Source organism: Silene latifolia, chromosome Y, assembly GCF_048544455.1.
Source record: "Silene latifolia isolate original U9 population chromosome Y, ASM4854445v1, whole genome shotgun sequence".
In the NCBI taxonomy this organism is placed as follows: domain Eukaryota; kingdom Viridiplantae; phylum Streptophyta; class Magnoliopsida; order Caryophyllales; family Caryophyllaceae; genus Silene; species Silene latifolia.
Genome location: NC_133538.1, coordinates 116,887,147 through 116,959,235, shown reverse-complemented (window position 1 = coordinate 116,959,235; position 72,089 = coordinate 116,887,147). Strand labels below are relative to the sequence as shown.

Genomic DNA, 72,089 nt, shown 5'->3' with positions numbered 1-72,089 from the left:
ACTTCTCCATGGCTGAGGTGCTGGATACGCTTGGTGTATTAGGCAGGCTGGCTCTGGCTAAGATATCTTCTTGCAATCTGATTGCAGCTGCTGCTTTTTCCTGTACTGCCTCGAAGCTGTGGCAAGGGTGCTTGGTTAGCTGTTTATATAGCTCAGACTCGTGATGTATGCCTCTTCCGAAGGTTTCCACTACTGTTGACACGTCATATTCCCGTATTTCCACCTTCTCATTGTTAAATCCAGTGTTGTATTCTCCAATGGTCTCACCAGCTCCCTGGACAATTCTGTACAAGTCTCCTGCATGCTTATGTGGCTTTCGGCTGCTTGTGAACTGCTGGTTGATCGCGTTTACTAGGTCAGCAAACGTAAAGATCGACTTGTTAGGCAAGCTTACGAACTATTGGAGTGCTGGCCCTGAGACTGTGGATCCAAACCCTTTACACATGCCGGCTTCTTTTACTTGTCCTATAGCCATCACTGTCATCATCTTCTACTTGTACCGGCTCATGTGATCAAAGGGATCCGTCGTGCCATCAAAGAGAGGCATGTTTGGATTTGTGAATCCTTTTGGCATGGCAATAATGGATATGGCATCCACAAATGGCGAGTCAGCATAACTGTCGAGTGCCGCCCTCTTAAGTGGGGGTGACAATCCTGGGACCCCGCTCAACATCTCCCTTAGATCCAAGTATTATTGGTTGGTCAGGCTTCCTGAGTCCGTAGCTCGTCTGTCTTCTACCTGCTGACTTGGTGTCCTACTTCCAGGTCCCAACTCTTGACGGTTCTGATGTGGTGTGGCAGCTAATGGGGTTGAGGTCATGAGTGTTCCCTGATGCCAGCTTATCTGCGGGCTGCCTGCGGATCCTGCACCAGGTGTCTCATTAGTCATCACAACATTACCAACTGGGAGGTTACCTGACTGTGCTTCTACGTGGCTGGCTAGCTGCCAACTATCTGGTGTGAGGTATTTGTTGGGAAATATGTCCTCAACAACAGTGCGATCATATGATTTAAATATCATTATTAAATCTCATTTTAAAGAATACATTTGGGAAGTATTTTTACTGTCAACTGGTCCACACATATCGGTAATGATTGGTCGACTAGAGTTTGACATTCTTTGTCGTGCGACGGTGGTGATCAGTTGATCCCCTAGGTCATACCTATAGGGCAACACTCTTAATTGATTATTTAATTAATCGTATAATGTTGCGAGTTAATTAAATTACTTGAAAATTGACGGACGATTTTGGAAGTGAAATTTACGTGTCTCATTTAGATGAGATACGGTCTGAGTGATCGAATTGTATCTTTACTCAGATGAAATTATTGTTTAAAGAAACAATTGAAATTGAATGAATAATTATAAATACAAGTTGTTGTGATTTATGGTTGGTAAAATATTTTCGGTACAAGTAATTATGAATTACTAAGTCGATTTTTGTATATGACGTATTTTAATTAATACGTTGATTTTTAATATGTTAAAAATACATAACAATTTTATGTGACATATGACATGTAACATATTGACAAATTGACAAAAATAATATGGACCCATATTATTATATGAACCGAAAAGAGCATAGAAGAGAATATAACCTCTCCTCTTCTTCTCTTTTGCACGGTCCAAAAAGGAGAATTCAAAAGGTTGTTTTCTTATTATAATTGCTTATATATTCATGCCATCATTTCATTCAATGAGTGTGTTTTTTGAACATGCTTAACAAGGCTGAAACTTTAGAAGTTTAAGGCATAAAAAATTCTTCCTCTCCTCTCCTAAAAACCGTGGCATCATGTGCCTTTGGTGACCATATTTTTGGTTCAATTTTCTCACAAAATTAGTATTATCTAGTCTTCATAATATTGGTTTTAATTAAGAGAAAGCTTTGGGTATATAGCCTTGGGAGAGATCCTACACTTGGGTCTTGGGTGTTTGTTCTTCCATTTAAGGGATAGCTCAAGAACAAAAGAGAAGGAGAACTCTTTTGTGCCCATATATACCGATATTGCAATGTAAGGACATGATTTCTCCTCTATTTTATCTTTTGTTTGCATGCATAAGATCATTAGTTAATTTTATGACAAATTAATTTATACATATATGAGTATGTTGTTAGGTATAAAGATCTACCTTTCCTACAATTGGTATCAGAGCCAAGGTTATTTGCATGCAAATCGGTTATAGTTTTTCCGAGTTATACGATTAACATATAAAACTTGTGAATTTGTGTTATTATGATATATCACGAAATAAATTCATGCATGATAAGTTTCTGGTCCTAAAATGATTTTTAGGATTTTTGGTTAATTTACGGATTTTACTGTTCATATTATATAAATTGGCATTAAAATGTGATTTTTATGATAAAAATGCCATTTTTGGACGAAAATTAGCTAAACTTCGAATTTTCCAGTTCTTTTTGGATATGTTTTCACATATATTATTATTAGATGATCTGGAAATTTTCATAATTTTATGAGTTGTTATGCTCGAAAAATGAATTTTTCATTATTAAATTCGTTTTTTGGTGAAAAATAGGTTAATATGAGATAAATTTCGATTCTGGTCATATAAATTTAGTATGTTGTCACATGCAATTTTACAAGATGTGTGTAAAATAATTGGCTATATTGAAGTCTTTATGCATGATTTATGGATTTTTGAAGAAAAATAGCATGAATAGTGACTTAATTAGTGAAAATTGCTAAAACATACTCTATGACTAAGGAAAAACGTCCAATGTTGCTTTTTATTATATTTTTCAGATCTAAAATTGAAAAGTTGGTGAAAATAATTTTTCTCATATTTTTATGATTATTTTAGTTAAAATCGATAAAACCGCAACATTGTTTTTCCGGATAAATTTCGAAATTTTTTTTTTAACCTAAGTTTTTGAACATTATGAGTGTCATGGTATTTTTCCAGAATGTTCAAGAGTTTAAATTTCAAATTTTGAATTTATTTGAAATTTTTATGATTTATTTGAAGTTTATAGCATTTTATTAAAATTTTAAGTCCATTATGAACAAATATGAGTTAATTATGGTCAAATTATTAGTGAAGACTAAATTTTGAGTCCTAAACAGTTAGGGTAATTAACTTATGCATAAATATGAATTTATGTATTTTTGGTGATTGTAAAATGTTGAATCACGCAAATCCGTAAAAACCGAGTAATATACGATATTGGCAAATTTAAAGGCGATTTAGCATAACATTGGGCATGTTCATACATATTATAATGCTGCATATTTCAATTGTTGAATGTCTTTTATTTATATAATTTTTGAATTATGTAATTTTGCTTAGTATGGCCTTAGTTTTAATTGGTATTACCCGAAATGAATGGGAATATCGATTCGGTTGTAATTTTATTGTGATCTCGTATCACCGTCTTGTAAGTTAATAGATTTATTTTATTATAGTTACAAATGTATAATAGGAATTATGTAATTCATTATGTAATTTTAATTCATTCCGGAGTTCCTAAAGACGGATTTCCTAAAGATGGCGATACATAAAGACGGTGTTACCTCGAGATGCGTGCCACAACCGAAGTTCAAGGGACCAATGGAGTTGGTTTCCGAATATGTAATAGTTAATCAGTTTTCTATTTCTAGGAAGGCCATACTAGGATTTTATTTTTATGTTTTGCATTTTTATATGTCGCATGCATCGCTAAATCGCCATAACTAAAACATGCATCTTCGTTCTAATCGAGTCTATCGACCGTGTCAATTACAATTATCGTAGTTCACCGCTTTAGTTCACTTAAAACGTGATAGATAATAAATTGACATGACCTCTCGCTAAAATAATCAATTGAGACATAGCCTTACCAAATAGTAGAAACCATGAAAACCTATTTCATGAGGGAGTGCACTCGGCCACACCGGGGTACAAACCTTGTTACGTAGGGGAAGTGGGTGATGAATGTCAATCCACCGAATTCATGTTAATAAGGGGTATTTCGGCACACCGTGCCCTAAGTTGATGTGGGTTTGGATTATGGACACATTTATTCGAAATTTGGGTTGTACTCAACGAAAGTATTCACGACGTATTTCCGGATGTGTTTCGGGCTAGAGATGAATATTAATGTAAATATCATCGACCAAGAGTTCTAAAAGTAGAATCGATTAAAGAGTTAATCCACCGAGTTATATTGATGAGGGGTATTTCGGCACACCGTGCCCCAAGTTGATATGAATTTGGGTCTTGGAATCATTTATCTAGTTGGGTAGAGGTCACTAGAAAATTGCATAAAACTTGTTATCTACAAGTATTATTAAAACGATAAATGTTAAGTTTTCCACTATTCCGTTATCATATTGTTCTATTTCTTTACCACAATTCATATACGATATCATTTCGATTTTTCCAAAATCTCCATTAAAACATCGTAACTAGAGACAAATTTGAATTTTGCTTCTAAAACCTCATATGAATCATTGCTAAGGATCTCTTGCAAAGAGTATAGATTAAAGTTATCTATTATCAAACAGGTTTTTGATTCTAGACTAACACATCTACTTACAATGGATTGTTTTTCATGTACTTAAAAGAATTAAGTACCTTGAAATGATTGTTTTGGTAATTAGTTTTGTCAGAATTCGTAATTGACCAAAACAACGCAACCACCTCAATGAGAGTTTTTAAGACTAAAACGAACAAATGAAGAGTGTTCTTCATGAATTCAATTTTGCTTCTCAAAGCAAAGACTCATTGAAATGAGTGGGAGCATTCTCTTAAACCGTTAAGATGAGGACGAGGTTCAAGAAGTAAAGATTATAATGGAATTGATACAAGGTAATGTTAATAGTAAAGTTGTTGAGAATGACGATACTAAACCTATCAATCCCGACCGATAAAGTTTCCATTGTCTTAAATGTTGGACACGAGAAAGGAAACTACCCCAAATTATTGAAGAATCAACAAGTTAGTTGTGGGACATCTAATGGGATCTTCTTCTTTAAATGTTTATTTGATTAAACATAAATTTTGCTAGTACTACTTCGTCAATATTAGAAACCAATGGAGGTTTTCATCATTGTACTTGATACATAGGATGATTAGAATATGACGACTAGCAACAATGAAGTCGAGAGATAGAGTCATTGTGTACTAAATCTAGTTTTGGGTTTAGAGTTGTACTTAATTGTGACTATTAAGTGCAAAAACTCTAAATAAGAATACAACTTGTTAAGATACAAAAGAGGTTTCACTTTTGTGACCCTATACACCACGATTTGATGTATGGCTAGCCCATCATCAAGGTGATTATATTCTAAACCAAACTAGAATGATATATCATGAAGATGATGCAAGACTCAAATTGGTAACCCAAGATTAAACCTTAAATTTTGGAATAATTAACGCAAAGAGTTATCGAGTACTCTTGAAACCATTAGATTGTTAATGGTATATGCGTATCTTGTATTCAAAGCAAGATGTCTCGTGCCTTTTGGTTGAAAAGGAGATCGAGGTTGTAAATCATTGATCCAAAATAGGTTGATCATTTTCTTTTACCATCGATTTAAGTTGATGAGGTAAATAAAGAAATCTTTTGAAGAGGTTCAAAGAATTCAAGGAATCACGATTTAGTCGTGATGGGATTATCAAAGTGAAGACTTTGATATAAGCCAAAGGAAATGTGATATAGTATCACAAGTTAATCTCTCTTAGCACGCATTATGGAGTAATGTGTGGTTGGATATGAAATCAAATGCTATTCGATATGGTTTGGACTTCAATCAAGTTGCTTTGAGTTACTTGATCCTTTTGGGGATTTTATCATTTTTGTCTAAATTATTTTTCCACTAAATAGAATCATATGAGATATGAAATGGTAAGGGTACCATGTTTGTAAGTTTTCACAAGAAACAAATGCTCAATTTTTCTTATTATAATCACGAGTACACCAGGTTTGTGGCTCGTGAAGCTGTCTTTCTAAAATACAAGTTTATTTCTAGAAGACAGAGTGGGAGAAAATTATTCAAGAGCCACAAAGAATGTCATGTCGCAAGAAACAGGTCTTTCTTGTTTACATGAGACGTGTTGTGTAAGACGTTGTTTCTTTAAAACCTAGGAGGTTAAATTCGTCACTTGTTAAAGATGATGAATTCAAGCTACTTTTAAGAAAGTAAAGAGCTTATAACTTACAAAAGAAATTGTTTGATTCAAGTTGATTACTTCTAGAAAGTAATGAACATATGACTTACATAAGAGTGTTTAAGTCACAACTCAATACAAGGCTTAGAGCCATGAAAATCCGAAACTAAAAGGCTTGATTAGTGACAAAGGGTTTTGCACTAATAAAGAGAGATTTCAAAGCAAGATTGGTAGCAAAGAGTTTTGCACTGGTTGAAATGCTTAAGTCTATTTGGATCTTCTTAGGGATTGTGTTTCTTATGAGGATATGAATACAGCAAGTGAATCTAAAACCCACTTCTTCAATAGAAGGAATGTATTCAATACATGTCATGAGTTTTATAGATTCTTGCAATCCTAAGATAATGTGAGACTTAAGAGAGGGTCTTAAGTAGGACATCAATGAGTTTGAATCAATGTTTTGATCATGTTATAAAACTTATCTCGATAAGACGAGAAGTTGTTTTTATACATGAAGTTTAGTGGGAGTTACGGAAATTTTATTTAGTCCGATATGTGGATGACATATTGATCATTGAGAATGATTTAAGACTTTTGGAGTAATATAATACATCTTTAATATCTAGATTTATGTAGATAAATCCACATGATATTAGCGTCAATAAGAAGTCTTATGTTGATAAGATTCATGACTAGTTCAATTAAATTGAACATGTTTGATTGGTTCCATTTGCTTCCGCTGCCGGATCAATTAAATGAGTAATGATGTATAACACTTCATATACTTTGAGTATGATGAATTGTTTTCAAAATCGAATTTAAGTAATCTTTATCATGTAAGCCATGAAAATTACCCTTAAGTGCTTGCAGAAGTATTAAGGAAGTAAAACAAAGTGTTTATGATGCAATTTTGTGTAAGGGTATTACACAAGTGACAATTGACTATTGAGATTGCGCATGGTTTCGACAAAACCATAATCAAAACACATTAGAGTGGTTAAGAGACCATTATGGCTATGATAATTAAGAAGTAGATTTGCTAGAATCGTTCTAGGCAATAAAGAACAATGAGAGATATTTATGACGGAAATTGAGTACACTTGTAATCATGAGATGTGCAAGAAGGATGAGTCTCGCACACTGTGAAAACAGTGGGAGCTATTCTAAGGCTAGAGGGCCTATGTCTTGATTGGATCTCGACACGTACTCAGAAAGTTTTGTAATGCAAATGTATACATTACAAAGGAAAACGAGTATGTAGTAAGGTTAAGTAAGGTACAAGAAGTTGATAAAACCTACTAACCAAAGCCTTCTCAAAGGCTAAACATGATGAGTCATGTCATTTCAATTGAGTTGAAATGAATAACTACGTACAAGATCAAATTAGATTATAGAACATGAAATAGTAATCAGGCATTGACTATTCATATGTGATAATCGCATTTGTCGTTCGAGTTTTTCTTCAAAAACTCCTTTTATACTTTGTTACATCCAAACGGGTTGTAGAGACAAATTGAACCCCGTTAAAGTGAACACGGATTAACATTGTATTCGCCCATAGTCACTTGTATGAGGTGACATCTCGAAGTGACTAGAGTGTGATGCGATTGATGGCAAGTTCAAGTGCCATACAGTCATGTGAGATGACTAGTCGATCACATAGGCAGACTGTTAGGAACATTTTGTCGGGCCTAATGACCGCTTATAGAGTTCTGGCAAATTTATATAGCCTGGTCGTGGCGAGAGCTGCTATAGTATTCAAATGAGTCGATTCTTTTGACTAAAGACTATTCTCCTAAGATGGCTCAGTTTCAGATTAACTTTGATTTGTGTTACTACGACCTTCGTAAATGGGGTCAAATGGGCATATTTTGGGTTATGATGGTTGTGGCTAGTCGAAGGGAATGAGTGCGATAGGAATTGTCCACCCCTTTGTCAGGGTTATAACAATATCTCAGGGCCACTCGAGGAGTAATGAACTGGAAATGCGTGGCCACGCTCGGAATGTATCCATGGTGGATAAATCCGGTCAATCAGTTATTCTCCAGATCGAGGAAACCACTCACGATATGATCACTTGCAAGTACGACCTGAAAGACACCTTGCATTGAGTGGGAGATAGTAATAGGACAAGAGAATTGGTGACGCACACTTGTCGAGGACAAGTGGGAGATTGTTGGGAAATATGTCCTCAACAACAGTGCGATCATATGATTTAAATATCATTATTAAATCTCATTTTAAAGAATACATTTGGGAAGTATTTTTACTGTCAACTGGTCCACACATATCGGTAATGATTGGCTGACTAGAGTTTGACATTACTGTCGTGCGACGGTGGTGATCAGTTGATCCCCTAGGTCATACCTATAGGGCAACACTCTTAATTGATTATTTAATTAATCGTATAATGTTGCGAGTTAATTAAATTACTTGAAAATTGACGGACGATTTTGGAAGTGAAATTTACGTGTCTCATTTAGATGAGATACGGTGCGAGTGATCGAATTGTATCTTTACTCAGATGAAATTATTGTTTAAAGAAACAATTGAAATTGAATGAATAATTATAAATACAAGTTGTTGTGATTTATGGTTGGTAAAATATTTTCGGTACAAGTAATTATGAATTACTAAGTCGATTTTTGTATATGACGTATTTTAATTAATACGTTGATTTTTAATATGTTAAAAATACATAACAATTTTATGTGACATATGACATGTAACATATTGACAAATTGACAAAAATAATATGGACCCATATTATTATATGAACCGAAAAGAGCATAGAAGAGAATATAACCTCTCCTCTTCTTCTCTTTTGCACGGTCCAAAAAGGAGAATTCAAAAGGTTGTTTTCTTATTATAATTGCTTATATATTCATGCCATCATTTCATTCAATGAGTGTGTTTTTTGAACATGCTTAACAAGGCTGAAACTTTAGAAGTTTAAGGCATAAAAAATTCTTCCTCTCCTCTCCTAAAAACCGTGGCATCATGTGCCTTTGGTGACCATATTTTTGGTTCAATTTTCTCACAAAATTAGTATTATCTAGTCTTCATAATATTGGTTTTAATTAAGAGAAAGCTTTGGGTATATAGCCTTGGGAGAGATCCTACACTTGGGTCTTGGGTGTTTGTTCTTCCATTTAAGGGATAGCTCAAGAACAAAAGAGAAGGAGAACTCTTTTGTGCCCATATATACCGATATTGCAATGTAAGGACATGATTTCTCCTCTATTTTATCTTTTGTTTGCATGCATAAGATCATTAGTTAATTTTATGACAAATTAATTTATACATATATGAGTATGTTGTTAGGTATAAAGATCTACCTTTCCTACAGTATTCCAGTCCTCGTGGAGTTATCCTTTCCTCTGATGATACTTATGTCAGATCTAATCTCGTCACTAGCTCGGCTGGTATCTGTCAAAGTTGGTTCCTGCTGCCTGATGCCTCCTGTGTCCGATCTACTACTGGGGCTCGACCTTCACCCTCCGTGCTTGGTGGTGTGCTGGACTGCTGCCTCAGAATGTCTATCTGCGCCCAGAGTTCCCTATTCCTTTTTCTTGCTTCAGCTTTAGCTTTCCTTTGGTCTTTTCGCAAATCTTCCATGACCTTCTGAAGATTCTCCACGCCAACAAGCAAGATTTGTGTTGGACTGGGTGGCGGGGTAAGGCCTGAGCTTGTTGCACTTTTATATGCTCTGGGTTGAGCTGTGACAACAGGGGTTTTGGGAGGTACAGAGGTTTTTGCCATAGGTGCGGTTCTTGGAGTGTGCCCAGGGGCCTGAGTTTGTGCCGCCGATGCCGGATTCTGAATTGGGTTTGGTGGTATTGACGGCTGACCGCTGCCTAACGCAGCTGCTGATGTTTGTTTGTCCATTATACGTCTGAGTAATCAACGATTGATGACCACAATGCCCCACGGTGGGCGCCAAACTGTTTTGGTAATTTTTACCGGGTTTAGGTTTATGCGAGGTCAATGCGGTCTTACTCGTTGTATTTGTCGAATATTTGTGTTAATGCTAAATAAAGAAAAAAAGAATGTAAATAAAAGTTGACACGTAAGATTTGGTGACGCGGAAAACCTAATGTGGGAACAACCGCGGGAGGGACGGTACCCTTCCAAGTATTGCACTAGCTTGTTAATGAGAGAATGAGTACAATGGAGACAGAATATAAATCTAGCTAGCACAATGTATTTTGCGTGTATGCTCGAGGTCATGAATTCCTTTTCTTGATTGCTCCTTTGGTTATTTATAGGGGTAAGAACCCTAGATGAGTCCTATCCGGATTATAGAAAGGAATATTAGCTCTATCACAACTTCTTCCATAATCGCATCTTCTTCCTCCGTTCTCCCTGATCTCCCTGAATTCTCCCTAAGATCTACCTAGCGACTTTCCAAATCCATGAACCTTCCTTGCCAGCGGGCCTCTCTATTCTTACGCGCTTCTGGGCCCAAACCTTCAGCCAGATTCTACTTTGTAGTTGGGCTCCTCTTGCTTATTCTTTCTTCACGACCCAACTCTTTAATAAGAACCAAGTGGGCTTTTCCTTCATTAGGCTAAAGCGCAATTTTTAGCCTAAACATTGTGCTTGGACGAGTCTTCGATTATGATTTATGAGTTAGGTTGTCGAGCTTGTTGTTTTGTTTTCTCATTCAGTTTTGTTTGTTGGCATATGCCTTCCTCTTGTGGCTTTGGCCATTAATAAACTACTGGAAAAACAGTACACGGGGCCAACAACACTTTGAAGAGAGAAATAAATACAATTGCACTTGTTGGATGGTGCTAGGCACAAAAGACGAAATGAAGAAACTGAAGCAGTATATCTTATGCCTCATCCTCTGGTTATGGATCTTTTCAGTGAGTTCCTGCTCTGATTTTGGCCGCTTTTTTTTTGGTAGAGTCTGTGTCGCAGCTTATTCTACCACGCATCTTCCACGGATCGTTATTCTGAAAGAGAATGACCAAATATAGTGTCTCAATGGCTCCCCACTATGGCGAGCGAAGGGGGGTTGGATATAAGCAACATTAACCGTATGTTAAAATAAAAGCGAGTATTTTCCAATGACCGATAATGAGAATTGTTATGTAAATTGTATCAACACTTCAATAGTAAATAGTCACAGAGCAGAAATAATAACAAGTGAACTAAATCATTATGAACTTTTCATTTCGTAGCAGAAAGTTGAGAGAAGAAATACAAAGCAGAACTTGTAAGATAAATTATAAGGATCATTGTAGAGGGTACATACCTTTAGCAGAAGCAACAGTCGGATCGTCTGGAGCGTATAATAATAATAATAATAATAATAATAATAATAATAATAATAATAATAATAATAATAATAATAATAATAATAATAATAATAATAATAATAATAATAATAATAATAATAATAATAATAATAATAATAATAATAATAATAATAATAATAATAATAATAATAATAATAATAATAATAATAATAATAATAATAATAATAATAATAATAATAATAATAATAATAATAATAATAATAATAATAATAATAATAATAATAATAATAATAATAATAATAATAATAATAATAATAATAATAATAATAATAATAATAATAATAATAAGGGTAGAGTTCCGGTGAGAACGGGGCTTATCGTGAGAACCGTGAGAATGACTCTCAACCGTCCATCAAATAAGACTCACTACTGAGATTAGACGTTTTGCTCTTAAAATTTCACGGAAAACAAAAAATAAGAGTGTACATGTCAGCAATATCAAGCCTACGTAACAAAATCAAACCACACGAAACAAAATCAATCGATTTCATCATTAATCCTTCCTTAATTTGTAAATTTTTGTCTTTCGATATCAAATTTAGTGATCTAAAATCGTTTATTCATCATCAATTGCTGTGTTCAAGCGCAAATCGAGTCAATTTGTTCAAACTTTTGCATTCATCGGCTATTGAGTTATTTCAAGATCAAAACTTTGTAAGAAAAATCGGAATTGATTTGGTCATTCATCTGGAATTATTGTTTTCTACGGTCAATATTGAGGTATGTTCATTCAATATTATTTAATTCTTTTCTGAATCGTTGTTGAATTGATTTTATGATGATGTTAAAGTTGAATTTGATTAAATTCAACTTAATTTCGGATTTGATTAAATTTAGTTAACTAGATGTAATGTACAGAACCACAAAAACATTAATTTTATAATGAAAAGTGTTAAATTAGGGTTTATAGTTTGTTTGTTTGGTTTTAGAAGGATGATAAATGCAAATGTACTTTGTGGTGAGAAAAAAATGTACTAAAAATAATGAGAAAGGAAAAGTGTGCAATTTGAAGTAACTGAAAAGTAATTTTGCATGTAAAAATAATGTGTTGTGTTGTGCTGTACACGTTTCATAAGAAAATGTCCAATCAGTCTTAGTGAAATGTGCATTATATATAATAAGGATGTGCAAGTAATTATTACCTTTTGCAAGTGGTCTTGCAACTGTTCAATATGTCAAATGACGGTTTGTAACTTGCTTTAGTGGTGAAAAGACACAACTATTCACATTAATTTGAATATTAATTCTAAATGTACATTATATTAATTATAAAAAAACATGTTCCATCAAATAAATTGTCCACTATCTATAGTATATTCATAATTTGCATTTTTTGATAATTAGGTGCAACTAAAATATCATTAAGCACTGTTTGGAAAATGTACATTATATTATATTTAAACGTACATTAAATTATTTAAAAAAGAACATGGAACATTATTTGGAAAATAAATGTGCTTTCAGTTTAATTCAAATGTCCATTACGTATATTTATAGTGTGAATATCTTTGTTTTTATGCGAGAGATTTAACTAACATAGATAACTTCTCCCAATTTATTAATTACCATGATTATGTTTGTGGCAGTTGAAAAGACACAATTGTTCACCAAATTTAATCTCTTATACTGAATTAATCCACTATATAAACCAAGGAGTACACAATTACTTTTCCATCTTACCTTCATTTCTAAAACCTTTTTCAATAACCAAAACTTTTAATCTCTTCAGAAAAGTATTTAATTTTCTTAAAAAAAAAAAAACAATGGACTACTCAAAATGCACGATAGTTGCCTACAAGAATGATGCTCACAAACAAAATTTCATGAACCATTATAAGGAATGGAAAGTAAGTCAGTTTTCTTCAAACTGGTTTGATGGAGATGACATTCCTGTGGAGATGGATGTACCATCTCCCAGTAGTCCTTTACATTATTTCCTTACTACTCAGGCTTTGCTCCGAATTTTGTTAGAGCGACTTGGGAGGGAGGAAAAGAAAAACATGGCAATGGTGTGCAAGGGCTGGTCGAAGTGGTTCCTTATAGGAATGGAGCCAGAGGTAAAGGAAAGGGATTATTGCCGAGGGGTGGTTCGGGAACAGCAAAATGGTATAATCACTGTCACAAAGGATCAGCGGCTCCTTGAAAGATTCTGCCTTTGCACGACTCTATCTAGTCGTGCAGAAATAATTAGACATCATAAACAACAAGCACGACAATTTAGAAACCGAAGAGAAGAATATGAAATTGAGGAGCAGTCTGGTGATGAGGGTTATTATGACTTAGACTGTTAGATTGGTTTAGAAATATATTAAGTTAGTTTTCTATTTTATTGTTATTTTGTATTATCTTGTGTTTTTTTTTTTCCACTATAAGCCTTAGTAGGCTTTATTATTTTGAAAGCCTTAAATGGCTTTTGTAAATATTTTACTAATATTAATGAAATAGTATTGTGTCTATTTGTTTGTTTACTGCCATTAGAATTCAATACATTTTATATATGCTCTATCAAAATGGACAACAATATTTCCTATGAACATTAGCAGTAAAATAAATGTTCCTTTAAAGGCATGATAATGGACATTCGAAGGAATACATTATATATGAACCTTTATTTGTACGAAATAACTTGCTTATGTGGTGAAAAGACGCAATTATTCACATTAATTTGAATATTACTTCTAAATGTACATTATATTAATTATAAAAAAACATGTTCCATAAAATAAATTGTCAACTATCTATATTCGTAATTTGCATTTTCTGATAATTAGGTACAACTAAAATATTATTAAGCACTGTTTGAAAAATGTACATTATATTATATTTAAAGGTACATTAAATTATTTAAAAAAGAACATGGAACATTATTTGGAAAAAAATGTGAATTGAGTTTAATTCAAATGTCCATTACGTATTTTCATAATGTGCATATCTTTGTTTTATGCAATAGATTAAAGTAACATAGATAACTTCACCCAATTTATTAATTACCATGATTATGTTTGTGTCAGTTGAAAAGACACAACTGTTCTGAGTAATTTAATCTCTTATAATCAATTAATCCACTATATAAACCCAAGAGTACACAACTAGTTTTCCATCCTACCTTTTCCAATAACCAAAACTTTTAATCTCTTCAGAAAAGTACTTAATTTTCTTTAAAAAAAAAACAATGGACTACTCAAAATGCCTGATAGTTCCCTACAAGAATGATGCTTACAAACAAAATTTCATGGCCCATTATAGGGAATGGAAAGTAAGCGATTTTCTTCAAACTGGTTTGATGGAGATGACATTCTGTGGAGATGGATGTACCATCTCCCGGTCGTCCTTTACATCATTTGCTTACTACTCAGATTTGCATTTTGTTTGAGCGACTTGGGAGGGAAGAAAAGAAAAATATGGCCATGGTGTGCAAGGGCTGGTCAAAGTGGTTCCTTATAGGGAACGACCCAGAGGTAAAGGAGAGGGATTATTACCGAAGCACGGTTCACGGAAATGAAAATGGTGTGATAACTATCGTAAAGAATAATCGGCTGCTTGACAGATTCTGCATCTGCACGACTATGTCTAATCGTGCAGAAATAATTAGACATCACAAAAGACAAGAACGACGATTTTTAAAGGAAAGAGAAGAAGAATATGAAATTGAGGAACGATCTGGGATGAGGGTTATTATGACTCCATTGTTAGATTAGTTTAGAAATATGTTGTGTTATCTTCTGTTTATTGTTATTAGGTATTATCTTGTGTTTTTTTTTTCAGTATAAGCCTTAGTAGGCTTTACCATTTTGAAAGCCTGAAATGGCTTATGTAAATATTTTTCTAATATTAATGAAATAATATTATGACTATTTCTTTGTTTAATGTCATTAGCATTCAATACATTATATATATGCTTTATCAAAATGGACAACAATATTTCCTATGAACATTATCATTAAAATAAATGTTCCTTTAAAGGCATGATAATGGACAATGAGCATATTAGAATTGGATTACTGCATATTAGAATTGGATTCTTGCATTATTGATGCAATAATATTCAATATACTTACTTACTTAACTCTTTTGTTGAACCGGACAATGAGTACAAGTGATGCAACTACGTCTTCTTCTACAAATAACAGCTTTAAAACACCAAGGACAATAATTGAAACATTAAATGCACTCCAGTACATTCCATTCTGTCCAGAGGAAAAGAAACCTAAAGTAGGACAAGTATTCAAAACGCTAGAATCAGCAGAGTTATTCTACAAAGAAAATTGTACAATCTGTGGGTTTACGCCAAGACTTGCAACAACAAAAAGGATTAAAGGCAATGAGTTACCAAACAGTTTTGCATTAAGGAATGTTGTCTGCAATAGGCAAGGTGTAAAGGAAAGTAGGAAAAGGAAGAGGACTGATCATCGATACCGATATCTGCTTGAGAATGATGCGAGAATCGATGTGATGACATAAGCCGTGTGAGGCCGATTACAAGAATTGACTGTCGTGCATTAGTGCGGTTTAAATACCAAGAAAATGGAACTTATATTGTTACTAGATTCGATGAAGCGCATAACCATCCACTTGCTTCTTTGAATCTACAATATTCTTGAAAGGAAATCGAAAAATGACAGAGGCATGAAGCAATTTGTCACAAAGGTAAAGGTTCTAAAACTAGGTGGTGTGAAAGCCTATAGAGGTTGGAAGGAGCTGTGTGGAGGTTACAACAACATTGGGACTACGAGGTTGATTTCAAAAACTTTGTCGGGGGACATAAAAACCTACATTGGTAATTTTGATGCACAAATGTTTGTTGAAAATCTTATAGGGAGAAAAGACACATGTAGTTCATTTTACTTTGATTTTATAGTAGATGAAAACAAGTGCCTGGCTGGAGTGTTTTGGGCGGATCCGATCCGCATAAAGAACTACATCTTTGTTCGGTGAGGTTTTATCAGCAGATGCTACATATAGAACAAAGAAGTACGATATGGTGTTTGTGCCTTTCACAGGAGTTGATCACCACAAAAGGTGCATAACGTTTGGAGCTGGGTTGATAGCTGATGAAAGTATTGAGTGTTATACATGGCTGTTCAAGACATTTTTGGAAGCAATGGGCGGGTGCCAACCGAGAATTATAATTACTGATCAGGACAAATCAATGAAGTCGGTGGTCCCGGAAGTGTTTAAGGAGTCAACACACGATCGTGCATGTGGCACATAATGAAGAAACTAAGAGAGAAAGTCAGTTATCAACTGTTTCAAGATGAGGATTTTAAGACCAGGCTCAATAGGTGTGTTTGGAACAACCAACTTGAGCCTGATGAATTCGAAGAACAATGGGGGAAGATAATGACTGATTATCAACATGTAGAACACGAGTGGTTTTCAGATTTGTACGATCTCAGGGAACAGTGGATCCCTGCCTACTTTAAAGATGTTTCAATGTCTGGCTTGATGAGGTTTACTTCTAGGTCTGAGAGTGAAAACAGTTTCCTTGACAGGTTCCTCACACCTCATTTGACCCTTGTTGAGTTTTGGGTTTGCTATGAGAGTGCCTTAGAAGCACAAAGACACAAGCAGTCCAAATTGAACAGTGACAACAAACACTCTGAAATCCCACGGAAAACAAAGTTAAACCTTGAAGTCCATGCTTCTGAAATGTACTCGCACAACATTTTCAAAGACTTCCAAACAAAATTGGTTGCAACTTTGTCTGATTGCCGTTTTAAAGATGTGGAGAAGATTGATGAGACAAAAATATATATTCTAACAGACTTGCAGATGCCAAATAAGTCATGGAACGTAGCATATTCACCAGATAACATGGAGATTACTTGTTCCTGTTCTATGTTTCAGAGAATGGGCTTGTTGTGCAGGCACTGCCTTTGGATTCTACACAACCAAGATTTTCAGAAAATACCAGAACAATACATAACGCAAAGATGGACAAAAGCTGCAATGAGTAAGCATGTCTTTGACAAAGATGGCAAACTGATAGATGTCTCTCAAAAGTTTTCTTAGGAAAAGTTTAGTCTTGAGTATGGCAAGAGGTTTATTCTTGTGTCGGCGTAGCCGAGTGTGATGATAACGACATGAAGCTTTTGATTGAAAAAGTGAGAGATATTAGATTGGATATGATTTAATGAAGTGTACCAGCAAAAAGAAAGACAAGATGAAAGAAATAGAAAAGTACGTGGGCTGCAAAATACCTGAGAAGTTGGTGATTCATGTTCCTAAAAAATCTAAAAACAAGGGTAGGACCAAGGGCAAGAGAATTGAATCACAAATGTTAAAAGCCCTAAAGAAGAGAGGAAAAGAGAAGAGGTACTGAAAAACAGGTGGCCGGCAAGGACACAACTCTAGGACTTGCAAAGAAACAAACCATCTGACAGGTATGTATAATTTGGTTTCTTGTTAAAGTATATTACATTAATGTTAAATAATTATTAAATTATACAAGCATAGCGCATAGTGTTTACCTTCCAAAATCATCAATCTTATATGGAGGCACATAAGCTCTTTGTGCAATGAACATTATGGTTGTTCTAAAGGCACAGATGAGAATTTCAACAATGTATATTTGGTTAACATTAAATCTATTATCAATTTAGTTGTTCATTTTGGCCATTTTCTCCTTATAAAATCTGATATTTAATTTACATTTTGATGCATATTCACCAAATACTACCATGAAGATGACGACGATGAAGGAGATGAATCTGATGATGTGGAGGACGACGATGAAGAAGATGAATCTGATAACGAAGTGGAAGGTGCAAATTTTTGATTCAAGGATAGACATCCATAATATACACTACGAGAACATTCTTAAAGGCTTGTATGCACAATTCGATTATACTGCCAAAGTACATTACTCTTATAGGGAAAGTATATTACATTTTTATTAAAGGATCATTATTGTTGTTCTGCAAGGAACATTCTTAAATGCTTGTATGTACATTACTCTTATAGCCAAAGTATATTACATTTGTATTAAAGGTTCATTATTGTTGTTCTGCAAGGAACATTCTTAAATGCTTGTATGTACATTACTCTTATAGCCAAAGTATATTACATTTGTATTAAAGGTTCATTATTATTGTTCTGCAAGGAACATTCTTAAAGGCTTGTATGTACATTACTCTTATAGCCAAAGTATATTAAAAGTTCATTATTGTTGTTCTGCAAGGAACATTCTTAAAGGCTTGTATGTACATTACTCTTATAGCCAAAGTATATTACATTTGTATTAAAGGTTCATTATTGTTGTTCTGCAGGGACAACATCAACTTGATTGGAATTGTTTTCCCAGAGTACAATAATTTTAAGACGTTTTGCACAATAAACATTATTGTTGTTCTGCAAGAACATAATAATCTTTATTGAAATTTGTTTCCGGAATATAACACTCTCTTGAATTAAAATTTTTTCAAACTTCAGGTTGTACGACTCGCAGCTTCCTCAATATATGTTACATTACTCACACACATGTCACAAACGAAGCTAAAAAAAGTTTTTACGGCTTCAATTCAGCATCTTCCTCATCTTCATCATCATATTCTTCCCATGGCAGTGTGTTTGAACGGAAATCCATTGCCTTCTTTAGTACAGCATCAAAACATACATTGCCTTCTGTTGAAATCATATATGAAATGTATTTCTTCCGAATCGTAGGGGAGCATCCTAGCAAAATAAAGAAAACAAGGGATTAGAACATGTACAAATGTGTACTGAATTATGTATTAAAAATAATTATATTACTTCTGAAACTCACATCGCCTTTTTTAAGCCCACAGGTCCAATTTAGATTACCCTTAAATGTCTCCATATGTCTCATAATGTAAACACCACAATCAGTCTTGTTAGTGTTGTTTCTCCACTTCATCTTTGCAAGAATAGGCTGCAGTTTTTTAATGCGATCAACTTTTACCTTTGAAACACCGATGTCTTTCAAGTATTCTGCTAGAACATTACGCTGGCGGAGAAGGGGTGCAAGAAAACATTAGGACACTAATAATTATGAGGTACAATATCACAAAAATTAGAAAATTAAGACAGACACAAAATTTTTGGGGAAGGTACACTCTATGTAAAGTTATTGTACATTCACAATAATGAATAAGAACAGTATGTAGTGCTGTTAAGCAAAAGAGAGCATAGAATCTTACAAAAGACAATGGTCTATTGTGGAAAAATTCTTCTGGTTTTCCTTCACGATGCACATTATCAATGATGATGAACTTATACTTGTTGCTGTCAATGACTAGTAAATTGTAATGCCTTTTATATATAACTGGGAAGAAGAACTGTAGATTTTAAAATATTTAATTAGGCAACAAGCAAATTAAATATAACATGCAGAAAAAGTGTATAATTGTCAATGCTAACCAAATCAATTTTATCTGGATTAACCGAGAATTGGTTAAACTCTTCTTTCATTATATCCTTAATCACGATAAAATTTTCAACAGTGTCCAGTTCTCCATGAAGCATCATCTGTATGCAAGACACGTAAAGTTTTTGATGTTAATCAAGGGAAGAAACATTACAAAATTTACTTGTTGAAATAAGTTTATATAAATATTTGACTTACAGACACAGCTGTGGTGAAAAAAAATCGAGAAGGCTCGGAAGAGTTTCTTCTAGATTCCTTGGCATTCAAAAGTTTTGCCCAACAATTGATCACATCACTCGTTAAATATTTAGATTGTCGTAGCGTTTCCATTTCAATACGCCGAAGAGAAATTTCACCCACATGCACAAGAAGTTCCCTGGTTCAGGACTACCAGTGTTAACTCAAAACAGGATACAAAACATTTTAAATTTAAATATTTTACATTAGTAGATATATATATATATATATACCTGGCTAAATCGGTATGTTTTCCTCTACTATACGACACATAATCAGCAATGCAATTCTGAAACTCAGTAAGAGGAGTAATAATGCATGTATCTGTGCTTAGTAAATTACGATTTGCAAGGATGCTCAGAGACTCTGGTTGACTTCTTTCATGTTCATGAACATTTTCATTGTTGATGACTTCGCCCTTGGTAGTGTCACCATTGTCAACCAGATTATGCTCATTTATATTCTTGTCGTTTGTATTACTTACATCTGTCATGTTCTCATTCTTCTCAGAAGCATCATAGCCATCTGGTATAATATTCCCTTCTGTACAACCTACCTCCATTCTTCTCTTCTTAACCCTAACAGTCTCATTATTGTCAGGGACACCAATATCATCGGTACTCTTCTCTTTCTTTCCAACTACCTCATCTTCTATCTTCTCATCCCCAACAGTCTCATCACCCTCGTAGAATTCTTCATCAGACGAATCCAGTTTCTTTGGGAAGGGCTTCTCTTGATCTTTGCTTCACCTTTGTTAAAACGTCATCACAAACAATGTTGCACTTGGATGAAACCAAAGTGCAAAGATATTTGATTCTCAATATTCGAAGTCCATCCATCTACAAAAGTTAAAATATCTTTAAGATAGGTAACTTGTAAACAAGAATGTGCTTTTAATACTATAAGAAAGATCATTTAATTAAACCAAAAGTACATTTACAATTATTGGATATAAATTGTTTAGAAACTTACGTTGTTTTTGTCAACCCACAAGTCCAATCTTGACCCCCTTGTACGTTTCCATGTGTTTCATTGTGTAAATACCACGGTCAACAACATTTTGATGGTTTCTCCAAGGCATTTTCAATACAAAAGGCTCCATTGCTCTTACTCTTTCCTTCAAATCACCAATGTCATTGAAATATTCTCGCCAAAGCATTCGTTGCATGGAAAAATTCAGATCAAACTATATAGAGAGACCATGCAAAAAATATGACATTGTAAAAGAAAAAATAACCAATGAAAGGCAATTGAACAATTACCATATTCCAAGGTTTGTTTCCATAACGAGTTTTGGGTTTCATCATCTTTGTTGATTATCAAGAATGACAAACTTGTTCTTCTCCATATTGAATACGAACAGGTAAAAATGCTTGTCCGATATTATTGGGAAAAAAAACTGTTTTATATAAGAAATGATTTAAAGATACAACAGACATAAAATTAGCAGCATAAAACACTTTGTATTGACTATATATATTGTTTGAGCTAACCATATCAACTTTTGTCACATCAATAATCCCAGCATGATTTAACTCATTTCTAAAATGCCTCTTGAATACTTCCAATTCTCTTTCAAATTTGAATTCTTTCCTTTGCCCTTGAAATGCTTCTTTGCACACACAGAACATAATATTGTTCTATTAATATGCACTTTTATAACATAAAATTATTGTAATATAGAATGAAATAAAATTTTACATACAAATACGAGGGTTGAAGCAAAGAATCGACGCGTGGTCTTTGAAGATTTTCTTTCAAGTTCATTGAAATTCAAGTAAGTTGACCAACAATCAACCACAACATCTGCTATATACCGAGGTGGTTTTAGAGATGCAAAAAGATATCGGTTACCCACGACATTCTTAAACTCAAAGAGCTTCTCCTTTGGTTCGGACGTTACACAAAACAAGTCGAGTTAATTACACATATGTACATTATCTTTATTAATAATGCACATAATACCCAAACGAAATGTACAGAATGATTAAATAAAAGAAACATAATGAGTAGAATAAAATATACCTAGCAAGAACAATGCCTTTTTCCTTGGTGTAGTAGACATAGTCAGCAATACAGTGCTGAAACTTAGATGGCTCTGTACATGGGTCAGTGTCTCCTCTTAGTAAATCAAGTTCAGTACTAATATCTAAGCTTGGATTGGGATTGGTTGCCTTGGGTTCTTCACTATAATCTTCAGATAACATGCTACATACAAGGGTATTTATAAGATTATCCGTATTGGCTTCTTCCTCATTCTCCACGTCCTTTGTCAACATAAAGATGCTTGAATCATTTCGTACATTTTTGTCATCATCTTTCTTGTTGTCAACATTCCCATTTTCACACTCCCCTTCTGACACCTCTTTCTTGTTGTCACACTCCCCTTTTGACACCTCTTTCTTGTTGTCTTCATTCCCATTTTCAACCTCAACTGATTCAACTTTGTTTTCTTCTGACTCTCCTTTTGACACCCCTTCCTTGTTATCTTCATTCCCATTGTAAACTAATTCACCTTCTTTTCTCAATGCACAAGGCTTCTGAAATAGTTGAAATGTATCAAATTAAAGAACAATACACTTAAGCACCAAGTTAACATAATATAACAAAAAATATGATCAACATATTTACCTTTTTGTATGTATAAAAAATCGGCCTCTTCAATGATATGCTTTCAACCTGAATACTATTTTTTAAAGTTATGTTTACATTATTCAAAGCTTCAACAACCAAAGGATGATTACTAACATCAATCTCAGCAGCAGGAACATCATCTGGAATATCAGCAACATTAATACCAACAGAACTTTCACTATCAGCGGAGCTGTACTCATTTGACAAATTGAGTAAACTAAATGCATGATCACAGAGCTTCTGAGCAGTCCTGTTCTCCTTAATTATTGATGCTCCTTTTTCTAACTTAGCCTTAACAGATGATATGTTCTGTGCTAAACTAGTTATACATTTAGCAAGATCAAGAATATACTCCTCCGTGTCGTCCTTTGTTTGATAGACAGATTCGACACCTGTCTTGTCAACCACCTCCACCATTGGTGCTTCCAACTTACCATTTCCAAACATACCGCTTTTCATCTCATCCTTCTCTCTCGATGTTAACAAACTACTAGTCCAACCTACCAACGTATAATAATCTCTTTCAACTTTTCGTTCCACATGAACAATGCGATCAACATAGATAAGCTGCACAAAAAAAAAAAAATAAAAAAAAAAAAATAAAAAAAAAATTACAAGAGAATGAAAGCGTACCTTCCAATGTTAAATTAATTTATGAACTTCAAATATATTTTTTGGGACTTTTTACCTCCAAAAACAACAGTGGCCCGCCGAAGTGAGTCTCCTTTTCCACCCACTGAATCTTGCTTTCTTGCACACTTTTTAACAAAAAGGAACACCAATTGTAATCTTTGATTTCATCAACATTCATCAACGATTTTAAAACATGATGATTAACCCAAGGCTTTTGCGTGTTTCTCATTAGCAAAGAAACAGCAAACACAACAAAGTTATCCTTGAATTCATCACCACCATGATCATGATTTATCAACCAATTCTCAAGCGTTTTGAGTGGAACTTGTCCATCTTTTATACCAAATTGTTGCTTCCATTTGCCATAAAACTCTTGAAACTCTTCTGATTCAGTATGAGTTTTGGATAATTCAACTGTTTTAGGGCCTATTGGAAATCCAAATGTTGATCTTACATCAGAAACCTTCAAGTACAACTTCTCACCATCAAGAAGATCGATCTGATTTTGGTATGGGTTATCTTTGCTTAATTAACCAAAGTACCCAAGCTTTAAAGGAATGGAACGAACTCTTAACCAAAAAAGCCCACTAAATCCAATCTCTTCTAGCGCACCTGCTTGTTCGTATGACAAACGTTCAACTACCTCAACTACTCCTGTAGGAGACATTCTCGTATATGCACTTTTAAACGAAGAGAAATCAAACTTCTGCTTACATTTGGAACCCAATACCATCTTATTACTTACTTTACCCTTTTGAGGACTTTCTTTCTTTGCAGTAACAATTTGTTTATTAACAGAAACAATTTGTTTCTTAACTGCAAAATCATCGTCACTTTCTTCATTTATCTTCTTTGCGAAAGATTTTATAGACTTAGATTTACTGTTAATAGTAGCTGATTTACGCTTTCTTGTAAATGGAGCACACTCATTTTTACCATCAGTGGAACTTTCAGTTGGTGAAAAAATAAAAGTAACTTTTCTCCGCTTTTCAGATTTTTTATCTTCCTTCTCCATAGTCTGTAATAATAAAATGAAATTACGAAACAAGTACAGATAATCATCAGTTACCTAATTTTACGAAATGTACATTAATCGCAAATATAACGTTCTTTTAGATGATTCAGAACAATTTCTATATTAATAACAAACGGCACATTAATTTAAGCTGAATGTCCATTATATTATTACCTTCAATTAAAAACCCAAAAATTCACAATTAGAGATAATCATCAGTTACCTAATTTTACGAAATGTACATTAATAACAAATATAATGTTCTTTACATATTTCAGAACATGTCCTATATTAAAAACAAACGGCATATTATTTTAAACTGAATGTATTATATTATTACATTCAACTGAAAATATAAAATTGACATGTAGAAATAATCACCAGTTACCTAATTTTAGGAAATGTACATTAGTCACAAAGATAATGTACTTTTAGATGATTCAGAAAGATTTCTATATTAAAAACAATACGCACATTAATTTAAAGCTGTATGAACAATATATATTATTTCCTTCAATTAAAAATTCAAAATTATGAGAAACTAGAAAGTAAATGTTAAAAGAATACTTGAGAGATATAAAATTGGGGAAGAACAATGCGAATGTGTTTCTAAAGGTAGAAAAAATAATTCATGCACATTAATCCGAATTAATTTTTAAACAAAAAGCAAAGTATAAATATCGAAATCAAAACATCAAAATTATCTTTGCTATTAAACAATTAAGTGATCCAAATTAAACATTATATTAAGTTATGATAGAGAAGAAACGAAATTGAAAAGAAAATACCTTAGTATAACGGAGGAAATTGGGCGTAACTTCAAAATTATATCTTTGTTGAACAATTCTCCTATGACAACGTCTACACTGGTAATGTAAAACGACTGAGCTAAAAACTGGTTACTACTTTTATTTTTTTACTCCATTTCTTTTTTCTTGTAGGTAGTTAGTTACTATTGTAATGTAACTGTTAAAAAATAAAGGAAATGATAAATACATTTAATACCCTAAAATAGTTAGTTAGTTACCTTGAAGCTTGGCCACCTGCGAGTCCCAAAAAGGGTGGCTTACATGCTCCATGTGTTGGTGCGAGAATGCATGGACACGGGGGATAACCCCTCGTCAACATATTTTTTTAAAAAAAAAAAAAAAAAAAAACGACACCGACGGACCAAGTAAACCTTTTTTTTTTTTTTTTTTTTTTTTTAGTAAAACAGGGGCGGGGGGAACGGGACGAGAAAGAGTTTAGAGTTGGATTAAGCGGATCCTTGCTTTTCATTTGAAGGCGGCAAGACAAAAAGACACCCTAGAGGGGCCGAGTGAACCCTTTTTTTGGGGGGGGGGGGGGGTATCATAAACGAGACGGAAAAGGGTTTAAGGTTTGATTAGGCGGACCGCTACCACGGATCCCCCAAATCAAACCCTAAACCCTTTCCCTTGCTTCTCATTCGAAGGCGGCAAGACAAAAAGACACCCTAGAGGGGACGAGTGAACCCTTTTTTAGGGGGTCGGGTATCCTAAAACGGGACGGGAAAGGGTTTAGGGTTTGATTAGGCTGACCGCTACTGCGGATCCCCCTAATCAAACCCTAAACCCTTTCCCTTCCTTCTTATTCGAAGGCGGCAAGACAAAAAGACACCCTAGAGGGGACGAGTGAACCCTTTTTTGAGGGGTCGGGTATCCTAAAACGGGACGAGAAAGGGTTTAGGGTTTGATTAGGCGGACCGCTACCGCGGATCCCCCTAATCAAACCCTAAACCCTTTCCCTTGCTTCTCATTCGAAGGCGGCAAGACAAAAAGACACCCTAGAGGGGACGAGTGAACCCTTTTTGGGGGGACCGGGTATCCTAAAACGGGACGGGAAAGGGTTTAGGGTTTGATTAGGCGGACCGCTACCTCGGATCCCCCTAATCAAACCCTAAACCCTTTCCCTTGCTTCTTATTCGAAGGCGGCAAGACAAAAAGACACCCTAGAGGGGACGAGTGAACCCTTTTTGGGGGGACCGGGTATCCTAAAACGGGACGGGAAAGGGTTTAGGGGCGGACCGCTACCGCGGATCCCCCTAATCAAACCCTAAACCCTTTCCCTTGCTTCTTATTCTAAGGCGGCAAGACAAATAGACACCCTAGAGGGGACGAGTGAACCCTTTTTTGAGGGGCCGGGTATCCTAAAACGGGACGGGAAAGGGTTTAGGGTTTGATTAGGCGGACCGCTACCGCGGATCCCCCTAATCAAACCCTAAACCCTTTCCCTTGCTTCTCATTCGAAGGCGGCAAGACAAAAAGACACCCTAGAGGGGACGAGTGAACCCTTTTTGGGGGGACCGGGTATCCTAAAACGGGACGGGAAAGGGTTTAGGGTTTGATTAGGCGGACCGCTACCTCGGATCCCCCTAATCAAACCCTAAACCCTTTCCCTTGCTTCTTATTCGAAGGCGGCAAGACAAAAAGACACCCTAGAGGGGACGAGTGAACCCTTTTTGGGGGGGCCGGGTATCCTAAAACGGGACGGGAAAGGGTTTAGGGGCGGACCGCTACCGCGGATCCCCCTAATCAAACCCTAAACCCTTTCCCTTGCTTCTTATTCTAAGGCGGCAAGACAAATAGACACCCTAGAGGGGACGAGTGAACCCCTTTTGAGGGGTAGGGTATCCTAAAGCGGGACGGGAAAGGGTTTAGGGTTTGATTAGGCGGACCGCTACCGCGGATCCCCCTAATCAAACCCTAAACCCTTTCCCTTGCTTCTCATTCGAAGGCGGAAAGACAAAAAGACACCCTAGAGGGGACGAGTGAACCCTTTTTGGGGGACCGGGTATCCTAAAACGGGACGGGAAAGGGTTTAGGGTTTGATTAGGCGGACCGCTACCGCGGATCCCCCTAATCAAACCCTAAACCCTTTCCCTTGCTTCTTATTCGAAGGCGGCAAGACAAAAAGACACCCTAGAGGGGACGAGTGAACCCTTTTTTTGGGGGCCGGGTATCCTAAAACGGGACGGGAAAGGGTTTAGGGTTTGATTAGGCGGACCGCTACCGCGGATCCCCCTAATCAAACCCTAAACCCTTTCCCTTGCTTCTCATTCGAAGGCGGCAAGACAAAAAGACATCCTAGAGGGGACGAGTGAACCCTTTTTTGGGGAGTCGGGTATCCTAAAACGAGACGGGAAAGGGTTTAGGGTTTTATTAGGCGGACCGCTACCGCGGATCCCTCTAATCAAACCCTAAACCCTTTCCCTTGCTTCTCATTCGAAGGCGGCAAGACAAAAAGACACCCTAGAGGGGACGAGTGAACCCTTTTTGGGGGGACCGGGTATCCTAAAACGGGACGGAAAAGGGTTTAGGGTTTGATTAGGCGGACCGCTACCGCGGATCCCCCTAATCAAACCCTAAACCCTTTCCCTTGCTTCTCATTCGAAGGCGGCAAGACAAAAAGACACCCTAGAGAGGACGAGTGAACCCTTTTTTGGGGGGCCGGGTATCCTAAAACGGGTGGGAAAGGGTTTAGGGTTTGATTAGGCGGACCGCTACCGCGGATCCCCCTAATCAAACCCTAAACCCTTTCCCTTGCTTCTCATTCGAAGGCGGCAAGACAAAAAGACACCCTAGAGGGGACGAGTGAACCCTTTTTTGGGGGCCGGGTATCCTAAAACGGGACGGGAAAGGGTTTAGGGTTTGATTAGGCGGAACGCTACCGCGGATCCCCCTAATCAAACCCTAAACCCTTTCCCTTGCTTATCATTTGAAGGCGGCAAGACAAAAAGACACCCTAGAGGGGACGAGTGAACCCTTTTGGGGGACGGGATTAAAATTAGGGGGCTGAGTATCCTAAAACGGGACAGTGAAGGATTTATGGTTGGATTAGGCAGACAGCGGTCTGCCTAGTGCAACCTCAAACCCATTCCCTTATTTTAAGAGGATAATCTTTGAAAGAAATACGGGGTTAAAGCTTTGGTACATCGTTACATAGTAATATGGACATTTGTAAAATGTTGAAAGTACATTATAGTTGATCAGTCTTGTAACTGGCTTTACATTAGAAAGGGTCAATTCTAAATAGTTAAAGCTTAGGTAGATGATAATAATTTAGATTCAAATAAACATTCATAAGAAACTGCTAATATGTTCTGACAATAATACTTAATGAAAACGCATATGTTTCTAAACTTATCCGCATATTATAATTATACATAAATTAACATCAAAGTTCTTAACGCTTTCTGCGTTTACTGCAAACAGATGGATGAACACTGCTCTCACCCTCCAGCAAGTCCTTCTTTAGATGTCTCTTATAACCGTCTATTAATTCCAAAGCCTTCACGACTGCTGGCCAAGGTATAGTATTTTCACCATCAAGAAGAGCATATGATTCTCGTACAGCTGTGACACCGGTGACAAACTGGCGGTCCATGTCAGCCTCTGTGTACTTTTTTTGTCTATTAGCTTCATGTTGTCGGGCTATGCTGTCTCTTTCAGCCGTGATAAACTTCATCTGCGCTTCAGCAATGTCCAGCCTCTGTTGTAGTGACTTTGCATTCATTTCAGCTATGTCCAGTTTCTCGTACAGCCCTTCCTGATGTTCTTCTAATACTTCGTTTTTACCAAGCACCTCAATAAGATGTTGATCTAGTGAATCTCTTTCACGTTTCGTTTCAGCGAGATCATACTCAACGTTAGCGAGTTTTTGCTCGATATCCGACATTATTTCCACATTGGTAACCGAACTCATATTCTGGTTCAGGCAAAAAATAAACGTATTTTAAAAAGAGTGACAATAAACTTAAGGCAGTATGGGAAGTACCAACTTCAACCATATTTAAGGCCATACTGTAGGGTAAAACAAATTAACGTGGGCTTTCACATTGTATAATCATGCAAAGAGCAAACAATGTTATTGTGAAAACAGATTACAGCAAAAGGTAAAATAATCTTCTCCTGCAAATATTAAGCACATTGCCAGATTGAAATATCTACTATACTTAATTTTGGCAAAACGTTCGAGCCACAAATGCAGTTTGATTTTCAGACCTGAAACAACTTTTAATTCGTCTGGGGACTATAGTATATATTTCTTTTCACAAGATTAAAAAACATACTGATTAATCAAATAATACTTATAAATGAAATAATCTGAATGTTATATAGGCTACTATATTACATAAACCAGATCACCTTTTCAAGGGAGTGAAGACGTTTTCTATATGATTATTCCATAGATTTTGTAATTAGCACACTTGTTTAGACAAGTATTTATAGTGAGTTTTATATTTAAACTGATTTTGAAACAGTCTTGAATGGCTTTTGTAAGTATTTCTAATATTAATTAAATAGTATTGTGTCGTTTACTGTCATTAACATTCAATACATTTTTTATATATGTTATATCAAAGTGCACAACAATATTTCCTATGAACATTATCAATAAAATAAATGTTCCTTTAAAGGCATGACAATGGACATTGGCAGGAATACATTAGATAGAAACATTTATTTGTATGAAATAAATTACCAGAGCATATTACAATTCCATTACTGCATTATTCTTGCAATAATATTCGATATACTTATTTACATGAAGATATGCATTTCTTTTGCAGGGAAAAAATAATAAGAACAAAAAAAAAAAAAAAAAAACAGAAATTAGAGTACCTTTTTAAGGCAGTGAAGACGGTTTGTATGATTATTCCTTAGATTTTGTAATTACCACACTAGTTTAGGTAAGTATTTATAGTGACTTTTATATATAAACTGCTTTGGATAAGAATAGGAGAAGTTACAATTTATGAGTGTAGTATTATTTGTCTTTTCACATGCATTAGTTTACAACTGCCATTTGACACATGTCTCATTTAAGCAAATAATCATGAATAGTGGTGTCTTTTCACCTGAATTATTTTACAACTTGCATCTGAGAGTGTAATTATTAGATGCATTAATTTATATTATTTAATTTAAATGGTACATTGTTAATGCACGTAATGGACATTGTAAATACAGTGATGGGACAATTCTTTTCATGATGTATTGAAAATTCAAAAATTACAAAAGGTACTACGTCAATATAATGAAATATCATTAACAAATAAGAGAATGTACTTATATTCTTATATTCTGAATGGACATTGAAAATCAACAGTAGGTACAAGGGGTATGAGGTAAATATAAAACTTATACTCAAATGTACCTCAGCTGTTTATATATAGTATTACTCGTTTTGATTTAATAGAATAAAAGCAAGTTCGACCGCTGGTCGGGAAATTGACGTTCTCCACTTCCTATTGACGTTGGGTATGAGGTAAATATTAAAGCCACATTGTAAACATCCAACATGTTATTCCAACATCAAGTCCACACATTTATTACTTTTCTTTCACATTCTCCACTTCCTATTTCAACACCAACCAATCAACACACTTCATCACTTTGTTGCACAAGTTAATCAAACACACAGATGACTCGACAAACACTTTCCCCATGTGACCGGTTCAAAGTTGTAGGGCGACCCCCGCGACTTTAGGACGTCTCCCAAGCCTTTGCACTAGCTCCTACAACTTTTACCCCGGGTTCATTTTAATTGACTCCCTATGTTCATTAAGTTCATTGGTTACAGGTTTCAGGATCGTCGCTCTGATACCATTTGTAACACCCCCATACTCCAAGTGCCTTACCAGGACCACTCAGGTATGAAGACATTACCATCTCGGTCGCCCGAGATATGATAATCAAATAGACAAAACAGAAACAATGTTTATTATAAATAGTTTAATGAATAAATACAATCCTCAAAACCAAACCAAAGTACGATACATTATTCCAAACTATCTGTTCTCAACTGAAATGTAAATAAATGCTAAACTACAGCGGAAGTCTCTATCGTCATGTCGTGGCCATCCTAGCTATCCCAGTACTCATCTCTATACCTGTTCAATATCTGCTCACCATCCCCGAATGGATCACCGCAGGTTTACAAAACAACACCGGGGTCAGTACTAATCACACAATTAATATAGATAACAACAATAAGGCAAACAGACAGCTGAACTGTCACACACACACACACACCACCAACTCCCATCATCTCAATACTGACTGTCCACTGGACCAGCCCTGCCAGTGGGAGACCGCAGCCGTTCCCACCTAAGCCCCGCTCATCGTACGAGCGATAACCCTGTCCCATTAATGTGCACATCCCCTTCCGTGGTGGGTTCCACGAAGGGCGAAACTAGGGCGTGAAGTCACTCCCGCAAGTGACCCCACTCAGCCGAGAACGCATCTCGAGAGCCATAGACAACCAATCACAATCACAATCACAATCACAATCACAATCACAATCATCATATCAAACAACTAACTACAGCACATCACCAATATCCCATTATGGGACTAATACTGAGTAGGAAATCCTACCTGGAAAGCACAACACGCAGACGGTATCTACAGCTGTATCAAAACGGCTCCTCTACGAATTCTCCTCCTATCATACAGCACATAAAGACTACACATCACAAACTACACACCAAAACCCCCAATTCCTAAATTAGGGTTTCACCAATCTTAACAAAACATTATAGAAATTATATTAAAAGCTTACCCTCGACGCAAGGAATCCAACGACACGAACTACTATACGAACTGACCGTCTGAACTCCGGGAATTGTCAAGAACGCGATTAGGAAGAAGAACTAGTTGATTTCTCTCTTAAACAGGTTTTAGGTTTTGTAAAAAGTGATTTAAAACAATGACGAATATGTTTAAATACCTTAATCGCGTAATTAACAAACCCGAGAAAACTCCCGTAAAAAGGACACTCGATCGAGTACCCAAGGCACTCGATCGAGTACCCCTACTCGATTAGTACCCCTGACTACTCGATCGAGTACCCAACAGGTCAGAAACTATTTTACTTCGCAACTTGCCCATACTCGACAGAGTAAGGGCTACTCGATAGAGTACCCCAAGACATATAAATACGGAGTATTACAGAAGCGCGAGGTAAATTTCAGTGAAAAAGAAAGACAAAGCCCTCAAGTTTTGGTAAAGCAGCACGCGTTATAGGCCCTTAGATTAGCCGCGTCAGACAAGATCCAACGACTGACGCGCGTTCTCACGCTTGTGCCATTCTCATATGATCCGAAATCTAATAATAATAATAATAATAATAATAATAATAATAATAATAATAATAATAATAATAATAATAATAATAATAATAATAATAATAGTAATAATAATAGTAATAATAATAGTAATACTAATAATAATAATAATAATAATAATAATAATAATAATAATAATAATAATAATAATAATAATAATAATAATAATAATAACAATAATAATAATAATAATAATAATAATAATAATAATAATAATAATAATAATAATAATAATAATAATAATAATAATAATAATAATAATAATAAGATGATTAGTATACTAGGATCTTCTCCTCCGTCTTCTAGGTTTCTTTATTATGACAATCAATGGGGCATGTCAACCCAATAACCTATTTATATAGGTTAGAGGTATTCTAGACATGAAGAGTGACCTAGCCATAATATAACTGTATTTTGCCCCCCCCCATCAGGCTGCCCACTGTATAATTAACATGCCCTACACTTATCAGCACCATCACACCATGTACATAACCGTACTGACTGAGACAGACCTAGGCCCAATGGATCATATAACTGTACTGGGCTTTACCGGTCACATTCAACCCATTTTCATAAATAAGAAAACCGACTAATGAAAGTCCAAATCCAACATTCTCCCACGTGGGCGACATTTGTTGGTTTTATTAAAAGAAGTTTATTTTACGAAAATATTTCGAAAACCTTTATTTTGTAAAACGACTCCCGGGTTGAACAACATGGCCATAAAAAAACATCCCAGACTACAGAACTCGGTCCAATAAACAATTTAATGTGAACCATAGCGGACATAGTACAATTAAGTCATACAAGACCTTCCATGATCACAACACCAAAAGCTTACCGACATGAGTCCCAAGTGTGACAAAGTGTAGTCTGGTTTTAGCATAATAGATCCAAACTTTAAGATGAGCATGCTTAACCACATTCGATCACAGTCTCAATTGAGACCCACTTCTAAAGAAGTATTCCCCTTAATTACCTTGAAAGGTAAATACCACTTAAGGTATTTTTATAATCATTAGAGATTAAAGCACCCAATAAAGGGTAAGACACCAAAACATGCAATGGCTAAACAACCAACATCCATTAAAGGATAACTCCACCCACTAATGGGCAAATAAAACACAACTGGAAATGGCTCAACAGCCAATATCCATTCTAGGACAGAATACACCCACTAAAGGGCAAAAGCTTTAATGCAGAACATCTCTTAACGAGACACAAATTGAACTATAACAATAATCATACATGCATTAAGCTTATATTTAACATGCATACACTTAGTGAGAATTAAAACATCAACCTTATCACTGAAAGCATATAGTACCTTAAGTACCAAAATATCTTAACTACAACTCCCACTAATTCAGTGCATCAAAAGAAATCACAAGATTCATATTTTTAACATGCTTTTAATAACTCAATAGGCTTGAGTCTTTTAGTCAATGAGTCTGCAATCATCTCTTTAACCCAATTTTCGAGTTTATGAATCTTCAAATAAAACCATTTAGATTTGCCAAATTTTATATTCTTCTTAGTTCATAAGACTAAATCCCTATAATCACAACTAATAGTGATATCTTGTGTGATATGAAGAATGACCATAAAGGTATAAATGTAATCTCTCAATTTCGTAACATGATGAGTGGATGTATAACAGGCTGTAATCTTTGCCTCCATAACAGAGGTAGACAACTAGACATATTCTTTCAAGAGATAACACCACCAGCTAACATAAAAACAAATCCTATACCGGATTTCATATCATCAAACACAACCTCGAAGGTCTAATACACACTTCAGTATACAACAAATTATAAACAACACTATCATAAAGAATATCCTACATAGTGTTCTCATCAAGTATACTTTAAGGACGACATTCATTCTTACTTAGATTGTCACTTTTAGATATGAGAGTTACACCAGGTTATATAACATTATTTCTCCCTTAAGATAATCCTAGGTAACATTCTGTTAGACATGTCACACACAATCTTAATACTAAGCACAAAACATTCTTCCCCCAAATCGTTCATATCGAAGACAATGAGAAGATTTGCTTTTGTGCCATGCAACAAACCAAGAGCATTACTACCAAGTAAAATAGCATCAACATAAAGAACAAGGAATATCAATTCAATATCCTCCCACTGATCTTGTAATATATGCAAATATCATTAATATTTTCAGCAAGTTCATTAGACTCCATAAATTTATGAAACTCTATATATACCACTCACAAGAAACTTGTTTCAATTCATAAATTGATTTCTTCAATTTACATACCATATGTTCTTTAACTTTCTCAACAAAATCATTTAAAAAAGAACAATAAGAATATCCATTTTAATATAACATTAAATCATGAACAATGAAAGACCTAAGAATCCTTTGAACTAATAGGTGAAACTGTTTAATTGAAATTCACACCTTCTCTTTTAGTATAACCCTTTGTCACAAATCTCTCCTTAGGTTTCTTAATTACACCTTTAAAATGCAACTTTATTTTAGAGATTCACTTTACACCCGACTGGATTAAAAAAACAAAACCCACTGGAGTAACAATTAACTCCTAAACTTTATTATGTATCTTATCGATTGCATCTCATCACATATATAACCTCCTTATGATTTATCTGCTTGCACAAAATAAATACCTTGTTTATAGGTTATAATCTTAACTATTCCACTCAAGTCATAATCAACTTCCCCGATATAGACAATAAAATCACCATACGTAAATGCATGATTTCTCTTTAAAAGCAGCTTAGAGTTGCAACAACATCTGACAAATTATTCAAGGATTGTGAAATAGTATTATTGGTCATCATACTTCCCCCATTAGAAAAAGAAGAAGAAATATTTTTCTAATGCATAAGTAGAAGACTAACAAACACATGATGAGACAAACAAGCTTTCTATTATAACAACAGGTCCCTAAGCCATTCTCTAGAAATTTAACTGTTATATACTCTACATATCTTAAACTTTAAAATTTACAGGATAAGTAACAATGAATTTTGGAGTAGTTTTGGGATCAAAATTTTCCAGAAGGATTACAAATATAAATTCTCAACTTAACTGCCAGCCACACACCCTAAAAAAGTTGAAACTTGGCTTTCATCCATCCATATTTCACAAGACAATTAAAAAAAACAAAGTTTTCAGGTATTGGGTCCAAGATATATAAGGCAGATTTAAAAGCTTTACTTTAGCTATAAACTGTTAATTTTTATCTCGAATCAAACTCCTCACCCTATCCTTATAAGTACAATTACAACGCTCAGTCACACCGTTTTGTTCAAGAAGACTTGGCATCGTATATTGTCCAACAATAAGTAAAAAATAAAAAACCATATAAAACCAAGAATCACCATGTTTAATTTGACCTAACAACTTTCCAACTCGGTCTCATCTTTCAGTCTTAATGGTCATATAAAACAAGCTCCAAACCTCGACAATAAATACTTTAAACTTAACAAGAGCCTTAGAGTTACTACTTATAAGGAAAACATAACCACATCTAGAATCACCATTAATGAAGATGATATATGACGTCTTTCCACAAATAGTAGTGTTTTACTAATGTTAGTGTGAATATCCAACAAACACCATTTTGTAATAATGCTAGAGATAGAAAGAGAAACGTCTGAAAAGCTCTCAAAATAAAAAATCCTTCATCGTTTTCAGCAACCCTAGATTTCCACAATGACGGCACAAAAATCACAAAAAGAATCTTCTTTAACAAAAAAATCACAAAAATAGTAATAAAAATCGTTTCTCTTCTTTTTGGATTTTACTGTTTCAGGGAACTCGAATTCGTCTGTGATTAAGCTTACTTCGAATCCGGTTGAGATTGAACCCCTTGATCTTGATGATATTATCACAGATGATGAGACGGAGGAATGGATTGTCCAACAACGTGGTAAGAGGAAGAAGCTGGCCACCATTGTTGAGGAACGTGAAAGTATGTTGCAATTTTCTGAGTCTGAAGTTAAAAAGGAACTTGCTTTTTGGAAGCACTCTGTTATTTGCTTCATATTAGGGGCTAATCCGTCCTGGGATATTGTTGAAGATTTTATCATGGGAGTTTGGGGAGACTATGGAGTTGATGGAATATCTTTCTTACCTTCTGGTGTGTTTCTGGTTAAATTTAAGCAACAGAAGGCACAAGAAGCTGTCTTGAAACAGGGACACTTCCTGTTTGAGAACAAACCTTTAATTTTACGACCATGGACTCCTCAGGACCCTCTCACAAAGATGGATTTTAATGTTGTTCCAGTGTGGGTTAAACTGCATCAGTTACCTCTTAAGTTTTGGGGACAGTGTATCCCTAAAATTGCTCGTTTAATTGGTGATTTTGTTCGATGTGATGGACCTACTGGGGAACGAACAAGGTTAGGAATGGCTAGACTCTTGATAGATGTCCCTTTTTATAAACCTCCTCCACAAGAGGTTAAATTCTTAGATGAGGAAGGGTCTATTATCAAGGTGAAGGTTGAGTTTGAATGGAATCATATTCTCTGTAAGACTTGTGGGGGTGTTGGTCCTATTAACAATGCTTGTCAGAAAGTGAAACCCACCCGACCTGCTAGGAAGAAAGTAGTCCAAAAGTGGCTACCTAAGAATACAGAGGACAAGGTTCATGTGACTAAGGTTCCAGTGGTCAAGGCAGCAACACCTCCTAAGGCTCCTACTCCTCTGGTGCACCTTAGTCCTAGGACTGTTTTTACTCCAGTGTTTCCTACCACTAAGCAGGGTAATAATGTTAGGACAAATCAAATAGCTACCCCAGCTAGAGTAGTTATAAGGTTGAGTAGGCAGGAGCTCATTTATCATGGCAGTAGCTCTGCTAAATTTGGCCAATATTCTTTCCTGGATGCTTTAAATAATGCAACTCCTAAGGTGGGGATAGGGACGAGTACAGTACCCCCTGAGAAGGGGGGGTTGCAATGATAGGCTTTTGGAATGTTAGGGGATTGAACAGTCCAGCTAAATAGAAGTACATTAAATGGTTCTTTCATCATCACAAAGTTGGATTGTTTGGTCTCCTTGAGACGAAGGTCAAGCCCTCATCTCTAAATGGAATTAGGGATAATATTTGTAGTGGTTGGTGTGTGACTACTAATACGCAGTATCATAAGAGGGGTAGAGTCTGGATTATTTGGAAGCCTAATCTTTTCAATATCCAGTTTCTTGAGTATAATGCTCAGTTTATCCATACTATTGTTAAGGACCTAGTTACTGGTTTCTTTTTCAATTTAACCATGGTGTATGCTTTTAATGGGATGTATGAGAGGAAGGCTATGTGGAGTAGACTTATTGCCTTGAATACTCAAATCCAAGGGCCTTGATTCATAGGGGGTGATTTTAATGCTGTTCTTAAACCTTGTGAAAGATTGGGAGGAGTGACTACAGAGGAGGAAATGGTGGATTTTCAAGTGTGTCTTGACCAATGTAACATGGTGGATATGCCTGCTACTGGGTCCTTCTTCACTTGGAATAATAAGCAAGAAGCTGCTACCAGGGTCTTTAGTAGACTTGATATAGCCCTTGTCAACCATGAGTGGATTGACCAGAGGCCTGAGTTTTATGCTCATTTTCATACCGAGGGTTATTTTGACCATACGCCTTGCTTAGTTCAGCATACCTCTGATATGGGACACATGAAATGGAGCTTTAAATATTTTAACATGTGGAGTGGCTCTAATCTTTTTCTCCCATGTGTTACACAGATTTGGGGAACTAGTATTCAGGGGACTCCCATGTTTTAGTTTGTGAGAAAACTCAAACTCCTTAAACAGCCCCTAAAGATGCTGAATAGAGAGTTATATGCTGATATTGAGAATAACACCATGAGGGCTTGGAAACAGTTGGAGCATATTCAGATTCAGCTCAGAGATGAACCATCTAATGCTGATATAATAGGTTTGGAAATCACTGCTACTAAAGAGTATTATGAATTGCAAAAGGCTTGTGATAGTTTCCTTTTGCAGAAATCCAAAGCTGCATGGGTGTGTAGTGGGGATAGTAATTCAAATATCTTTCATAGCTATATGAAGAGTAGGCAAGCTAGGAATAAGGTCTTAAGGATTGCAAATGAGCAGGGCACATGGCTTAATGACCCTGAAAGTATTCAGAGTGCTTTTTTATCCTTTTATCAGGAGTTACTGGGGACGACTAAAACACTGCAGGATGTGAATGTACAGGTTGTTCAGAGAGGACCTGTGTGCACTGAGGATTTATGTGTGGTGTTAGGTCTGCCTGTTACTAATGCTGAGATAAGAGATGCTGTGTTTCAGATTCCAAGTCATAAAGCTCCTGGGTCTGATGGCTTTACTAGTGCTTTTTATAAGGATGCATGGCCAGTGATTGGTGATGATGTGTGTGCTGTGGTTAAAGATTTTTTTGTCAATGGCAGGCTCCTTAAACAAGTGAACTATACTTTGGTTTCTCTTATACCTAAATTGGAATTGCCTCAAAATGTTGCACAATTCAGGCCAATCTCGTGTTGCAATGTCATTTATAAAGTAATCTCAAAGCTTCTATGCTCCAGATTGGCCAGGGTACTCCCTTACATTATTAGTCCTACTCAAGGTGGTTTTGTTAAGGGAAGGAATATCATAGAGAACATTCTTGTTTGTCAAGACATTATCAGGTTGTATAATAGAGCTGCTGTTTCTCCAAGATGCCTACTTAAAGTTGATCTTAAGAAGGCCTATGATTCAGTGAACTGGCAATTCCTTAGCCAGATGCTGGATGATCTTCTTTTCCCTCCTCATTTCAAGAAGCTCATTATGGAGTGTGTCTCTAGTGCATCTTATTCTCTTGTCCTTAATGGTGACACTTTTGGTTTTTTCCCTGGTAGAAAAGGACTCAGGCAGGGAGATCCTCTTTCTCCTCTTTTGTTCACCATAGCTATGGAATACCTCACTAGGATTCTTAATATTACTACTGAGGTCCTGCTTTTTAAACATCATTCTCTGTGTAGGAGATTAAAACTGTCTCATTTGATGTTTGCTGACGATCTTCTAATGTTCTCTAGAGGGGACTCTCAATCTGTGAGGCTTCTTTTGAGATCCTTTGCCTCTTTTTCTAGGGCCTCTGGTCTGGAGATGAATAATGCTAAGGCTAGTATCTACTTCAATGGGGTGCATGGGTCCCTTAAGCAGCAGCTTATAGCTAGTTCAGGGTGTGTTGAGGGACAAATTCGCTTTAGATATTTGGGTGTTCCCATTGCAGCTGGTAGATTGGGGAAAAAGGAATGTAGGATTCCGGTGGAGAAAATTATTGATAGAATCAAAATGTTTGGTGCCAGGAAAGTGTCATATGCTGGCAGACTCATCCTGGTCAAATCTGTCCTTACTTCCCTTTTTTTTTATTGGGCTAATATATTCCTGATTCCTAAAGAAGTATTGAAGCAAATTGATAATATCTGTCGTAATTACTTAGGGGATGGCACAAGTGACTATATGAGGGTTCCTCTAGTTGGTTGGGATCATGTGTGCATTCCAAAGAGTGAGGGTGGTCTGGGTGTCAGGAATAGTACTCATTGGAATTTGGCCACCATTGGGAAGCTTGTGTGGTGGATTTATAGTAAGCCAGATAGCTTATGGGTGAAGTGGGTGCATCAGATTTATATAAAAGGTGATTCCTGGTCTGATCATGTTCCTAAAAGTCACATGAGTGGCAACTGGAAGGCAATATGCAAGACCAAGGATCTGTTTCAGAATGGGTATTCACATTGTACTTGGCTTGCTGACTTGAAAGGGTACTCTGTTAAGTCTGGGTATGATTGGATCAGGCTTAAGGAAACAAAAGTAGGGTGGTCTAAGCTAGTTTGGAATAATGCTGCTGTACCTAAGCATTGTTTTATAAACTGGCTTATTATGAGGAATGCTCTTAACACAAAAGAGAAGCTGCATAGGATTGAGATTAGTTCTGATGATTTGTGCTGCATTTGCCAAGCTGATTCTGAGAATGTTACTCATCTGTTCCAACACTATCAGTACATCCTTGAGATACTGGAGCTGATCTGTGCTTGCCTGAAGATTCCTAAACCTTAGGGGAACTCTCTTATCTGGACTGGTAGAAGGAATTGGTCGCAGGTGCAGAAGACTATATGCTTAGCAGTCTTCATGGCTGTTAATTATGCAGTTTGGCAGCAACGTAGTTCTGCACTTTTAGAGGGTGTTTTGATACGACCTACTCTTTTGTTTGCTCAGTGTAAAACCCCGATGAAAATCAGGATTAGGTGCCAATTAAGCAAGTTTGTAAGAGCTAGTGATAGGGATTGGATCAATTGTATTCTAAACTAAGTTATGATGTATCTTGTATCCTTGGTTTGAGCTTAATGATATTACTTACATTTCACCAAAAATAGTGTGAATATCCTCTAAGAATTCCTTAAAAATAAGTCCAGATACAATTTCACATTTGACAAGTCCATGAATACGCTCTTTAGAAATTTAATTAAGTCTCTTATGCTATAAAATTATAAATTTTCGTAGGTCAATATTTTTTTGGTTCCAAGACTCTCAACATTCAAGAAAACATCACCAGAATCAAGTCCAATCCAGTTTATACAAATCATCACAAAAGAAAGAATTTCCAATCATATGAGAGTTATAAAATAATTCAACCTTTTAATTATAAGTGACCAAACGAAATTCACACATGTCAAATTACGAAATAGAAATAAAATTTCGTCTCATATACGACACGTAAAGAAAGTTTTCTAGAGTCAAATAAAATCCTGAACTAAGCTTTAAGACAACTGTTCTGATGAAATCCACATCAAGTTTCCCGCAATTCATTGCAGACACGCTGACTATAACCTCACTTGGTGTTTATTTATTTTGGAACCCTTTAAGGAAAATACTTTTCATAAACAAATGAACCACTATCTAACCATCAAGAATGAGGTGACACATCTACTAAACACGATTCAAAACAAACTGAGGCCAATAAATAACATGTCTTTATTATCCTTGCTAACCAGATTTTGTATTTTAAACACTTTCTCAATTTATGGTCAGTCTGGTCGTAAAACCAACAAGTAACTCCAGTAGTAATACTAGATTCTTTATTACTCTTAAGTCTTAACCTCAAGACCTTTTACAAGTATTCTTGTATAAATGTTACCTGACTTCCCCTTCGAAAAAAGTTGCTTAATGAATAAGTTCACTATTTTTTCCTTTATCTCATTCCCCTATTTCCTTTTCAATACTCACCCATATAAAATAAGTCCTTGTCGGTCCATGTATCAGTTTGGGGCAGTAAGCTATTTTGAAGTGACTCCTTTCCGGGAAGAGAATTAATAATTTAACCGACAAGGAATAAACTCAACAACGGGTACTGTGTCTTTAGTAATATGATATGCACTTCAATACTACTAATCACATCATACATGATTTAAATTAATGAGACAGTCCATCAATTCCCTAATTTTCAGACTTTTTTTTTTTTAAATTCTTTAACATTAAAACAGATTGAATCCCATTAGAAAACCTTGAAATTCCCAGACATCGAATTCTTCAATATCAACATACACAATTCATGTACCAATTCCCACCTATAAAGGTGATAGTCATTTTAAGCTTGAGTACTCTCATGTACGAGTGCAAGAGGTTTGTGCCCAGCTAGTCGATATATACATATATTAATCAAATAAGCCAATGGCCAACTTAACATCACTTTCCACTTAGAAAAAGTATTCTTATTTATACTCTTAATAGCACAAATTTCATTGCTCAAAGAAAATCTGTTGACTAAAACAACAGATCAAGGCCACTATTAGCATGATATGGGTATAATTAATTTATAACTTTACACAAGAATATGCTAAGGGAGTCACAATATTCTCACAGGAATTCATATTATATTTTATGCATTCACCTTTAGGCAGAATACACAAAACATAATAACTACCTCCAAGTAAATAGATAAGGAAATTTCTTAAAAATAAATCCCCTTTGGGCAGATAATTTTCCAAGAAATCAAATTATTACACTTGTATTTACTCAACCACTTACTTAAATTAACTTATACAACTTCCCCCTTTGGGCAAGAAATTATAGAAACTAATTAAAAAAGCACAAACATTCCGGAATCCTTATGAATTATTTTAAATATTGATAGATAGCCCGCTTTAGCCAAGCTACCACTGCAACTTAAAATAATTCATCGAAACAATACCCATATATTTACATACATGCTATTTCCAGTTTTGAACTTTGTCAATATTTGATGAGCGACATGTTATTTGTCATTAACCATTCATTTTTTTAAATTAATATTACGGGTCAAATAAGTACGACACTCATCAAAATCTAATAACAAAGTGTAAAGACACGACTTCACTTCATTGTACATTACTAAATTTTTCTTTACTAACAACAAGTTTTATATAATATGATGATAACAACATCATTATAAACAGCCCCGCCCGAAGAGGAAGAAAACGAAAAACGTTAGCAGTCCCCAACTCCCCAACAGCGCATAAATATAAATAGAAAATTTAATTAATCATTAAAAGACAAAAAACCAAAGAAACCACAAACCATTGTCGGCTGATTTGATGATAAGTTTGAACGTTGTCTATAAATATTGTCGGCCGACTTGATGATTAAATTTAATCAATGTTGAAACTTATAACTCACGGATCGGATACTCTGATTAATATTTATTATACCGATCAAACGAAAAGAAGATAATAACAATAAACCCTAATACAATCCTGCTCTGATACCACATGTAAGATAAATTATAAGGATCATTGTATAGGGTACATACCTTTAGCGTAAGCAACAGTCGGATCGTCTGGAGCGTATAATAATAATAATAATAATAATAATAATAATAATAATAATAATAATAATAATAATAATAATAATAATAATAACTAAGACCATTGAGCTGATGGACTTGGTTGCGAGGATTGAGGACCCGCAGTGTGAGTTGCTTCTTCTTCGGGCTTGTACTGGTATATCTAAGCTCTACTTCTCTCTTCGCACTTGCTCCCCTAGTGTTTTTGGGTCTGTCCATCTTTCTTTTTGACGCCGCTCTGCGTTCTAGCTTGAACGTATTGTCACCGCGTCGGGCCGGGTTTTGGGGATTGGCGGTGGCGCCTTGCTACATTCCCTTTTCATCTTGGTGGCCTTGGTGTCTATGCGGCCGGAGATGTTTTGTTCTATGCTTTTATTGCGTCCCGCTTGCAGTCTGCTAGTTTGCAGGCTAAGCTCCTCGGCCCTTCTGGTATTGTAGCTGCCGGCCCTGCTTTTGATGATGCCGCGCAGGTGTTTCTGCGACTACGAGGTTCGATATATTAGGTCACCCTAGTGAAATTGCCGCCCCAAACTTATGAAGAAATTGCGATATTTATTTCACGACGGTTGTTCCGCCTCGTAGTCTGTTTTATCTTTGACACCTCGCCTTGACTTGCTTTATGGCGATCTCGGCAGGTTCTCACTCCTCCGATTGGTTACGTGCGGTTCCTATCTCCGGGTTGGGGCGGACTATGAACGGGAGGACTTACCGTAGTGTGTCTTTTGTATCGTCTGGGTGTTCCGTTATTCACGGTATCTAGGCCCTGTCCGGCTTGCTCTCGGTTTTTCTTTGGGGTTATTTTTGGGGGAGCACGCTGTTTCTTGTCTCGGTCTTTGTGGGCGTTAAACATCGGCATAACCTTGTCCGGGACACTCTTTTCGACATCTGCTATAGATCTGGTATTACTGCGGGAAAGGAGGTTGATATCGGTTTGGTTGATGGGCATGGTGGCTCTCTTCGTCCTGCGGATTTATTGCTTTATTCTTGGGACAGGGGGCGTGATGTGTGCGTCGACCTGACAGGTTCTTCACCTTTGACTCAGACTGGGTTGGCAGATTTTGTGCCGGGCCGGGTTGTCGCTGATGCTGCTCAGCGAAAGTGTGCTAAGTATGGGGATTTGTGCGCGATAGCGGGTTATGGTTTCCTTCCTTTCTCCTTCTCTTCACTTGGGGAGCTGGGTTCGGATGCTGTTGCCTTGCTCAAGCGGATCCAGAAATTCTCGGTATCTCAGGATGCGGGGGCTCGGGTGGCCGCTTACATTTTTACTAGACTTAGCTTTGCTATTGCTAAGGGTGTGGGAGCCCAGATTGTCTCTCGGCTCCCCACCAATTTCATGTAAACTTTTATTCTTATTTTAATGAAAGTTGCGCGCATCCCTTCATAATAATAATAATAATAATAATAATAATAATAATAATAATAATAATAATAATAATAATAATAATAATAATAATAATAATAATAATAATAATAATAATAATAATAATAATAATAATAATAATAATAATAATAATAATAATAATAATAATAACTAAGACCATTGAGCTGATGGACTTGGTTGCGAGGATTGAGGACCCGCAGTGTGAGTTGCTTCTTCTTCGGGCTTGTACTGGTATATCTAAGCTCTACTTCTCTCTTCGCACTTGCTCCCCTAGTGTTTTTGGGTCTGTCCATCTTCCTTTTGACGCCGCTCTGCGTTCTAGCTTGGAACGTATTGTCACCGCGTCAGGGCCGGGTTTTGGGGATTGGCAGTGGCGCCTTGCTACATTCCCTTTTCATCTTGGTGGCCTTGGTGTCTATGCGGCCGGAGATGTTTTGTTCTATGCTTTTATTGCGTCCCGCTTGCAGTCTGCTAGTTTGCAGGCTAAGCTCCTCGGCCCTTCTGGTATTGTAGCTGCCGGCCCTGCTTTTGATGATGCCGCGCAGGTGTTTACTGCGACTACAGGTTCTGATATATTAGGTCACCCTAGTGAAATTGTCGCCCCAAACTTATGAAGAAATTGCGATATTTATTTCACGACGGTTGTTCTTTGCCTCGTAGTCTGTTTTATCTTTGACACCTCGCCAGCTTGCTTTATGGCAGTCTCAGCAGGGTTCTCACTCCTCTGATTGGTTACGTGCGGTTCCTATCTCTGGGTTGGGGCAGACTATGAACGGGAGGACTTACCGTAGTGTGCTGGGGTATCGTCTGGGTGTTCCGTTATTCACGGTATCTAGGCCCTGTCCGCTTGCTCTCGTGTTTTTTCTTTGGGGTTGTTTTTGGGGACCACGCTGTTTCTTGTACCGGCATGTGGGCGTTAAACATCGGCATAACCTTGTCCGGGACACTCTTTTCGACATCCGCTATAGATGGTATTCTGCGGGAAGGAGGTTGATATCGGTTTGGTTGATGGGCATGGTGGCTCTCTTCGTCCTGCGGATTTATTGCTTTATTCTTGGGACAGGGGGCGTGATGTGTGCGTCGACCTGACGGGTTCTTCACCTTTGACTCACCGGGGTGGTGATTTTGTGCCGGGCCGGGTTGTCGCTGATGCTGCTCAGCGAAAGTGTGCTAAGTATGGGGATTTGTGCGCGATAGCGGGTTATGGTTTCCTTCCTTTCTCCTTCTCTTCACTTGGGGAGCTGGGTTCGGATCTTTGTTGCCTTGCTCAGCGGATCCGAAATTCTCGGTATCTCAGGATGCGGGGGCTCGGGTGGCCGCTTACATTTTTACTAGACTTAGCTTTGCTATTGCTAAGGGTGTGGGAGCCCAGATTGTCTCTCGGCTCCCCACCAATTTCATGTAAACTTTTATTCTTATTTTAATGAAAGTTGCGCGCATCCCTTCATAATAATAATAATAATAATAATAATAATAATAATAATAATAATAATAATAATAATAATAATAATAATAATAATAATAATAATAATAATAATAATAATAATAATAATAATAATAATAATAATAATAATAATAATAATAATAATAATAATAATAATAATAATAATAATAATAATAATAATAATAATAATAATAATAATAATAATAATAATAATAATAATAATAATAATAATAATAATAATAATAATAATAATAATAATAATAATAATAATAATAATAATAATAATAATAATAATAATAATAATAATAATAATAATAATAATAATATGATTAGTATACTAGGATCTTCTCCTCCCTCTTCTAGGTTTTCTTATTATGACAATCAATGGGGCATGTCAACCCAATAACCTATTTATATAGGTTAGAGGTATTCTAGACAGGAAGACAGACCTAGCCATAATATAACTGTATTTGGGCCCCCCCATCAGGCTACCTACTGTATAATAAACAGGCCCTACACTTATCAGTACTTTCACACTATGTACTTAACCGTACTGACTGAGACAGACCTAGGCTCAATGGATCATATAACTGTACTGGGCTTTACCGGTCACATTCAACCCGTTTTCATAAATAAGAAAACCGACTAATGAAAGTCCAAATCCAACAGAACTTATCAATCATAAGAATTAAATCCTAAAAGCATCATGGATTAAAAAACAATAGGTCTTGGTATAGACGGGTGGGGCGAACAGACGGGTAAAGACCTCTAATAAAATAGATATGGGGGACAAGGTGGGGCACCTCCCATGTGCTTCCCACTTATGGCAAATGGGTATTTTGTGAGGGAAAATGTTATCCGTCTATACGTATAGACGGATAGTATCCGTCTATAATGAGAATTTGTGATTAAAAAAAACCTTCACTAATATGAGGAATATAAACACAACAAACCTGCTTAAACTCGCAACTAGCAGAGATGTTAGAAATAGAAGTACATAAGTGCATCACATTGTTTATACAGCGGAAATAAATAAATAGCAACTGCCTTGATCTTAGTGCTCAAAATAAATCCTTGGAGGAGCAACAAGCCAACAATTAACAACCCGAAGAGCAGTACCTGAAAAGTGGTCCCCGGATCCGCATAAAGAGAGAAGAGACCTTTAAGTAGGGATGTCAATGGATCGGGTTCGGGTCGGGTGGAGCCTCATCCGTCATCCATCCGACTTTTTAAAATCTCATCTAACCCGTCCGTCATCCGTGAAACCTATCATCCGTCATCCATCCATCCATCCATCATCCATGGATGAAACGGGTGGATCGGGTGATAAATGGATGTTGTGTATTTATAGGTTTCAAGTTACAAAAAGTGATGATTTTTTATTCTATACAAAAAAAATGTTAGATAATTATTTTAGTTTAACTTTCTAATGGGTAGTTTCACAAAATATATATTTTGAGAGTAGAAAAATTTGAATATTTTATATCTTAATAATGTATTATATGTTAAAAAAATTAAATAAAAAGTAATTAAATCGGGTGATGGATGGATGGCGGGTGAAATTTCTTCATCCAATCCATCCGTCATCCGTTCCATCCGTCATCCATCCATCATCCATTTAAGTCGGGTTTTCATCCGTCTTTTAAAATCGGATGGATCGGTTTTTGATCGGGTGCGGGTGAAGTTGACATCCCTACCTTTAAGGGCTCTCTTATTATCAGCACGCTTTAGACGAGTCACAAATTTGGCGTGATTCTGGATTATAATAAAACATGTGTTTGGGTTATTTTTACACAAAAACCCACTTGATGACGTGGCAGCTAACAATTGGATCAAAACAGAAGCAACGGATTGACGACGTGACAAAGAAATATCTTAATCAAACCTCACATAAAGCTGCAGTCAAATACAAGTTAAACAAAGCCCGTGAGACTCGGTCCAATAACAGATCCCACGAAAATAGGGAAGTTGAGAGAAACAGGGAGTAGGCGCTGAGGAGTAGCGGGTCAAAGGGAACAGCTATAAATACGAAGCAGAGGCAAAGCAGCAAGGCATTCAATAAATCATTCACTCACACTTCAAGTCTGAACACCAGAAAATATCACTCATCATCGCGCAAGAGCATTAGCCATTATTTCCCACAAAATTGTATCATTACATTATTCCTCCTTAGTACTCCAGAAGTCATAGTGCATACATTTGGTGGATACCAACACCCCCCGCGGTTTTTCCCACATTCGGGTTTTTTCGCGTCACCAATTTCTTGTGTCTTTTACTTTTTTACATTCGTTATTTTGTTCCGTCAGTTTGCATGTACGATCTCATTACCTTAAAATTGACCAACAATAGACCGCTTTGACCCACCTAAGACAAAGTAACTATTAAGTAATTTTTTACCAAAACAGTTTGGCGCCCACCGTGGGGCATAGTGGTCATATTATAAAGTCAACCTTCCCAGCAGTACGTTCAGCATGTCAGGATCCAATCAGAGTACCTCCAGTGCTCCGAGTTCCACCTCCAGCATCTTAGGTTCTACCACCCAACATATGGCACGAACATTGCCAGCCGTAACGAAAACGGTAGAGCCAGCGTCTATCATCAGCAGGGCGGTTACCACCAACCAACCGACTAAGGTGACCCCAGTACCAGCCAAACCCCCGCATTCACCCAGAACCACGGATGTGGGGGTAGAGCGTGCAAGTAAGGTGTCAGGGATGCGTGCCCAAATGAAGTCCAGCAAGAAAAGTAGCCTAGTCAGATCAGCAGGAACGTCGGTGGTTTCTCAGCACGCTGGATTAGCACCGCCGGAGGCATGGCAGCAACTACTCCAAGGCATGAACACTTTGCACCGTGCTGTGAAGAGCCTACAAAAGGACAACGAGATCCTGCAAAAGGACAACCGGGCCTTGAAAGACTGGATGGATGCAGTATCCCAGAAGGGAGTACCCCCACAAACGTTAGAGCATACACCGGATCGGAAAACGCTCAAGGGGAGCCAGGAAAAATCTTCCCACAAGACATGGTAATCAGGTTAGATTTGGGAGTGGTATCAACACCGAGGGTACCACAACAGCCAATGATGATGCCTTCTCCGGGGATACCATCACCACCAGGGGTAACGCCACCACCAAGGACGATGTCACTAATAGGAACAGCAGTAGGGGCAATTACCTCAATTTGATTGGGAGCCTTAACACCCAGTTTTCCCTCACCATTCAGCATTACACCACCCGTATTGGGAAACACCCAAGGTGAAGTATTTACAAACAGCGCTTCCACAAGAACAAGCATGTACGCACAGCAGGCTCAGGGCGTACAGTTCAGGCCTATTATGAACGCAACTCTGTTGCCCAGCGGCTACGTCATTTCACCATGCGCCATAGGAGGAACGCTAGTAACCGACAGTCCCTTTGGCTTCTATTCGCCAGTCCACAACATACCTGTGGGAACAAGTACCTCAGTGGAGCAGCAGCTGCAGGAGCTCATGGCTCTGATCGTTAAAGTACTAGGAATGCCTCGTTCCATAGAGATGGCAGCACCAGAAAGCTACGCCGATTCACTCATTGTGGATAGCATAACACTCGTCAGCGTACCGAAAGGATTCGCTCCGCGAACTATGACTGTATATGATGGGACAGCTGATCCACTAGACCATGTGAACCAGTACAAGTAGAAAATGATGGTGGTAACAACAACCGGTTCCCTGAAGGAGGCGTGTATTGCGAGGGCTTCGGATCAACCCTGTATGGTGCAGCCCTACAATGGTTCGTGAGCCTGCCCAAAAAGTATATATCCACCTTCGCATATCTGGTTAATATCTTTAACCAACAATTCGCCAGTAGTCGCAAGCCGGTAAAACAAACAAGTGACCTATACAAGGTAGTCCAAAGGTTTGAGGTATCCACTCGGGACTACCTGAACAGGTTCAACATAAAAAAGGTATCCATCCCAAAAATGCGACGTACCCACAACAGTAAAAGCATTTAGGCGTGGACTTCACCACGACTCAGATCTGTTCAGGGAACTCACCAAGTACCCGTGTACCACTTTTGAGGAGGTACAGCAGAAGGCAGTGGCTGTCATGTGCCTAGAGGAGGACGAATCCATGAGGGATGTCTACGACACAGAACGTACCAACAGAAAAGAAAAGTGAAAGATCTAAATCGTACAGCAACACCATGAACAAAGTTTCAGGCGACACCAATTGGACGGAAAGTGCTAACTTGCCCCCCAAATTAAGTGAGTACGGGTTCACCATAGGAATCTCCAGAGTATTGAAGGCATTAAAGGAGCTCGGACAGAGAGTTAGGTGGCCAAAGAAGCCGGTACCCAGGGAGAACGACAGAAGGGACGCAAGTAAGAAATGTGAATACCACCACGACATCGGACACAACACATAGGATTGCGTAGTCCTACGTAAGGAGATAAAGCACCTTCATGGAGCAGGCTGCCATGATCATTTACTACCGAAATGAGCCAAGTCCGGAAAGGTAAACACAGCAGAGCAGATACTCCCCTCACCACCTCCGTTGTACTCCAAGGTTATAAATGTTATCACAGGTGGATCAGAGATATGTGGGCTGACTTATTCAGCAGTAAAACGCCATGCAACAGAGACTAAGGGAGACAAACCAGAATCCATTTGTCGCGTCAGCAGGAACGACTTGCCAGCAATTACGTTCGACGAAACAGACATTCAAGATGAGGGGAAACAACGACGCATTGATTATCACCCTCTCAATTGGAAATTGCCAGGTAAGGAAGATCCTAGTCGATACTGGGAGTTCAGTCAACCTCATAATGCTAGGAACCCTAAAAAACATGAGGTTTAGCGAGAAAGACCTGCTCAGGAAGGCGGTATCCCTAGTTGGGTTCAGTGGAGAAATGAAACACTCTCTGGGAGAGATCGTAATTCCTAAATTCGTTGGAGGAATTAACAAGCAGGTAAGATACTTGGTCATCGACGGCCCATCCACTTATAATGTTATCCTTGGCAGACCATGGATCCATGAAATGAAAGCGGTGCCATCCATGTACCACCAAAACTTGAAATTCCCAACACCTTGGGGAGTATAGGAAATACGTGGAGACCAAGAAGAGGCTAGAGACTGCTACAAGGATGCCCTCAAACATACGGCAAGCCCACCAGCATAGCAATTATAGAGACTGTGCGTCCAGAGGGAGTACATCGAGCCACCACAGGCAGAACTTGATGAAGTACATCAGGACGCGCAACACCTTGAGCGAACTGTGCTGATTTAAGCAGACTGTACAGGTAGTATCCGTCAGCAGCTACGTGATTTTTTGCGTACTAACATGGATTGCTTTGCCTGGTCGCACAATGATATAGTAGGTATTAACCCAAGTGTTATAACACACCTGTTGAGTGTTGACACTAGTTATCAGCCAGTACAACAGAAAAGGAGGAAGTTTGCTCTAGAAAGAAACGAGGTAATCAATCAAGACGTAGACAATCTGCTAGCAGTAGGAAAGATCATGGAGGTCAAGTACCCATAATGGCTTTCTAACGTTGTGGTAGTACCCAAGAAGAACAACAAGTGGAGGGTATGCGTAGACTTCACAGACCTAAACAAAGCATGCCCAAAAGATCCCTTTCCACTGCCACACATAGACGCAATGATGGACGCAACAGTAGGACACGAAATGCTCACCTTCCATGACGCATGGAGTGGGTACAATCAGATCAAAATGCACCAGGATGATTAGGAGAAAACAGCCTTCAGATCTGAAAGGGGCCTATACTGCTACAAGGTAATGTCATTCGGCCTCAAGAATGCCGGTTTAACCTACCAACGTCTGGTAAACCAAATGTTCAAAAATGAAATTGGGAGAACAATGGAAGTTTACATAGACGATATGGTGGTCAAGTCAAAGCAGGCATAACAACACATGACCAACCTGGAGAACACCTTTGGGATACTGAGAAAGTACCACATGAAGCTGAACCCCTTGAAATGTACCTTTGGGTTGTTCTCCGGAAAGTTCTTAGGGTGTCTAGTCACCTAGAGGGGAATCGAGGCAAGAACAGAACAGATCCGAGCAGTGCTACAGGAAGAGTGGTGGCCCTGAACCGGTTCATTCCCAGATTCTCGGACAGATGTCGGTTGTTCTATGACATCCTTAGAAAGAGCAAGCTGTTCGAGTGGACGGAACAACATGAAAAGGCGTTTAATGAACTCAAAAGCTACTTGAGCACACCTCCATTACTCTCTAAAGTGGAACTAGGAGAACTCCTGTACCTGTACTTATCGGTTACGGAGGTGGCAGTCAGCGCTGTACTGGTACGGCAACACGAGGGAACACAAAAACCTATATACTACTTTAGTAAGTCTCTGCTACCTGCAGAGACCAGGTACACCTCACTCGAAAAACTCGTCTTAGCACTTGTTATTGCTTCATATAAGTTGCGTCCTTACTTTGAATCTCACACAATCTCCGTGATCACGAACTACCCCTGAAAGCTATAATGAGAAAACCTGAACAGTCGGGTAGAATGGCTAAATGGTCAGTCCACTTAAGTGGGTATGTCTTGAAATTTGAACCCCGAACAACTATCAAATCCCAGGCCCTAGCTGACTTCGTGTCAGATTTTAGCCCAACCCTCCAACCTTAGGCCGACAAAGACGTGTTAACCCTGAGTGAGGACAAGGGTGACCAAAGGTGGGTACTGTACGTTGATCGGGCCTCAAATATGAGGGGAACGGGGGTAGGCTTGGTCCTACGCTCACCTCAAGGGGAACAGATTGTTCAGGCAGTACGGTGTGAATTCAAGGCCACCAACAACGAAGCCGAATACGAAGCCCTCATCTTGGGACTACAGTTAGCCTTGCACCTATGAGTCAGTCACATAGAAGTATACAACGATTCCCAACTTATTGTAAACCATGTGAATGACTTGTACGTAGCCAGGGATTCCAAAATGGTAGCCTACTTGAAAGTGGCGAAGGATCTCAAACTTCGTTTCACTACCTTCTTCATCAAGCAGGTCCCTAGAGATCAGAATACTGAGAAAGACGCTTTGGCAACATTAGGGGCAACATTCAAGCCTGGGGTAATCTCTACAGTCCCCATTATACATGTGTTTGAACCAGCTGTCTTCCAGCAGGAAAACGATGTAACAGACAAACACACGTACTCCTAGTAGTTACACGAAGCGGGGATAATGTGTACCTCATCAGCCCATGATGAAACTCCAGATTGGCGGCAGCCTTACCACGACTGGTTACAAAACGACGTACTCCCTGCTGATAAGAATGAAGTCAGGAGTTTCAAAATGAAAGCCTCCAGGTTTGTACTGATTGACAATATACTATTCACAAGATCACTAGCAGGACCCTACCTGCGCTGTCTGAGCAATGAGGAGGCATAGGCTGTTATGCATGAGATCCATAGCGAGGAATGTGGAAATCATGCAGGGGGTAGGAGCCTGTCCAATAAAGCACTCAGACAAGGTTACTTCTGGCCAAACATGCGTAAGGATGCAATAGAGTACGTAAAGAAATGTGACGCATGCTAAAGACACGCACCAGTTAGCCATCAGCCGGGTGAGCACATGCACCCCATAATATCACCATGGCCCTTCATGAAATGGGGAATGGATATCGAGGGATCACTGCCTCGTGCCTCAGAAAAGAGGGTCTATATGCTTGTCATGACAGAATATTTCTCCAAGTGGATAGAGGCGGAGGCGTTTCCTCAGGTCCTTGAGAGACACGTAATCTCTTTCATCAAGCGGAACATCATATGCAGATTTGACATTCCTTCAGAAATAATATGTGAAAATGGTGCACAGTTTGTGTCTGACAGAACAAAAGCCTTTTGTGCAAGGTGGAACATCGCACTGTTCAAATCTACCCCAAGGAATCCTCAGTCAAACGGACAGGCGGAATCCAGTAATAAAATTTTCATGGAGAACCTGAAAAAGAGACTGGAGGAAATTGGGGGTAAATGGGCAGATGAGCTTCCCCTTGTACTTTGGTCTAACAGAACCACCCCCAAAGTGGCCATAGGACAAAGACCGTTCAATCTAGTGTACGGAGCTGAAGCCGTGATCCCTTCAGAAGTGCGAGTACCAACACATAGGTACGGTTGTATAACAGAAGATAGAAATCAGGTGGAGATGACCAGCAACCTGGACACTGTGGACGAACTAAGAACCAGTGCTCAGATCAAAATGGCAACCTACAAACAAATGGCTACCAGGAGCTACAACCAAAACGTAAGGGTCAGAATTTTACAAGTGGGAGACCTGGTGCTCAGGAAAGTGTTCCAGAACACCATGAACCACCAGGCAGAAAAATTTGCCTACAACTGGAAAGGACCGTACCAGGTAAAAAGCATGATGGGTAATGGAGCTGATACGTGCATTTTATATAGTCTTTTTAGTCTATTTTAGCACGTATTTTTATTTACTTTCATACTGTTTATATTGCATTTTGCCCCCGAATTGGCTACTTTGGTTCGTTTTGTGCGTTTTGTAGAAATGAACGCGAAAGTAGTGGAATCGTACCATTTTTCGTCCTTTTTGCATGCATTTTGAGGAGACGGGATTTTTCAGAGTGAGTTTTTGCATTGGTATGCGTGAAGGCACGATTTACGAGGCAGTCGGGCACGAGATTGGGCTGATTTGAAGGAAGAATACTCGATCGAGTGGTTTTATTACTCGATCGAGTGGTTTTTATAGCCTTGGTTGATCGATCAAGGTGATTTCTATTCGATCAAGAAGAGCTTGAAAGTGGAGTTACTCGATCGAGTAACAATTCTACTCGATCGAGTAGATTATCTGGCGTGGTACTCGATCGAGTGGTTTCAAACTACTCGATCGAGTGGTTTTTGTTTTCGTGGGCTTTAATTAGCCCGTGAACTTGTTTTAGTTATTGAACTTAGTTTATTTTCTATTTAAGCTTACGTTAACTAGGTTTTAGGCATTCATTATCTATCTTTTTTCTATCATTATATCATCTATCATTTCCCAAGACTGCGTTCTCTTTTCTTCTTTACTGTAACTTTATTTTCGGGGTTATTTCGCTCGGATTTGCTAGTTCTTTACGCCGGATTCTTGCGATTGTAATCTCTTTCTCCACCTTTAATTTTAATCCTTCATTTGTTCACTTTAATTACTTGTTTTGCTTTATTTAATTTCTGTCCTAATTACCTTTTATGCATTTTTATTATTGTTTTATCATGTTGAATGCTGGTTATTTATTTGCTGTTAGCATTGATAGTGTTAATAGCGATATGAGTAGCTAAATCAGTTTTATGTTGGGATTAAGGGATCTACGGTAGAAATGTGACGATGTAGTGAATAAGTTAGATGAATTAATTGTGAGATTCTGTCACCATAGCAATATAACTGTATTTATCGACTTTGTTGAGTGCACGCTTCTGAGTCACCTTTTTAATCTGGTTAAATTTAATCCTGGATCGGAAGATTGGACTAAATAGACCTTCTATGAACAGTAGACTACCCTGACGAGGACGGGAGTTAAGTTAGTGGAAGTTTAGGATAGAAAGTGGACCGGAAGGACCTTTCCATATCCGTCTCGCTGTAATTTATCTATGTTGTTTACAGTTGAGTCACTGGACTACCGTAGTGAACCGAAATCCTGACATGTCCCCTCTCTATTGATAGTTTAAACTCATTTTCTGCCTTAATTGCTCTTTCTTTATGACTTTTTCGATGACTTTTGAGGAGTTTGGTACCAGACTCGGCCTTTCCTTTACGGGCGACACTACTGCCCCGAGGAAGGTCATTCGTCAGCTTTGGCGGACCTTCGCCCAGACCACCTTTCCCGAGCAAAAGCTCGCACAGGTCCACCTTCCCCTTGCCCGTTACTTTCTTAGACTGATGGGGAGCACCATTTTTGGCCGTAGGGAGCCAAACAACATCAACAACAACGAGCTCTCCATCTTAGGCGGTTACTTGAACATTGACTGCGAGGGTCCTTTTACCCTCAACATTGCCTATCTGACCGCCCAGTACTTCCAGGCCCAGGGGGAGAAGGTCACGGGAACTATTGTCTGCGGTGGCATAGTTACTATTATTGCCCGTTCCCTTTTCCCTGTCTGGCCTCGTGACCTACCGTACCTACCGGGAGAGAGAGGTATCTGAGCCTCGATGCCATGCATTCTCAGCATTGGCTGACCACAGACTACCGGACATGGAAGATAGACGGTTCCTTGTCCGTGGACTTACCTTGCACCACTCTCCCCCGTCTAGTCCCTTTACCTACTGTCGCACGGGGCGCCCGACTTCCACCACTGCCTGACTACCACCTCCAGATCCGACGACCTACCACTTTACCCGTCGCCAAGAAGCAGCGTAGACTTGAGACCAAAGAGGGGTCTACACCTTCTGGGAGCGGCCAGCCTTCCACGGCCACTCCTACACATACACCTACCCCGATCCCTATTCCTACTCCTAACCCCTCACCCGACGACCAGACACAGACAGAGCCGGTCCTACCGGCTAATTTTGTACCTCCACCACCCTTTGAGGCGTCCTAGGTCATGGACCAAGGGCGCCGTGACGGTTTGTTAGTTGAGATTGCAGAGAGACAGGCTCGTATGGAGCGGGACTTAGCTTTGATTTTGTTCCCTCTATACAAGTACCACTTGAGTCGACACCATCCGATCCCAGAGAGTTGGCCACACCCTTCCTTTTACCGGTACCCAGCTGAGGGGTACCCGGAGTCTGCTGAGGAGGAGGAGGACGAGGACCCGGCGGCGGCGGCGGAGAGAGCTCAAGCTGAGCAGAGGAGGAGGAGAGAGTAGGAGGTAGACCCGGACTTCAGGGTGACGGTGGAGGAAGTGCGTGACAGCGACGAGGAGGCTGACGAGTAGCCACTGGTCTACTCACTTCCCCAATTTTCCTGGCTGGTTTGGGGAAGTTCGTGTTTTGTATGTACATCTCACTCTTTTATTTTTGTCTCCTATTTATTTTATTTTTTATTCTTTATTGGTTGTATATTCCCGTTTCCCTGTATATATCTGCTGGTGTATGTTGGAGGACAACGAGGGTGTTGTCCGTTTTGGTTTGGGGAGGGTATTGCATCCTTTTGAGTCTGCATTTGCATTTGTTTTGCATTCACGTTTATTTATTTCAGCTTGCATTGTTTATTTATTTCATTAAAAATAAAAAAAATCAAAAAATTAGAAAAAATTCAAAAATTCAAAAAATTTCACGTTTATTTTTGCATATAGGTTGAGTCAGAACGGTTGATTCCCGTGATGAAACTGCACTATAACTTGTCATTTTTACTTGAGCCTTGCACTTCTGTTGATAGTTATTAGCTTTGTCATACGCATAGTCTAAATATAGCTGATTGTTTAGACTTGACCTGATAAATTGGCAACCTACTTTACAATTTCTGAGGTTTAGAGCCCATAACTGGTGACATTCATGACCAGTTCATTAGAAATTGAGAGTAGTACTCCTTGCATAACATGTTCATCATTTTTGCACTTTTATGACATTCGATTTCTTGTCAAATACACACATTCGGGTTTGTGGTCGGTGTCACATGCAGGGAGGTGCTTGCAAATTTTCCTTTTCCTTATATTTTTTTCACTTGTTTAGCTTCACTTAAGCCAAAACTTGCCTTTTTGACCCATTAGCTACATCCCAAACTGAGCCTGCCTAGTCAAGCTAGTCTAATATGTCTTTTGTGGTATGATTTTCCGTCTGCAGTTTGGCCTGTGTGTATATGATTGGAGTTGGTGGAAATAGAGGAAAATGGAGAAAAAAAAAAAAGAAAAAAAAAAAGAAAAACGTGAAAAAAGGAGAAAAAGAAAAAAAGAAAAAAAAAAGAAAAACGTGAAAAAAGGAGAAAAAGAAAGAAAAAAAAAATGAAAAAAAAGTTGTGTTTTACGTAAAGAGAAAAAGAAAAAAAATGAAATTTGTAAATAATTGATTTGTTTTAGTCAATTCATTTAGACGGTGTTAAAAAAGGAAAGTTTGTGACCGTCTAACTCCTCCATTCTTATTCCATATTTTTGAGGAGATTGTGTATAAGATTAGTGAGCTATGTGCCAAATGAAGGGCACTTATACTTTATTTTTCAGTCAGTTGAGATTCGGATGGTTTTATATGGTCCTGTTAGGAACTAGCTTGACGCTTTTACCTCCACATTACCATAACTTGTTTTGCCTTTTCTCACCTGAACCTCACTATTCCCATATCATTTGTAAGCCCTCGGCTGTGACGGACATTATTGGTTGGAGTGTGTGCATTAGTACTTGAATCGTCTTTCATTTTTGTTGTATACATGCTATGTAGATCGTAGTTAGGTGAGTGACTGCTTTTCCTTCTCTCTTTTACATATAACTTTCACCCTTTGCTTCATGAGAGAAGAGTGACCACGAGAGAGTCCGATTTTGTTGGTCTTGCAAGGTCGATAGATTGGCTATATTTCTGAATAGCTTATAACTCGTTTGCGTATTGACTGCATAACTATGACTGTTAATTTTTGTTGCATTAAATTGGTTCAAGTAGACAAGTTAAGCTAGCTCTGAGTTTTCATTTCCGTTCCATTAGTTGAATTTTAGTTTACTCGAGGACGAGTAAAGTTTCGGTTTGGGGAGATTTGATACGTATATAATCTTTTTAGTCTATTTTAGCACGTATTTTTATGTACTTTCATACTGTTTATATTGCATTTTGTCCCCGAATTGCCTACTTTGGTTCGTTTTGTCCATTTTGTAGAAATGAACGCGAAAGTAGTGGAATCGTACCATTTTTCGTCCTTTTTTCATGCATTTTGAGGAGACGGGATTTTTCGGAGTGAGTTTCTGCATTGGGATGCGTGAAGGTACGATTTACGAGGCAGTCGGGCATGAGATTTGGCTGATTTGAATGAAGAATACTCGATCGAGTGCTTTTATTACTCGATCGAGTGGTTTTCATAGCCTTGGTTGATCGATCGAGTGGATTTCTACTCGATCAAGAAGAGCTGGAAAGTGGAGTTACTCGATCGCGTAACAATTCTACTCGATCGAGTAGATTATCTGGCGTGGTCCTCGATCGAGTGGTTTCAAACTACTCGATCGAGTGGTTTTTGGTTTCGTGGGCTTTAATTAGCCCGTGAACTTGTTTTAGTTATTGAACTTAGTTTATTTTCTATTTAAGCTTACGTTAATTAGGTTTTAGGCATTCATTATCTATCTTTTTTATATCATTATATCATCTATCATTTCCCAAGACCGCGTTCTCTTTTCTTCTTCACTGTAACTTTATTTTCAGGGTTATTTTGCTCGGATTTGCAAGTTCTTTACGCCGGATTCTTGCGATTGTAATCTCTTTCTCCATCTTTAATATCAATCCTTCATTTGTTCACTTTAATTACTTTAATTACTTTATTTTATTTCTGCCCTAATTACCTTTTATGCATTTTTATTATTGTTTTATCATGTTGAATGCTTGTTATTTATTTGTTGTTAGTATTGATAGTATTAGTAGCGATATGAGTAGCTAAATCTGTTTCATGTTGGGATTAGGGGATCTACGGTAGAAATGTGACGATGTAGTGAATAAGTTAGATGAATTAATTGTGAGATTCTGTCACCATAGCAATATAACTGTATTTATCGACTTAGTTGAGTGCACGCTTCTGAGTCACCTTTTTAATCTGGTTAAATTTAATCCTGGATCGGAAGATTGGACTAAATAGACCTGCTATGAACAGTAGACTACCCTGACGAGGACGGAAGTTATGTTAGTGGAAGTTTAGGATAAAAAGTGGACCGGAAGGACCTTTCCATATCCGTCTCGCAGTAATTTATCTAAGTTGTTTAAAGTTGAGTCACTGGACTACTGTAGTGAACCGAAATCCTGACATGTCCCCTCTCTATTGATAGTTTAAACTCATTTTATGCGTTAATTGCTCTTTCTTTATCTCTCTTCCTTTAAACCAATTAGTTTAGAAAACCAATTTAAACACCACCCATTTTGTGACCAAATAGACGGAATTTTACAGATATCTTGCCTCCCTGAAGAGATCGACCTGACTTCCATATCTATATAGTTAGTTTAGTTAGTTATTTTTCATAGGTATACGACAGCCTTGTCAGGAGCATACAAATTCATGACTATGGAAAGGCAACTCATACATAAGCCGTGGAACATTACTTACCTGAAGGAGTACTACATTTAGGTTTCAACTGCTGAACCAAAAAAGCTTTACCCTCAGAAAGTACACAACTATACGTACGATAAAACTTTGAACTTGTGCCTTTAGCGCCTGAACTAAATCTCTTACAATGAAACAGTGTTCATCTGAAGGGGTACAACGCCCAGAATGCACCCGCTGGAACCCCAGACCTATTTCTCAGTAGGTACGACATGAGAGGTGGAAATCCAAAACTTTAAGTTATGGCACCAACTTCTCATTTATTTGCCTGAACAGGTATCACGTTGTTGCTTTTTGCAGCTCCACAGAAGGAACATTATCTGCCCGACAAGGCATTTCGTTCAGAACGTACGTGTTAGTCACCTTGGATATGTCAGGTACTGCTAAAGGGGTAACAACTTAAAACAAGCTCTCAAATTCTTCCCAAACATTTTCTTTTTTTTTTCCCACCCTCGGGTGTTATCTGTTAACAGGTAGCGCTAAGGGAATAAAACATGGGAGTCACATCTTTAAGATTTTTTTGCAAAAAGGGCCTAGATTAAGTATTGTTTTAAATTTTTGGTTGTACTATTTGAAGGAGTACAGTTTTTTATTCCTGGAACAATTTCCTTTTTAATCCATTCCCATTTGCGATATTCATTTATTTTTTTTTTGGGATTTTTGAGAACCCTTTAAGTTGTAAATTAATTCCCCGCAGTCTGAAAGAAAAAAGGACTAGCAAAATATTCCTCCTGCAGGACGAACATGGTGCGCATGGTTGGACAGGGAACCGAGCATCCTGAAAGGACAGAAGACCCCAGGACCACTAAAGTCACCGCAACAGAACAGTAAGCCGGCCAACATACAATGCATGCATGACAAACAAACCGCAGTACGCACAGTAAGTACATAACACAGAAAAAACTTAAACATTACCGGCCCCCAAAAAGGAGCAAGAGAAAAGTCAAAAGATTGATAAAAAAACAAACAAACAAAGCCAAACGCCACACAGGACTAAGGCAAAAACGAAACAAATTACAATTAACTAGAGGACATTCTCTCTTCTAATCAACTTGACCTGGAACAGGCACCTCATTAGGAACAGCAGCAACAGACTCAGGGACGTCTTCCTACACCTGCACCACCTCCTCAGCAGGAACATCCCCCCCCCCCCCAAGCAAGAGCCGCTTCCTTCTATGCCATCAGGTCATCAATGATGCTAAAATCAGGCTGAACAGGGAAGGTCTCAGCAAACTGCCTCTCCTCCTCTGCCATATTCCAAGTAGTGTGCATACCGGCATTGAACTCTCGCATACGCTTGATCTTGGACTCCCAGGCAGCATACAGTAGGGCATCCAGAAGCAGCTTCTTCAGGGTCTGCACCTGACCCTCAGCAACATCAATGTTATCGGCCAGAGAGGAATTTGAGCTCTGTGCCTTCACCAGTTAGGTTTGAGTTTGTGCCAACTTTGAATGGGAAGTGTTCTTCTCCTCGGCAGCTGTAGAGAGCTTAGCCTCCAGATCAGCAACCCGCTGGTTGAGCTTGTTCAACTCCCCCATCAGACGAGGAACCTCCTTGCGGATGAACAGGTTCAGCTGAAGTCTCTGCCAGAATACAAAACAGATATGAGCAGCCACCTCAGCAAGAACAAACAACAAAATACAGAGACAGGTGTACTTACAGCGAAGGCAGTTTCGACTGAGATGTCCAGCATCTCAGGCATAAGCTTGGTACTCAATTTCTAGGCCGTGGCAGGGAGTAGGAACAGTTCCAGTTGAGGCCAGAGAGGAATACCAACCTCACCACCATATCCACAAGGGAAATGGAGGAGAGTAATATAGTTGGGCAGAGGCGCCCTGGGATGCACCGAGACCAAAAGAGGAACAAACTTCGCTTCTGGCTCCTCTTCGGAGCGGGTTGAGAGGAGGAGGAAGCAAGCTTCCTTTTCTTCAGCTCCATTGCAAAGTCAGCCCTAAAAGGGGCTTTACCTAAGAGAAGCGATTAACACACCAGTCACACAAAGTAAAGTAAACGCAATAGACAGAAAGAACAACGGAAAAATGTTTCACCACACGACATCGAGGGTTCCATCTCAGATTCCTTTTCTGGGTTGGAGGGAGTCTCTTCTTCTTCTTCGCCTTCTTCTTCGTGAGGCTCCTGATCCTCTTCTTCCTCTTCGTCTACCTTAAGCGGGTGAGAGGAAGAACCCGTGGTCTGCGAAGCAAGGAGAGCAGGGAAGGTTCTAGCTTGGGGCGGGAGACTGAGGAGCCTAGTAACTGTTTTGGCTAAAAATAGTGTAATAAGAAAGGCCTATTTAATAAAATAAAAGGCTAAGGGAGGAGTGACGAGGAGGAAGGGAGCCCGAAATTGGGAGAAAAGGGAAACGGGCTAAAGGAAGATCAGGAGCCCATCATAGAAGCCGTCCGGATTAAGGAAAGAGAAGTTAGGGAGAAGTTAGGGAGATCAGGGAGAATCGGGGAAGGCGGCCGAGTATGGAAAGAGTTCTTATGGAAATTGTATTCCCTTTCCATAACCAAAGTAGGACATATCTAGGGTTCACACCCTATAAATAGCCGAGGAAGTAAATCAAGAAGGACATTCAACAACGCATTCAAGAACACATCTACACCAAGGCATTAGCATATTCTTATACTCAAATATACATCCGTCCAAGATCTTGCAGGCCTGACGCCTCACGCCTGAAGGACTAATTCTAAGTTACGATTGTAATCATCCTCCCATTCAGATATAGTGCAATATTTGGCAGGGTACCGTCCCTCCCGTGGTTGTTCCCACATTGGGGTTTCCGCGTCACCAAATCTTCCGTGTCAATTTATATTTTGCACTTTATTTCCTTCTTTAAATATCAACATACGAACGATCATACAATCAACCAACGAGTAAGACCGCATTAACCCTAATCAATCAACCTGGTAAAAAATATCTAAACAGTTTGGCGCCCACCGTGGGGGCATTGTGGTCGTCAATCGTTGATACTCTAAATACACAATGGATAAGCAAGCATCGGAAGCCATGTCAGGGAGATGACAACCATCGCCACCACCGCCCTCTACTCAAAACCCAACGTCAACAGTCGCTACACAGGCTCCCGGACACACCCCAAGAATCATACCGACAACAAAAACCTCTTTACCTCCTAGGACTCCTGCTGTCGCAGCCCAAGCCAGATCAGATAAGGGAACATCAAGTTCAGGCCTCACTCCGCCACCTAGTCCCACACAAATCTTACTCACTGGCGTAGAAAATCTTCAGAAAGCTATAGAAAACATGAGAGAAGACCAAAAGAAAGCTGAAGCCGAAGCAAGAAAGAGGGACAGAGAGCTCTGGGCACAGATAGACATCCTGAAACAAAGACCGCCACCCCAAAGAAGCGGGCGGATGAGGGAAGGTCTTGACTAGTAGATCGACACGGGGGCATCAGCAAACAGAATCCGCTTCGACGATACCGACTGAACTGGTAACCAGGTTGGATCTGTCCACAATACCATCAGATGGAAGAATAACCCCATAAGGGCTGGGATATCTCACGCAGGATAACTGGCCCGCTGCTAGCTGTATGAAAGCACGAGCAGGTAGCATCCCCGTCAGTAGCCCCGCCACAATCGATCAGACACCTGGAGTAGGATCCAAGTCAAACCAACAAATGGACTGGCAACAAGGAACAATCGTTACAACAACTCCTCTAGCAGCTGGAACACACCAGAACCTTCAAGAGCTCGGATCAGGAGGCAATACCTTGAACCAAAGGCGGTGACAAAGCGGACCCCGTATTCGTGCAATATAACGAATCAACAGTACTTGGAGTTAAAAGAAATACTAAGCAGGGTCCCAGGGTTGCCACCCCTAGTCGAGAAAGCGGCATTAGACGGCTATGCCGACTCACCGTTCGTGGACACCATATCCATCACAGCCATGCCAAAGGGATTCACAAATCCAAATGTGCCTCTCTTCGACGGCACAGCAGATCCCTTTGATCATATAAGCCAGTACAAGCAGAAAATGATGACAGTAATAGCTGTAGGGCAAGTCAAGGAGGCTTGCATGTGCAAAGGGTTTGGGTCCACCGTAACAGGACCGACACTTCGATGGTTTGTGAGCCTGCCCAACAGGTCGATATCTACATTTGCTAAATAAGTGAACGCATTTACTCAATAGTTCGCAAGCAGCAGAAAACCACAAAAACACGTAGGAGATCTGTACAGAATCGTCTAGGGGGCAGGAGAGAGCATTGGAGAATACAATACTAGGTTCAACAATGAGAAGGTAGTAGTACGAGAGTGCGATGTCTCGACAGCAGTAGAAGCCTTCAGGAGAGGCCTCCACCATGACTCCGACCTATACAAGCAGCTAACTATGCATCCCTGCCACGACTTGACGGTGCAAAAAAAAATTTGCCGCAATCGTTGGAAGAAGATATCCTAGCCGAGCCGCCTTACTAAGCACACCAAGTATTTCTAGTACCTCGGCGGTGGAGAAATCGGAAGAAAGCAAACCACCAAAGAAGAAGGATGAGAGGTACTGAGACCATATGGAAGGGGAGTCAACGGGATCGAGGACAATCGCCTACTCCCCCACTGGGCGAGTATGGATTCACTACAGGTATCGGAGGAATCTTGAAGGCACTCAGGGAGATGGGAGATGGAGTCAGGTGGCCCAACCCACCAGTAGGAGAGCAAGCATAGAGAAAGGATAGCAAGAAGAAGTGTGAGTTTCACCGTGATATTGGGCACAACACTAAAGATTGCTACACATTACGAAGAGAGATCAAGCGCCAGTACGAACAAGGAAAGCTGAGCCACCTATTACCACATGGGGGCAAGCAGTAAGATAAGGTAGGCTCCGCCAAGCCTGCAGATCCACCCACATTCACCAAAATCATAAACGTGATAACATGCGGCTCAGACTTAAGCGGACTGACATACTCAGCAGCTAAAAGACGTGCCACCTAGATCAAAGGAGACAGGCCAACCAATTCCTGCAGAATTTCTCACAATGACCTACCAGCAGTCAGCTTTGATGAAGGAGATACATACGACGAGCGAGAACATCACGACGCACTTATTATCACCTTATCGATGGCCAATTGCACAGTCAGGAAGGTCTTGGTGGATACAGGAAGCTCGGTCAACCTAATCATGCTAAAAACTATAGAAAACATGGGATTCAGCGAGAAGGATTTACAGAAGAAGACTATTCCGCTAGTAGGCTCGGTGGAGAAACAGCCAGCTCACTAGGCGAGATAGTCATCCCAACCTATGTGGGAGGAGTCAACAAGCAAGTCAGGTACCTGGTTATAGACGGCCCCTCCACCTACAACGTCATCTTGGGAAGACCGTGGTTGCACCAGATGAAAGCAGTCCCCTCAACATACCACCAATGCATAAAGTTCCCCACACCATGGGGAGTAGAAACAATAAGAGGAGATCAGGAGGAAGCTAGAGGCTGCTATAAGAAGGCACTCAAGGGCACTGTCAGCCCTCCCGCACAACAATTACAGAAGCAGCCTATCCAGGAAGAATACATTAAACCCCCAGCAGAAGAGCTGGATCAAATCAACTTGGACAAGCTGCACCCAGAAAGAACCGTGCTCATTGGAGCAGGATGCACATGAAGCTTAAGACAACAACTAGTCAAGTTCTTACAGGATAACATGGATTGTTTTGCGTGGTCACATGATGACATGATAGGAATAGATCCATCCATCATAACGCACAAGCTCAGTCTGGACCCAAAGTGTAAACCCATTCAGCAGAGAAGAACAAAGTTTGCAGCTGAAAGAAACAAGGTGATCAACCAAGAGGTAGATAACCTGCCGGCAGCGAAGAAAATAAGAGAAGTAAAATATCCAGAATGGCTGTCTAACGTGGTGGTGGTGCCAAAGAAGAATGAAAAGTGGAGAGTATGTGTGGAATTCACCGACCTAAACAAAGCATGCCCTAAAGATCCATTCCCGCTGCCTTATATTGACGCAATGGTAGATGCAACAGCTGGACATGAGATGCTGACATTCCTGGACGCATGGAGTGGATACAATCAGATTAAAATGGATCCTGCAGATCAAGAGAAGACGACATTTATGTCCGAAAGAGGAATATATTGCTACAACGTTATGCCATTCGGCCTAAAGAACGCAGGCTCCACATATCAAAGGCTGGTTAACCGAATGTTCAAAGAACAGATAGGAAGAACAATGGAGGTATATATTGATGACATGGTGGTGAAATAAGAGAAAGCCAAAGATCACATGCGGCATCTTGCAGAAACATTCAGCACCCTCAGGGAATACAAAATGAAGCTGAACCCATCTAAATGCACCTTCGGAGTATCTTCTGGCAAATTCTTAGGCTATATTGTAACTCAAAGAGGGGTAGAAGCCAGCATCGAGCAGATCAAAATTGTCTTACAACTAGAATCACTTGAAAAGCCTAAGGATGTTCAGAGACTAGCTGGAAAGGTAGCAGCCCTGAACAGGTTCATTTCAAGATCTTCAGATAAATGCATGCTGTTTTACGACGTACTAAGGAAAAGCCAGAAGTTTGAATGGACCCCAGAGCACGAGCAAGCCTTCAGAGAGCTGAAGCACTACCTCAACAGTCCGCCGCTGCTGTCGAAGCCAAAGCGAGGGGAACTATTCCTATACCTGGCCGTCACGGAGGTGGCAGTGAGTGCTGTCCTGGTCAGAGAGCAGGAAAAAGAGCAGAAGCCAGTATACTACGTGAGCAAGTCTCTGCTGCCGGCAGAGACCAGGTACACATCCCTTTAAAAATTAGTACTATCATTTGTAGTAGCATCTCGCAAACTGCGCCCCTATTTTGAGTCCCACATCATACGTGTCGTGACCAACTACCCGCTAAAATCTATCATGAGGAAGCCTGAACTATCATGCAGAATGTCAAAATGGTCTGTGCACCTCAGTGGGTACGATATCCAGTATGACCCCCAACAAAGAATCAAATCACAAGCACCGCCGACTTCGTGTCGACTTCATTTGACCATCCGAACCGCGGATACGGAGATCCTCACCTTAGAAGGAAACAAGGAGACATAAGTCTGTCAGATGTATATTGACGGAGCCTCCAACCAAAGGGTAGCAGGTGTGGGATTAATCCTGCGATCACCACAGGGAGACCTGATAGCGCAGGCAGTAAGATGTGAATTCAAGGCAACCAAAAATGAAACAGAATACGAGGCCTTGATATTGGGAATGAAGCTAGCTCTGGAGTTAGGGGTCAGGCACCTGCACATATCCAGTGAATCCTTTGTAATAGTCAACCACGTGAACGATGAGTTCATAGCCAGAGACTCAAATATGATTGCATACTTAAAAATAGCAAAGGAATTAAAACAAAAATTCGCAACTTCGAAGCTTAGGCAGATTCCCAGAGATCAGAATGTGGAAGCGGACGCCCTGCCAACTCTGAGGGCAACATTTAAGCCAACAGAGCTATCCAACATTCCAATAGCACACATGCTGGAGCCTTCTATCCAAAAGGCAGATAAAGTAGACAAAGGAGAACTGGAGGATCCACATAATGGAGAAGGAACCCAGGCAGTTACAGAGGAAGGTGATAGCTCACAGTCACCTGATCAAGCATCTGAGCAGGCAGACGACTGGGATTGGCGTACACCTTACCTAGACTGGCTGCGTCATAACAAGATGCCAGACGACAAGAAAGAAGTGAGATCTTTCAGAGTAAGGGCTTCCAGGTTTATACTCGTTGATGATATATTATTCAGAAAGTCACTAGCAGGCCCCTACTTATGGTGCCTGGACAAGAAAGAAGCGTAGACTGTATTACATGCTCTCCACAGTGGCGAATGTGGAAACCATGCAGGGGGCAGAAGCCTGGCAAACAAAGCCCTCATAAAGGGATAATATTGGCCTACAATGAAGGAAGATGCAGCGAATACGCACGCAAATGTGACGCCTGCCAGCGCTCAAGACCAGTGATCCATCAGCCGGCAGAACCCTTGCACCCTATCATTTCTCCCTGGCCATTCATGGCATGGGGCATGGACATAGTAGGACCTCTGCCACGAGCCACAGGAAACAGAACCTGGATGCTGGCAATGACAGATTACTTCTCCAAGTGGATAGAGGCAGAAGCATTCATAGAAGTAAAAGATAAACAGGCCATTTCGTTTATAAAACGAAACATCGTTTGCAGGGTTGGTATCCCATCAGAAATCATATGTGACAATGGGTCACAATTCATCTCCAACGATACCGAGGGATACTGTGCCAGGTGGAACATCACCTTAAAAAAGTCAGCACCTAGGACCCCAAAGTCCAACGGGCAAGCTGAATCCAGCAACAAAATCATCATGGATAATCTAAGAAGGAGGTTACAGGAATTAAGAGGAAAGTGGGCAGATGAATTGCCACTAGTGTTATGGTCAGACAGAATGACATCAAAGATAGCAACAGGTCAAACACCCTTCAGCCTGGTGTTTGGCATAGAAGCAGTCATTCCGTCAGAAGTTCTAGTTCCCACTCACAGGTATGAAAATATGACAGGGGAACTAAACAATACAGAGATGATCAGAAGCCTGGACACAATTGATGAGCTGCGAGCAAGCGCAAAAATCCGTCTGGCTGCATACAAACAGTCAGTGGCCAGGAGTTATAATAAGAATGTGAAAGTCAGGCTCCTGGAGGTAGGAGACCTGGTTCTCCGAGAGGTGTTTCAAAACACCAAGAATCGAAAAGCAGGCAAATTCGCCTACAAATGGGAAGAACCATACTAGGTAGAAGGAGTTGTTGGCCATGGTGCATACAGACTGATGACTATGGACGGTCAAATCATACAACGCCCATGGAACATACTTCACCTGAAGAGATATTACTTTTAATAATAAGTAGACTTTAGCTCTCAAGAATGATGTACTATGAAAAGCCAAAGCACTTTTAAAGTTAAAATAAAAATCCGGTAGTAGGCATACTGCCAATTTCACTTTTATTTCTAATGTCTCTAACTCTTTCAAAACTTTAAACTACTATTAGATGGTGTGGTCTGGCAGCATCCTGGGACCACAATTGCTCTGGTACCCCATGAGATGGCGAAAGGTACTTCACATCATTTTAATGGATTTTCTTATTTTCAGGCTTCTCTAAGTACATCACTTTGAACCCTAGCGTCTATGGTACTTTGAAAGGATGTCTAGCAGGACTGTCAACTGCCAAAGCGGGGTGACAAGGCACAAGGCACTCCAACATGCCTAACCTATTTTCTCCACAAGGAGCACTCTCACAAGGCGGACTGTGGAACATACGAAAAGGAGCCTGGTTGACAGCTAAAAACGTTTATCCTGCTACCCCTGATACCACCCCCTGGACGTAGCTCGCACTAATCGCAATTAATCAGGGCCCCAGCATGCATGCACACGAACATGGAACGTAGGGATATCTGCTCTACCAGAATCCTGCAGCATCCCATTGGTACTAGAATGACGATAAACTTGCCTAAATTACGCCTCTGTTGGCTTTCAACGTGATGAACACACCTTGCGTCATGAACAAGGTTAAGTAGTCCAAAACTGCGGCATACGCCTAAATCAGCCATCAGGTTGACACGGCAGCTAGCTTAGTCTGGATCAGCCTCTTCAGGCTGACCAGGCTGGTCTAAATCAACCTCTTAGGTTGACACAACCACTCCTCCTTATATTGCGGCACATGCCTAATTCACCATCGGCCGACACGGACTAATTAGTCGAGTCGAACGTCGGCCTTTTCAGGATGACAGGACTCGCCTAAATCAGTCAAGCAGGCTGACACGGCAAACTTCCTAAACTAGGGAAAATAAATAACAAGCACACGATATGTAAGCTAAAACCTTGCCGAACTATGACAAGGGGCATTCCCAAATGTGGCCAAAATACGGCCCCAAGTTTAACCGCCACCTTGGGGGAGCAACAATAGAAAGAAAGTTTTAAAACTTACAAAGTCTGCCACCTCTGGGCTAGACTACCAAAAAGTTCATCAAAACATAAAAATACTTAATTATCGGTCACATTTATGACCTCTACCTCTGGCATCTCCTCTACATGCTGACCTCCCGTTTTAGGTACCGCACCAGCTTGCACATCCTCAGCCGCCATAGCTTCCTGAGCTCATCAGCAGCATCCTGGGACATTCCAGCATCACCCCCAGCAGTTTGCTCAGCCAATGCAGGAGAATTCACCTCCCCAACTTCAGGCATTAGCACACTCAGATCAGGTTGGGTGGGGTAGAGCATCTCCAGCTGCTTCTCCTCTTCCTCTATAGCATGCTGGGTGGGAGCCTCCTCAAGGGCAGCACGCATCCCACTGATTTTTCCCCGCCAGGTAGCATATGCAACGACGTTGGTGGCCAGGGAGATCAGCTCGCTGATCTTCTCATCAGAGCGCTTGAGGGAGTCACAGAAAGTGCTGCACACCGCTTGAGTATTAGCCAGCTGACTTGCCCCTTCCTTCAGTTTCTTCTTGGTGACAGCAAGCTCAGTCTTCAGCTCCACCACACGCTCCTTCATATCAGCCCGCTGCTGCGCCAAATCAGCAATAGTCCCCTTCAGCTCCTAGTTCTTGACGTTGGTAGCACGAATGGTGGTCTGCGCTATGTTGATCATCTTCCTATTATAGAGTGCAGACTGGAGGGTCTGGAGCAAGAAAGTTAGAAGTCAGCAAGAGGAAACTAAGTAAAAGCAAACACACAGGTAGAAAATGAAGAGTATTTACCATGAAGGCATTGTGCACGTCGTTCTCAGCCATCTCCTCTAGAGAGAACTCCGAAAACGTCTCCTTCAGAGGGGGGAAGAGCAGCTGGTCGATCTCCGGCCAGTAAGGTACCTTGTCCACATTCCCAAAGCCCTCTGGGAAATGAGCAGTAATGCCTCCACTGGATGAAGCACGAGGACGGGCAGGAGGAGTAGGGGGATGACGAGACAACGGGTCGACCTCCAAGGGCTCGGGTGCAGCAGAACTGGAAAATGTAGGAGGAATCTGGAAGGAAGCAGCATGAGTACTCCTCTTGGGGGCAGAGGCCACGTCTGGGCTGGCAGAAGGTCTCTTCCTTTTGGCGCTTTGGAGGATGATTTCTAAAGGGTCAACTTTTGAACCTGCAAGCGGGTGTAGTCTCAGATGACAGGATACTTAAAGCATCAGGAGGAACTGCGTGTAAATTAAAACGGTTTTAGAAGTCTTACCAGAAGACATACTGTGAGCCGACTGAGGAGGATTGGAGGAGGAAGCAGGTGAAAAACCAGGGAGCAGGTATGGGAACTTTCTCTCAGATTCAAAGATGCTGAACAGTTTGCTTCAGGCAGGGATCTTGTGCCATGGCGAAGTTGTTGGTAAAAACATGGGATTTGGACACGTGTTTGAAGGGAGCCTCTCCATGGCCCCGGAATGAGAATTGACCCCTGCCCAGAGATCTGATGTTGAACATATGGGCAAGATCGCCCAGAGTGACAGGTTTACCAGTATTCTGACCGGCGGCCAGAGAATAGAGAAGAACTCTCCAAATGGCAGCAGAAATTTGTGCCATGGCGAAGTTGTTGGTAAAGATGAAGTCTTGGATGAGTTTAGGAAAAGGAAAACGGAGGCCGTATCTAAATGGGTACAGATAAAAACTAACCCACCCTGGACGGAGGGCGTCGCTTTTGTCCGGTTCGGGATGGCGATGTCAACCCCGTCACCAAGACCAAGTAGACTTTTGATTGTAGGAATGTCGGCCGGAGTCAAAGCGGAATCACAGTCGTGGGGATGGTTGAAAAGTCCCCGAGAAGGAAAGTTTGGGTCGAGATTACGGTCGAA

At 39.0% G+C, this 72,089-nt stretch overlaps 2 protein-coding genes across 2 annotated transcripts; both read left to right on the top strand.

Moving 5' to 3' along the window:
- Positions 1–16,653: 16,653 nt before the first annotated feature.
- Positions 16,654–17,454, top strand: LOC141628780 (protein FAR1-RELATED SEQUENCE 5-like). The gene has a single exon (XM_074441874.1). It carries the CDS (start codon positions 16,654–16,656, stop codon positions 17,452–17,454), a length of 801 nt encoding a protein of 266 aa, XP_074297975.1.
- A 36,312-nt stretch (positions 17,455–53,766) lies between these two features.
- On the top strand, positions 53,767–60,701 carry LOC141628779 (uncharacterized). The gene is made up of 3 exons (XM_074441873.1): positions 53,767–54,501; positions 60,451–60,503; positions 60,599–60,701. The coding sequence occupies exons 1-3, from the start codon at positions 53,767–53,769 to the stop codon at positions 60,699–60,701; spliced, it is 891 nt and encodes a 296-aa protein (XP_074297974.1).
- Positions 60,702–72,089: the final 11,388 nt, after the last annotated feature.

Excerpts from the sequence above, each read along its gene's own strand:
- LOC141628780 (XM_074441874.1), top strand. The coding sequence starts at position 16,654 with ATGAAGAAACTAAGAGAGAAAGTCAGTTATCAACTGTTTCAAGATGAG.
- LOC141628779 (XM_074441873.1), top strand. The coding sequence starts at position 53,767 with ATGGATATCGAGGGATCACTGCCTCGTGCCTCAGAAAAGAGGGTCTAT. Across the intron at positions 54,502-60,450 it reads ACTGGAAAGGACCGTACCAG|GGGTACAACGCCCAGAATGC; the intron begins GTAAAAAGCATG and ends GTTCATCTGAAG. Across the intron at positions 60,504-60,598 it reads CCAGACCTATTTCTCAGTAG|CTCCACAGAAGGAACATTAT; the intron begins GTACGACATGAG and ends TGCTTTTTGCAG.